Here is a 72089-nt window from a genome sequence, read left to right on the forward strand (position 1 = left end):
ACACCGAGCTGGTGTTAAATTTCCGGTGATCATTGGTGGTGTTACGCTAGCACACATGGTTGTAACTTCAAAATATAAAACTATTATATAGTTAATGTATAGGTAATTTGTCCAAAAAAATGAATCAAAAACATCCCCAGCTTTAGTGTCAAATCAACACCACGAAGTGCCAGATGAATGACTTTTCCACACCATTACAACATACCTACTACACGTGTCGGTGTGGTCCTGTATTGAAACTGGTTTGTGTTACATTCAATAACCTGGGCCCTGTTTTATGAAGAGTTAAAATTGATTTTATAGTTGATTTCAACTGTAAGTCTATGACAGCCCATGTGGTAAATTGATGAAACGACTGGGGCCCACAGGTGTAAATGTAAAATGTAAAATACAAAATTGATATTTTTTGCAGTCTGTGTACGTGTGAAACACCAACAAAAATATATGCAATTGTAAGTTTATATACGAGAATTATTAGGACTTGCTGTGGTCTTGGCATTGATGAAAGAAAAACAATTTCTCTTATAACACAGACAATAAATACACACAAATTAGAGTATTGTGCCATCACTGCTTAAGATAAAATTCTCTATCATACAATTACAAATTACACACACACACACACACACACACACACACACACACACACACACACACACACACAGTGGTTAGATAATGCGCAATAATCACCTATTCTCTATGAGGCGTGAGCCGATCAGTCGACCTGTGAGAGTCACCAAATTTCCTGACAATCGGCCTCCACATCGAATTCCTTTAAGATGGGGTTGTAAAGAGCCTGTAACGATGATTGTTGCTAGATTTTCATTAAACATTGATACACGGCCTAAGTTGTGAGAGATAAAATATTTTAAAAAATAAATTAGAACAGAAATAGAAATAAAACCAAATAAACATAAAAGAGAGCCATAAGCCCAGGGACTAGATTGAACGAGGACCATATAGGTCTCATACTTTTCATACCATTAGGTAATAATTATTACACATAAGGTTAATGCACCGTTCATGAACCCACCTTAATCCTTATAATATACGATCAACCGAGATATTGCTTGATATTGCTTGATAAAGCAAGAGCATGAAAGCAGATAACGGTTTTTGGTTATTTATTTCGACACAATATTCAGGATTCACTTGAAAAGCGTTATCAAATAAAAAAAAGGAGAATAGTAACGTTTTCATCAAAGTCGGAAATTGGAGAAAAAGAATTATATTGAACGCAGCTCGGTTTCAAATCATCGTCATCATATCATGAGGAGGACATATTGGACTACAAATCAGATTTGGTCTGGAAAGAGAGTAAAATTTTTTATTTGCTTTCCATGTAATGATATAGAAGACATGCATAAGTTGTGTTTATCCCCATCGAGTACACACGTCATTTAATTATCCTTAGAGATGATAACAATACTTGATAAACTTCACTATCTTTGGTTTATGTTTGACATTTCTAGTAGTCAACACATGGGGGCGCTAGTAATTAATGGTACCAACTATGAGGTATTGTTTGGGATAGGTACTGAATGTATAGGCATCATATTATGTCCATAATATTGGAAATTTGAATTTGCAGGCTAATTGTATGAAACAAGTGACACTACGGGCATAACTTGTGCAAAAGATTAAAACTATATAACAGGAAACAAAAAAGGGTAATCTTGGGACAATAGGGAATTTTCAAATACTGTACTTTGAGAATGTTGAAAATTGAAAAGCTTAAAAATGCAGATCTTGTAATATTCATTCGCCTCAAACATTTGTCAAAAACCATTATTCATACATCTTACCTCACTCAGGCTGTTCAAACGCAGTTGTTCTTTACTACACTCCTCAAAGGGTGTTGAGTAGTCACAGGAAGACTCCCCAACGACCACAGTCAGGCGATACATCGTTCCATCTTCCGTTAGCTATTATAATACATTATTCATAGGAGAATATATACATACATATAATAAAGTCACAACAGAGGAATGCAGGGAATGCATTAATAGCCAATCTTGATTTAATGACATATACATATGATATATATATATATATACATACATATGAGATATAATTATATATATATATATATATATATATATATATAATGCGATGATGCTGATACTCGTACCGTATGCCTCTGTCATCGTTGGAAGAATTATAGTCGAGTATAATTGGGCCGTGACGCGAGAAAAGGGCCCTTAGCGCCGCTGCGCGCAAACGCCAGAAAACGGCGCGGAAGTTTAACAAAGCAATGCGCGCAAAAAAGATCAACTAGCTAACTACGCGGAAATGCATAGACGCATCAAAAAGTGACAGGATTTTGGACAAAACATGCTGTTTGAATGCCGTAATTGGAGCATTTAGGAGTGGAATTTCAGACAAAGGTTTGCATATCCAAATACGTCAGAGTTTCTTCTACAATATGGAGGTGAAAACTCATTTTCGGTATATATGCCCTAAGGGCCCTTTTCTCGCGTCACGGCCCATTTATACAAAGTCACACATAATGATAACATAAATGTATACATTTATATACAATCAGCAAAAAAAAGTAAACTCATTTCACATAGAATAATTGGCTACAAGTTCATGTATCACCGTATTTAAGGTAATTCAATTGGCAGTCAACCTGGGTAGGTCAATAAAAAGAGAATCTTTACACATAAGGGAACACCTTTGTTTTTCTCCGCCAAGACACATAAGTAAAAATTGCAAAAGTTAACAAGTTGACATTCATACTTAAGTGCTCTCCCACATAACAATAAGAACATAAGACAAACTTATCACAATAAGATACGTGAAGCAAGTTGCAAAAATAATTTTTTGATTTCTATAATGTATTTAAGGAATTAAAGGTAGGGGATACCTTTTACAGACCTCCCAAAATGCAGCAAAACATTAAATGTGAACCTCAGGGGACTTGTTTGGGCCACTGCTCAGAAATTTGGAGGTCAACAGTTATCTACAATTTGAATAATGCACAAAACTCAACTACTCAGTAGTTCTGTGTGTCAGCCACACTTAAGCCTTTTTGTTGCAGCCTTCTGTATTTTTTATCTATAAACACAAATCTAAAAGTATAAGAGCTGATGTAATAAGATATAGAGTGTGTGGCAAGAATGTATATAGAAATGTTTGTAAGTTGTGATGAACTTTCTTCACAAAATATACATGATGGACACACATGCAGTGCATGGGTCTGCAAAGGTAGCCTAGTAATGTACTGGAATTTACGGTGAGCCCCGAAAAAATTCAATTCAAAATCTAACGGTCAATAAAAATGTACTAAATGTTACCTTCCATTTTCAATACTTTATGGGAGTTTCTAAAATGATACTCTCTTCAACATACCACTGTATTTATACAACTCTTCATTTAAGGCATGCAAATGGGATTCCCTACCTTTAAATATCAATAAAGGCCAAAAGCATGGAAAAAATGATGAATCTGGAGTCAAATCCCAAATCATCTGAAATAACAGTAGAAGCAATATTTTAAGAAATAGTAGTGTTTTTGTTTGAGGTTAAAAAGAGAAAAAGAGAAAAAAAACTTCTTTTTTAGTATTTCATTCTTGTCTGTCGTTGTGTTAAACTGCTTGTTTTGTTTTTTCATTGTTATCTTGTAAGGTATTACCAAATGAATGACATGTCATATTGTGCAATTTTTATTTTTGTGCCTTGGAGGGCGAAAGTGGATGCAGTTATTTGGAACATGTCTGCCTATTCACAAATCTGAATGACATGACCAAAGAGAATTCGCCACCAGCTTTGAGATGAGTTTGAATGCTCATTGCTTGAATTCGAATGCGCCGTTAGTGAATTTGAATGCTCCGACAATGAATTCGAATGGCCGGAATTTGAATTTGATTGCTGATTCAGTGCTGCGAGCGTGGAATGCGTGAAATCGAATGCTCGGATTAGGAACTTGAATGACAAAAGTATGAAATTGACCGGGAAAACCTATACATTCAACATAATTATGAGGAAAAGAATGTATGAGGACGTATGTCCGTGTGTGCTAACCTGTACTGTAGCCATGGAGGTGATTGCCCTAACTGATGCGATGCGGGGAATGGTCAGCCAAGTGGAGTGACCGGCGTTCTCGTTGGCCTTCTTCAGCAAGGGCCTGGCGAAACGATCGAAGCCCTCGACAGCTTTCTCTAAACACTTCTTCGGGCACATTTCCCATAGCAAAGGGTTGCTCCCCTATGCCTGGTATCAGCTGTGAGGCACATTCTTGATGCAGTATCAACATCACAAACAGTACACCAGGTCCTAGTAGAACCTTCGGCGAAGGCATGGTGTGTTACTCGCGTGTGGGCACTCTTCACCGCGTAAAGGCCTGCACTTTTTAGCGGTCTCTCGTCTGCGTGTGGCGAACTTGCAAATGAAATGCAAGTGTTCTATATTCCATATAAAATGAACATTGAGCCAACAATGACAACAAGTAAGTGTAGGCCTACACTGAACGCATGATTGGTTTTTCTCTACGCCCTATCAGAGTTATTCGCTGCTGTTGTTGCTGTTGTTGTTCTTGTGGTTTTGTTTGTATTTCTTCTCACAATCTGTAATAGTCCCTCTCGGAGGGAATATGGTACGGCTAGCATGAATGAAAAAAAAAGAAGAATATTCCCTCTAGTGCCTTTTGAAAATCAATACTCTTTAAGTGGCTTTGAAAGTGAACCACGTGGAAATAAAAGCTGAATAAACAGATACACACACACCCACACACATCTAATACATAATATATATATATATGTATATATTCATATACATATTATACGTATATATATATATATATATATATATATATACATATATATAGGCGATGTGCTCTTGTCAGTTAAAAACGAAAAAAAATGAGATGGAGGCTGTACGATGTATTCAGTATCATTTATTAAAAGCAAACAACGCATGCCTAATAATTAAAGATAATAACCAATATTTGATTACGTACTGTCCAATAAAAGAAACATTTTATTTATTTTTTTACAAGTCATTTATCATGTTTTCGACACAAATTACATTCCTACTGTAGATATATCTTGATATAATTAATGAGCATAGAAACCAATATTCGAAAATTCAATATGTACAGATTGAACTCTAAATTATTATTCATGAGACAAAATGAACTTAAATCATAATCTGCACAAATATAGATATACCCTATTTCACTCTGTTTCACAAACTTGTGAGTTTATCTGTGGAATAGATAACCTGACATTTTATTTAAGGCAACGGCATTTCTAGAGGCGATACAGTCACGAAAAATACAAGCACATGAATGCTACATCATGGTATGATTCTGATCAACAAGCTCCGATCCAAAAATTGGAATAATAGCGACTCAGTTATTTCCCTTTTAGCACTGTTTAGCTGTGTTTGAAATATGAAAAAACCACATTCTTCCCTACAAAAGATTTTGCATTTTTATTATGGAAATTGAAGGGCGTGGCGACATTCTAACTAGTGTGATAAGTGTTTGTACAAGTCCATAACTGGGATAAACCATTTTGAGGGAGACTCTCTTGGTAACATGGGATTATTCATCTATTTTATTTCATTATCATTTTTTGTCGGGAGGGGGTGGGCTTTTGTCTGCCTGTTGTTGTTTTTTCTCGCTTTATCTTTTATCCCCCACACACAAAAAAGAGTGGAACCAAAGCCTTCAAACCAAACAATAATCGCTCGATTCTTTACAATAGAATCAGCCCTTCAAAATTCTGAAGCATCAAAATGATATTAATGATGCAAACGAAAAACAAAAAATGGAAAGAAAAAAAAATCAACTAAAAAGTATCCAGAAGTGGCACCTTAAAAGTTGCTCACTAGTACCTCTTCGATAACCTCCTCTCCTCTCTTTCTCCTTCGCTCTCTCTCTCTCTCTCTCTCTCTCTCTCTCTCTCATATAACCAAGCCAAAACAACAGAGAATGTAGGCCTAGACATTATGTCATGTTATCACTATTCACTTTACATTGGAATTTGTGATTAAAATAAGTCCGTGTGATTATGTCAAAAAAGGACCTATCATAATATGGAAATCTCTCTCACTCTCTCTCACTTTCTCTGATTCTCATATAGGTCAGTATAAAATAGTAGTGTGCTAAAGTAGAATGAATCTTATGTGACAAGACCATCCTATGGAGTACACAAGCATTCCTAAAATTAAGAAAGTTTGAGAATAATGGTTATTGATAAGGGGTTTATAGCTAACAAAGACGACATACCTACTTTCCCGTACAAGCAATGTAGTAACTTATGGTCGCCATTTTTTTTTCTGTGATAGGACGCAGCGTATAGAGATTGGGAGAATTACCTTTTACTGATTAGTTTGCGCGTTCACTATTGTGATATACTTGTAACAAATTGTATACGTAACAAATGTAGTTTTACATAGAATAGATATATGACATAAATGGAGGAAAATGAGAGTAAAATGTTTAAATGCTCACGAGACGATAATAAAATACGCTGGATATCAAGTGGGTTTTTTTTTTCGAGAAAATGCTAAAGAGTAGGAAATACGATGTTTAATTTCGTGAACTCAGTGGCTCAAGTTTTAAAGTTTTGATACTTCATCTAGATCCGTGTCGCATAGCACTACAAACATGTAGAAAAATACTCATACATATTACATAGTGCCTATCGCCACTTGACCACCAAACCAGCACGCTGGTTGCTTCTATCGCTAACTCACATTTCAAAACTATTTTGAAACACTAAAGATTGGGCTTTGTTTCATCTGCAAATGCTAAATAGTGCCTTTAACCGTCACTGTTTTTGTTGAGTTTTTTTTTCCTTTATTATTTTATCCTGGAATTTGTCCATCCGCAAGGCAAACCATTGTTGATGTACTTTCTCCAAATCTACACATACAGGATGGACAGACGTTGTGCAGATTATTTTGTCGGAGCCGTCCCTAGGACCACTGGATGAAGAGATACAAGAGCAAAGAAATAATATATGATGGGGAAAAAAAGCAAATTATGAAGGAATTTTCTTTACAGTAATCCCGTTATAACGAACACGGTCATAGCGAAATTCCGGTTACAACGAAGTAAACATTTGGTCCACAATGTTATCCATTCTGTTCTTTTTTATTGTTTATTACTTTGTTTGGTTGTAACGAAATTTCGAAAAGACGAAAGTAAACTGCTGGTCCCGAGGACTTCGTTATAACGGGAGTTCACTGTAATGATTTCCCAAAATGGAAACAATTGATTTGCATTTTGTAGGTAAAAATAAATGGTCATAGTAGTGCAACGCCAACAGCAGTAGAAGAAAATGAAATTTTGAATTTAGTTTCGAAACTATGTTGTAGATGACTTTGATGAATAAAGTACAATTATCTTTTCAGATCTGTAGCGGTTTGACCAAAATCTCTTAAAGGATAAAAACATGTGTGGAATGTCGACGTTACGGATTTTCTGTGCATGGGTTCACTATAAGGTTCACTGTGTCTGTTGAGGTAACCATTGTTGTCATTATTATTATTATCATCATCATCATCATCATTATCATTCCTGGAATTTGCCTATCCGCACGGCAAACCATACATCCTCACAACCTATCGCATTCAGGTTGGGAGGGGAAAAGACATTACATTTTCATTTGTGCGATCGCTGCCGCACGATTTTTAAATAAGTCGATCGTGGTCGTGATTTTTACAAATTTCAGGATTAGTAAGATCGCAAGATAATTTCAGAAGATTATAATACTGCAAACAGCACCTTTTTGATTAAGTTATTAATCAAGTTACAATTTGATGAACAGCTAAATATGGAGTTTTCTTTCTTTTTTTCTTTTCTCGTTTAGTGTACACGTTTCCATTTTTTTTTTACTTGATTTCAAGCTGTCGTGATCTTCTATCGTATTTTGTATTCATGTTCGTTTCTATCCAATTATTAATGGTTTTGAATGAAGACACATATTTACATCGTGATATTTGTTGAAGGATCATTTTCAAAAAGCCTACTTTTTGCTTCTCATCATTCCCCACTCTCATATTTGATACCATGCATTTTTGTTTGTGTGTCTGTTTGTTTGTTTTGCATGCAAACTCTGTAAACAAATTATAATAGTGAAATATATGAAATGAAACAAACGAAGTATTCATGTCCTTGCAATATTTCATAGGTTTTGTAGGCTACTTATACGCATTTCGGATACTGCAGTTGCTAACTTGCTAGAAAACATGCAATAACCTTAAAGGTACTCTTTATTCGCTAGAGATGTATTAGCGATATTTTATGTTGTTTTTTTTTTGTCGGTAGGCAATGCAGTGGTATAGGTACTGAAATCATTACTTTAATTCGCAGTACCGTATGTCCAAGAAAAAAAAAATACAACGGGACCCTCCGCAATCATATCTTTAAAGGCATTGAATCAATCCAATTACAAATTCAGGGTACGAAACTAAAACTCATTGCCCACATCTTACAGAAAACCCCATTCGATTTGCTTCAGTGGTCAAAGAGAAATGAGGAATTTTGTAGAGGATGTCAAGAATCTCTTCCCTCCAAGTTGTATTGTATTCTCACACAAAAGCATCGAAGTGCTAAACTTGGAAGAATCCGACTCATGAAATGCTTTACAACTTTCCACATTTCTCTGTGACCGCTTAACCAAATCCTCTATCACAAACATAATAGCACACACACAAACAAACAAAAGCAAACACACACACACACTAAGACAGAGACGTAATGGTTAAACCTAAAACAATAGTCACTCGTGGATATCGTGATGAAGTGACTATCATGATAGTTCCTATGTGTGCATTGATTGTTCATGGGCACCAAAAAAAAAAACAACAACAACAAGCAAACAAAGTAACAAACAGGCACAAAGTTCTACAAACAGTCCTGAATCCCACAGGGTGAATTAATTTGGGAAGCCAACCTGTTTCACTACACCTCATTACAGCTGAAATCCTGTGGTTCGAGATCCTTGGGAGGCTGCATCCATGTTCGGTACCAGATTTGCATTTCGCATTGGTATGTGGCCTGGTTGTAGAGTGGGAAAACAACGATAATGGTTAATATACACGAAAAAAAAAGTCAATATACAAAATAACTTTGAGATAAAACGCTGACACTAAAAGTCTGTATAAAATGATGAAATAAAGAAATATTTGAAATAAAAGGAGATATGTAAAACGGAAGTAGCCTATCCACCTCACCCCAACCCATCCCCCGAAAAAAGTGCATTTATGTGTTAATAATGAGAATAAAATCCATTCAATTTAACTTTTAATAGTCCATCGCGAGTTTACCCAGGCAGTTCACGATCAGGCGCCTGCCATTATATAGCGTCAGACCATGCAGGGTCAGTTGTCCGTGGTTAACCCACTAGACCGACTACCATGTGTGATAACAACCCATTGATCCTACTGTACAGCCCATGAGTTCGACACTACGCAACTAGTACGCCCATGAGATCGACCGACACTGGGTAAAATTAGCCCAAGAGTTCGACAGATACAGCACGGAGTTTAATGTATTGGTCTCGTGGGTCTTGTTTGCTAAACTCATGGGCTGTAATCATGATTCGTGGGCTGCATAAAACTTGTCGGCTGTATGACTCGTGGATGTGGGAAAGACGAAGGAAGCGAGGTGTCTACAAGGTAGCACAAACCCCAAGCACTTTCTGATCTGGAGATTCTTCCGTCTGAAACATCTAGCAAACGGGAGATTCCAAATTGATGTGCGCGAAGCGCGAAATTCCTTGCGGCCGGGGTCCAGTCTAGGGTTCTAGATGCTCTCTCGCTTATTTTTCAACTGACGATATAGCAATAAGTAAGAAATCCTTTCCAACGGGAGACATAGAGTCAGGGCGGGAGAAATCAAATCTCAAACGGGAGAACGGGAGATTGTGCAAAAATGGGCTTTCGGCGGGAGATCTCCCGTCGAAAGCGAGAGAGTTGGAGTTCTGGAGGGGGGGGGGGGGGCGGTGGACAATGTAGCTCCATGATATAGATTATAATAATTAGCATGGGGCAGTGCGTGCGCGCTGCCTCACCTCCCTCATGCTAGACGGGGATGCCTTGTCTCTTATGTGTTGTTAGGCACATTGCTACTTTAGTCAGTTGAAACAGCCAGATTAATTCGTAGAGGGAAGAGATCACTCTTCGTTCACGATCCATACTCATAAATAGCTAATGCATGTCTCACTAGCAATGCCCGTGTGTAGTGTTGCCCATACAATCAGTGCACCATTGGTTTCTTCGTAATGCAATATGATCATTACATTTCCGGACTTGAACATAGATGTCGCTGTTCAGCATTTCTTAAAGGGGCATAGTCCCGGTAGTGTAGAGGGCGCTGTTGATGATACTGCCGATCACCGTTAGCATTGATACGAAGATTACCGAAGTTGAGCTGTCATCAAGAGTAAAGTGCGTAGGTGTTGCTAAGTAACGTTACCTTCGTTGTCTTCTCTGCGCATCGCGCAGTCTGTAGTAATGCCATGCAGGGTGCGTGCATATGTGCTTGTTATTATGACATCACAAAAGAAGTTTGCTAAAGCTGTCATCCCCCTCAGCCGAATCATGAGCCGAACTGTGATCCGACCACTGACTACAGTGAATCGGACTTCTTCCGACGCGGGGAAGCGGGCCAAAGCGTAAGCGCTATGAAGAGGAGTCGATAGCGTACACATTTGACGGGACCATGCACTTTTAATGGATTGATATCTGCTTCAAGATACTACACCTTTGCTGTGGTTTATTCATGGCCCCGATTTCAACCAAGTTAGCAATTCATAGAAAATGAATAAATAACATTAAAACATCTGTCAGCTGGATCACGTTGTAGTGTGTGTGTGCGTGTGTGTGTGTGTGTGTGTGTGTGTCTGTGTAGGGGGTTGGTAAAGGGGTTGGTCGGGTGAAAGCATCCCCTCCAAATCTCATCTAATAGTAGAGTCAATAATTTGACTAAAGCATGAAACTTTCACCAGTGTTAGTACATGTAATAAGATTCATTCTAAGATCGGGAGGTAAGTCTGAATTGACCTCTGATGACCTCCGAAGTTCAATGACCTCAAAATTTGATGAAAATAGATATCTTGTGTCATTGATGAATGTTAAAATGGTAATGATGTACTAAAAACTCATTTTTAGTTACAGTGGAATTGTCTTCATGTTCCATAGAACCCTGCCAGGTTTCTACCTTTGACCTCTGATGACTTCCAGAGGTCAATGACCTCAAATCATCAGAATATTGACATTTTGTCATTGATTAATGATAAACACGGCAATGATGTACTAAAACCATGTTTGTTTGTTTGTTTGTTTGTTTTACAGTGGAATTGCCTCAATGTTCCATCGATCCTTGACAGGTTTCTACCTTTAACTTCTGTTGATCTCCAGAGGTCAATGACCTCAAATTATCGGAATTTTGATATTTGGTGCAATTGGTTGATGATAAACATGATAACAATGTCTTAAAAATTCATTTGTGTTACAACTGAATCACTTATCTATTCCTCAGATCAAGGGAAATTATTCATATGTCTCTGCCTTTGACCTCCGAGGACTGTGACAGGTCAGAATATTGATATTTGACGTACATTCAGCGGTTAACTGTATACCTGGTGTGCAATCACGCTTTATGTTATTAGCATTTATGCTACAATAGAAGTGTCTTCTCATACCCTGGCCAGCATACAACGGCTGGCGGGGATCCCCCTCAAGCGGTCGAAACACAATGAAAATGAAAACAAAAGCGCTCACCCTAGCATCATGGAATGTGAGAACTCTACTTGACACGAAAGCAAACAGGCCAGAGAGACGCACTGCGCTGGTCGACAGAGAACTGGCTCGCTACAATGTTGACATAGCTGCTCTTAGCGAAACACGGTTAGCAGGGAGAGGTCAGCTAACTGAAATTGGTGGTGGCTACACATTCTTCTGGAGTGGACGTAGCAGTAAAGAGAGAAGAGAGGCTGGTGTTGGATTTGCTGTCAAATCCATCCACGTGCAGAAACTAGCAAGCATCCCAGTGGGACTCAATGACCGTCTGATGTCAATGCATCTCCCACTTGGAAAGAAGACAAGTGCAAACATCATTAGTGCCTATGCTCCGACCATGACAAACCCTGATGAGATCAAGGACAAATTTTATGAGGAACTTGATTCTCTCATCGCTTCTTCAAAATCTGAGAGGCTCATCATCCTTGGTGATTTCAATGCTCGAGTAGGGGCCGACTATCATGCCTGGCACAATGTAGTGGGAAAACATGGCATTGGAAACTGTAACAGTAACGGGCACCTCCTCCTCAGAATTTGCTCCTCTCATAACCTAGTAATCACCAACACCATGTTTCGACTACCGACTCGAAACAAGACTTCATGGATGCATCCTCGTTTGAAGCATTAGCATCTTATTGACTATGTGATCGTCAGGGCGAGGGACAGGCAGGACGTGAGAGTGACTAAGGCCATGTGTGGTGCTGACTGCTGGACGGATCATCGCCTGATCATCTCAAAGATGAACCTCCTAATCCAGCCCAAGAGAAGGCCACAGGGCCAGAAAGTAAAAAAGAGACTGAATGTCAACAATCTCAAAGACCCCGAGAAACTGCAAGACTTCCAAGAACACATGTATAACCACCGAGCAGACCTTCAGCTAAACCAGTCTAGCATCGAGGATCAGTGGACAACCTTTAGGGATGCTGTTCACTCTGTCGCCCTTGAATGCCTTGGTCCAGCCACTAGGTACCATCAAGACTGGTTTGATGAAAACGACACAGAAATTCAGGAGCTCTTAGATACAAATCACAACCTTCTACGTCTACATCAGAGTGATCCTTCCAGCATATGGCAAAGAAGGCTGCATTCACCAAGGCTCGCAGCAAGGTCCAAGCAAAACTACGCCACATGAAAGACTCCTGGCTTAGTGACAAGGCTGATGAGATCCAAAGCTTTGCCGACAGAAACGACATGAAGAACTTCTATGATGCCCTGAAAGCAGTCTATGGGCCAAAACCGTCCGGATCATCCCCAATTCTCAGTGCCGATGGTTCTACGCTGCTCACAGAGAAGAAGCTGATTCTAGAAAGATGGGCTGAACACTAAATCGACCAGCCCAGATCAACAATGAAGCCATCAATCGCCTCCCTCAGGTGCCCATAAATCACAAGCTTGATGTGTCACCTTCAAAGAAGGAAATCGACACAGCCATCACACAGCTGTCTAGTGGGAAGCCCCAGGCTCTGATTCCATCCCTGCTGAAGTGTACAAAAAGGGTGGCCAACTCACTCTCATTAAGTTCACCAAGCTGTACCAGTCCATGTGGAGCAAAGAACAGTACCACAAGAATTCAGAGATGCTACAGTTGTTCACATCTACAAACGGAAAGGAAATCGCCAGGCTTGTGACAACCATCGAGGCATCTTCCTCCTTTCTATAGCAGGCAAGATCCTGGCCCGAGTCCTCCTCAATCGTTTACTGGAACATCTGGAGCAGGGTCATCTCCCTGAAAGTCAATGCGGCTTCCGTGCAGGTCGTGGGACCACTGAAATGATATTTGCTGCCCGCCAGCTTCAGGAGAAGTGCATTGAGCAGCATCGTGACCTATACACAATCTTTGTCGATCTGACCAAGGCCTTCGACACGGTTAGTCGTGAGGGAAAATTATGGGAAAGTTTGGCTGCCACGGAAGTTCATCACAATTGTCCGCCAGTTTCACGATGGGATGACTGCAAAAGTTCTTGATAATGGTGAACCCTCCAATGCCTTTCCAGTGACAAATGGAGTCAAGCAGGGTTGTGTCCTGGCCCCGACACTATTCAGCATGACGTTCTCGGCGATGCTCTCAGACGCCTTTAAAGACTGCGAACCTGGCATCAACATTAGGTACAGGTCGGATGGAAAGCTCTTTAATCTTAGGCGCTTGAAGGCCATCACGAAGGTGAAGGAGACCGTCATCAGAGACTTCTTGTTTGCCGACGACTGTGCACTCAATGCCAATGGTGAGAACGAGATGCAGATGCAGATGGACAGATTCTCCTCAGCCTGTGACAACTTCGGCCTTACCATCAGCACCAAGAAGACTGAGGTGATGTTCCAACTAGCTCCAGGGAACCAGTACCACAAACCACAAATCCAGGTGAACGGACAGACTCTCCAGGCAGCAAAGACCATCACCTATCTGGGAAGCACCCTCTCCAACTGAGTCACAATTGATGCTGAGCTCAAAAACAGGATCTCTAATGCCAGCAGTGCTTTTGGGAGACTCAGAAAAAAAAATGTTTGGGAGAGGAGAGGGATCAGCCTTTCAACAAAGCTGAAAGTCTACTGGGCAGTTGTCCTCACCACGCTTCTCTATGGCTGCGAAACTTGGACTTTGTACCGCAGACATGAGAGGCAAATCAACCACTTCCATATGCGATGCCTCCGCAACCTCCTTCGCATCCGCTGGGAGGATAAAGTTCCGGACGCAGAGGTACTGAAGCGGGCAGGCATCCCTAGCATCATTGCAAAAATCCGCAAGGCCCAGGTGAGATGGGCAGGCCACGTCACCCGCATGTCTGACGACCGCATCCCGAAAAAGCTCTTCTATGGAGAACTCGCTGATGGGAAGCGCAAGGTGGGAAGACAAAAGAAGCGCTTCAGAGACAACCTGAAGTTCTACCTAAAAGACTTCTCCATCAACACCGAGACCTGGGAGACACTTGCCGCAGATCGCCCTTCCTGGCGCCATGCTATTGCTGTAGGGACCCGTAGAGCAGAGGAGCAGCGCGTCAAGCAGGCAGAGCACAAACGCCAGATGCGAAAAGCTAGAGCAGCCAACCCCAACAGTGTAGCCCCTACCCACTTCTGCCCTACCTGTGGGAGAGGCTTTCTTGCCCAGATTGGCCTCATCAGCCACCTCCGAACCCATCCAGCCAATTGATGTCATTGGTCATCCTCGAGAACGAGGGACGAACACATACATACATACATGTATACCTGGTGTGTAATCATGCTTTATGTTATTAGCATTTATGCTACAATAGAAGTGTCTTCTCATTCCACAGAACATTGGTCCAACTTTGACATTTAAGGACAATGTGAGGTCAGAATTTCAAAATATCAAAATTTGTGTAGGATTACAATTATTGATGTTTGGCTTCATTGGTTTAATCCTAAAAGTTTAATCATTTACAAATCACGCCTTGACGTTATAATCAAAGCATGTATGCATATCCCACAGAGCATTGGTTCATAGTAAAAGGTCTCAGGAATGTGAGCGGTCAATAATTTACTTCAGAAATGAAGCTTACGTGTCTTCAGTGATGGCGGTGACGTCAAATACCGTATGTCCCCCCCCCCCCAAAAAAAAAAAAAATACCACGGGACCCTTCGCAATGATATCTTTGAAAATATCGAATCATTCTAAATGTGACCGTGCACCTCAAAACGAATATAAAGTCGCACACACTGACTTTGCGTGAGGACTGAAAATAAGTGAAGTGGGTCAACCTAGCCGAACTTGACTTTTTCATATTTTCTGAAAGAGCGGGTCTTCTTTTACATTATGCTAAAATTTGGTATCATAAAACGGGCAGGAAAGTGTGTGTTTTTTTTGCCAGTTTATCTCGAACATTTTTGGTAGAATAGTGTGATTAGGAGTGTCTTTAGAATCCCTTTTTCATTTCTGAAAAACCTTGTCCACACTCTTCACTTTCAACTCCAATAACTTTTGAAAGGATAGTGCTACTGCTTTGAAAGTTGGCATTAATTATGGACAGAATGCGTTAATGAGGCATGCCTAATTTCGGTTTAATCTGATAATCCCTTCATTGTTGTTACTCTGGTGGTTTACTTCCTGTTTTTTGTCCTATTCATCGCACAGCCAGCACGGTTTGGTAAAGATTAAGCGCTTGGATAGACGCTGTACTTCAGAGCCTCTTTTCTCAGTTCACACTTTTCCTGAGTTTGTGCTTTCTTTCCAATATTTAGATAGGTTAGGAGAGTCCATTTGATTTGAGTTATACATCATTTTAAAGCTTAAAGTCTGCTCTTTCAGAATATGGTCTGAACTAAAAATCCATGTCTGGCGACTTTTTGTTTGTTTTGAGGTGCAGGGTCACAAATACAAATTCAGGGTATGAAACTGTAACTCATAGCCCACATCTTACAGGAAACCCCATTCGACTTGCTTCAGTGGTCAACGAGAAATGAGGAATTTTGTAGAGGATGTCAGGAATCTCTTCCCTCCAATTAAGTTCTGTCTATTGTATTTACACACAAGATCATCGAAGTGCTAAACTTGGAAGAATCAAACTCATGACATGTTTTAAAACAATCCACATTTCTCTGTGACCGCTTAACCAAATCGAATGGGGTTTACTTCAACATAAAGCTAAAATTTCAAATTTTAAGACCATGGAGTAGCATTTAGACAATTTAATCATATTGGGTGTTATCAATGCGAATATCTGATTATAATTTTTACATACTGTATAATATTTATGTTTGGGTTAGTTATGCAGCCTAGCTTGCATGAAATTATGAGCAACATTATCAAATTTGCACTGGACAAAATTTGTACGCTTAATCATGGAAAGTGGGGAGAGGAGTACCATATTTTGGGTTGATGCTTAATAGTATATTGTGAACAGGCATATGGCAAAGTCCTTTGAACTGGATGAAAGGGTGAAAGATGCTAACCAGAACCTCATCAGGTGTACGTCACAAGTCAAACAACTCAAGAGTAGTACAACCCATGAGTTACGCAGCTCACGAGTCGTACATCCTGTGACCTAAACACTAGATGAACAAGGTCCATGAGCTCGACATCAACTATAATAGGCCCACAAGCTGTGCGGTCCGCGAGCTCGACACTCGAGGAAAACTTGGCACACGGTATGAGATTAATGTATGCATTTCAGAGAACTTAATCTATTCAGTGTATAGGTCTTGTGGACCCCCCCCCCCCCCCCCCCCCCAATGTGTCGGGCTCTTATTGGCCTGGTTTGCCTAAACTTAGTGTCAAGCTCATGGGCAATGCTACCTGGTTTCGAGTTCGTTGGCTGTATGGTTCCGATGAATGACTCATGGTCCTGGAGCATACAGTGACGTTATGGACCATCTGGAAAACGACATACCAATCCTACTGTGAGGCCTAACATGCATTCCACATGAAGTAATCCTGTGTCTTGCTATTGTCATCCACTTAAGTTTAGGTCATTAAGTCAGGCAACTTGTGGCATTTTTCAATGACATCTTTAGGTAACTCACTTCCAAATAGGAGTGGAACTACTATTTGCTCTTATTGTCTTCTTTATACTCGATACTCCTTAACAATTGGGCCTGGCCAAAAGTTGTGCCCCCATGCCCAAATATTGCTTGTTTCCAATATGGCCGCCATCCGGTTTTGCATCCAATGTGTGAATCAGGGTAATATGGCAGCGGGTAATATCATCCGGTTAAAACTCTCTGCCAGCAAGTGATGATTTAGTGTAACCTCCCGCTGAAATTGGTCTAGATGTATACCCTCGATCTCTTTCAAGACAGGGCAGCATCTGCGTCTTCAGAGAAGCACGCGATTTAAGAGCTTACATTGCACGGATCGGCAGGTGCACAGCCACTGTATGCGATCATCGGAGTCTTCCATAGGTAATATCTAAACAGTTGGGTGAAGGCAAGGTTGTCTCTATGATTGGTGCATTGCGCATGGAGTACAGGATGCACGAGATGATAAGAAAGCTTCTTTTGACTCGCCGGATAGGCTACAATCCTTTCTCAGGCAAAGGTTCTGAATTATCGGATCGTGCTCAGTCTGCACACAGTGAGCTGAACACCATATCAAGTATACGCGTGCAATGATTGTGTGTAAGGATATAGGAAAATGCATGGAGAAATCAAAATACATAAGTTATGTACATGTTTATGTTTTTAATGTGGAATCAGTTCCCGTCTGTTGTCTTCATCAATCTTGCAATGTTGTTATTTATTATTTTCCCTCTCCATCACGAGTATAATATGGAACGTGTTAATTATTTCACGTGAAGTTGCTGTGATGTCGGAAAATGCAGGGCTTTATTGCGGGTGGCCTATTGCAGGTGGCCTTCGATTTGTTTTTCACATTATATTGACATGTTTAACAGACTGTAACTCACCAAAATGCCTCTTGAAATGTTTTGAAAAACTTCTGCTTGATTTCACACGAGCGGATGATAATGTCTTTCTGCTATTATCGTGTGTGAAACAAAGTATTGTTTCTCTTCAAAAGATAGCGTGCCAATTAATCTGTAATTACTGTTGGTGCTCTATATAAGACATTCCAACCCACCTCCAGCCTAGACATCCATAGGCGTTGTGGTGTAGAGCGGGATCTGAACATCTATCATACAGCGAGACTTCTCTTTTCTTTTTTTTTTTTCTTTTCCCCACTAACAATGTGAAACAAAGTATTGTTTCTCTTCAAAAGATAGCGTGCCAATTAATCTGTACTAAGGCTGGTGCTCTAAACAAAACATTCCAACCCACCTCCAGCTTAGATATCCGTAGGCGTTGTGGTGTAGACATGGTAGAGCGAGACTTTTCTTTTCTTTTCCCCACTAACAATTGATAGATTAAACGAGATTTAAATGAAATTTAACATTGAAGTTTAATCATAATTCTACGAAGTACTAAGCCTAATATGAGGAATCATGTCTGGGTTGTACACCTGTCACCGATCAGAGAACGCCACACATTCAAAGTATTGTGTCCTTATTCAGATGCAAATGAGTACCTGTTCATGTAGTGTGTATAAGTAGCCTGCTCACATGCGTACACGTCAGTATTTAAAGTCAGACTCATTCAACCACAGTAAGAAGGGGCGGGCAAGAAATTCATTCTCACAATCACAGCTCAGTGCAATTCATGGATTACTTAGCACTCATTCACGTCAGGAGACGGGATGAACCGTATTATCGGGTGGGACATGATTCCTCATATTAGGCTTAGTACTTCGTAGAATTATGATTAAACTTCAATGTTAAATTTCATTTAAATCTCGTTTAATCTATCAATTCTACTTCGTACAGCCTAATTTATTCGGAATCATGTCTGGGATTTCAAAGACAATGGTTGAATGAGACTCAGCAAGCAGAGTAATTATTTTGTTCGGGCATGATCAAACTTTATTCATGCAGGGGCTCCATTGCCCGTCTTATGACTCATGAGATTGAGAAAGGCAAAAAATAACATGACTCTTACTCGAGAGATGAAATATCAAGTGACTTTTTCTTCATTTCAATAGGCTTCTGATAAAATCTCGCGAAAGTTCTAGCAGAGCTCCATCCTGCTGTGGAAAGTATTGTGTCTATATCCGTCCCGCCTCTTAGAGCGGCACTCGTAGAGGCGGCGCGAGTACTGTGCCCTTTATATGTAGCTGTGTCGATACCGGCTGACTGGAGGACGCCTTTAAGCCATCGGCTAATCGTTTGGGGGGAAACGTTGCGATGAGGGCGATTGACAGAGAGAATGAGGTACCGATTCCCGCTTCGAAAACTTGCCGTCCTGCGAAGATATTCGCGTAACGTTTGGAGAACGCAGATACGGTCGTCCTCTGGGTATGCTGACAACTGTATCGCCGTAGCGAGTTTCCCGGGCCTGCTAGTTTTAGTGATGTGGTTAACTGAAAAGGTGACTGATGAACTCGAGACCGATGAGTCATGTGGAACTATGTAGGCTATAGTAAGTGCTCTCTGACTGGAGACGAGGGCAATGAGCATGACGAGTTTGTGAGACAACTGTTCGAGTGAAATCTTGTCGTTAGGGCTGAGCGTGCGAAGGTAATTCAAAACCACGGCGACGTCCCAGGTAGAGTTGTATCGAGGTCGCGGTGGTCTAGAGTTGAAGACCCCTCTCATGAATCTCGTTACGAGTGGGTGTGATCCGACTGGATGGTCGTCACACGGGAGCAGAAACGAAGATAATGAGCTGCGTAAACTATTCAGAGTGCTGTATGCTGCGCCAGCGTGAAACTCCTCCGCCAGAAAATTAAGAACGATGCTTACATCCGAGCAAAGTGGATCGCTTTTCCACGTACAACAGAAACGGCGCCATCTCCTGTATGCCGAGTTATAGCACCTCTGAGTTGACTGTCTCCATGACCGCATGATGATCTCGGAAGCTGCATGTGAAAGGCCTCTGATGCGTAGGCGTTCCCGGACACATGACATGCCGCTAACGTCAGGTGATGTGATAGCGGATGTTGGCTGTCGGAGGAAGGGAGAGATAAAATTCGGTTAGCGGGAGGCAGAATCACTGGGTGGTCTACTAGCATGCTCATTAGCTTGGGATACCAACTTTGTGTCTTCCACAAAGGAAAAACTATGATGGCCTGAGCCTGATCATTAGACAATTTCCGTAGAATTTTACTCATTAGGCAGAAGGGAGGAAAGATGTAGCTGCGAAAGCCCCCCCAATCGAGGCAGAATGCGTCGGTTGCCATGGCTTCGGGATCAGGACGCCAGGAAACAAAGGGAGTCATGCGAAAGTTCAGGCGCGATGCAAATAAGTCTACCTCTGGTGTGAAAAATAGTTCAGAGAGTGAGTCGAAAATATGCGCTGCGAGCATCCATTCAGTATTCAAATTAAATGTGCGCGAGTAGCCGTCTGCTATTGAATTCTCAACGCCGGGAATGTGTACGGCGGACAGCCAGATGTTTCTGTCTAGACACCAGAGCCAGATTGTGCGCGAGATATTATGTAACTCGGGGGAATGGCAAGTCCCGAAGTGATTAATGCACGACACTACTGAAACATTGTCCGATTTAACACGAATGTTAATGCCAGATTCGTTTGAACATAGTGATTGGAGGGCAAAAAGAACTGCGAGCAATTCGAGATTGTTAATGTGGAGATTCCTTTCTCCGGAGCTCCATTGTCCGTGCGTGCTGCGCTTGTTAGTCGGGCAGTAGACGCCCCAGCCTTCGAGAGATGCATCTGTCTCGAATTCCAGGTCAATGTTCCGCATGATAGGCGAAAATGAGTTACTTGAATTTGATGCCCACCACTGGAGGGCATGACGTGCCTTATCTGACAGGGAAATGATAGCTTCAAAATCCCCTTGATTGCATTGCAAAGCAGTATTTTTCTCAATTTCAAGATCCCTCCGAAAAATGGCCCCATAAGGAACAGCGATTTCCGCTGCAAGGACGAGCCCAATAGCGCGAGATAGCGAGCGTATCTTCGTTGTCCGTTTATTTATCAAAGAAATGCATGTTTGGATAATAGTGTCGCTCCTTCTTTCTGGGAGGCTGATTGTCATAGTTACTGAATCTATAATGAAGCCCAGAAACTCAACATTAGTGCGGGGCTCGCACACGGACTTTTCCTTGTTAATGACGAATCCAAGTGACTCAAAAAGTTCGATTCGGTTCTTAACATTCGCCGTACAGTCGTCATAGCTACGAGCGATTAATAGGGCGTCATCGATGTAGTTACATGATACATCTCCTAAATTGCGGAGGGCAGCTATTGGAGGTTTTAGTACTTTTGTGAACACCCGGGGGGCACTGCTCAGTCCAAAAGGCAGAACGCGAAACTGAAACAGTTTGCCCTTCCAATGAAAGCGAAGAAATTTTCTATGTTCTGGTGCTATCGGTATGCTAAAATACGCATCTTTCAAATCGATAGACGCGAAAAAACAATTTGGTTCTACAAGGAGGAGTGCCGATTCAAAAGTCTCCATTTTGAAATGATGATATGAAACAAACTTGTTCAGGCCTTTCAGATTAATGACGGGCCTAAAAGATCCATCTTTTTTAGGCGTTATGAAAATATTAGATACGAACTCCCCGTCTTGGTGGAGGCATGGCTCAATAGCGTTCTTATTGAGAAGCTTCGAAATTTCATGGTCGATAATGGTAGTTTCACGAGGTGAAAAACTTATTTCGTTTGGAACGAAGTTTTGAAAAGGCAATTGGTCAAATTCAATATGGTGGTGTTGTATAGCGTCTAAGACCCACTGGTCAGACGTAATCAGCTTCCAACTATCCGCAAATTGAGCCAGCCTACCTCCCACGACCGGGGGAGGCGAAGTTTTTGAAGGCAATTTACTCACTCCGTCCTGTGGACGAGTTACTTGTCCGGCCTCGGGTTGTCTCTGCCTGGACGGCCGCGATATGTCGGCGCCCGTCGGCCGCTGAAGTTTGGGTGCTGCCTGGGTGGAAACCTCGGAGAGGAGGGAACGTCGCTCCTCCGTTGCGGGTACGGATCGTATCGTCCGGCGTGCCCGGGGTGTCTCCTCGGGTAGGCGCCCCTATACGCCTGCCTGAAGCTCTTCTTAGGGAGGCTGGTGTTGCGAACACTCAGTCCCAGCTTCTCGGTGTCACGAAGTTCTTTACACTTTTGTGGGAGGTCGTCCCCGAACAGAAACGTGGATGGTTTCTGCGCCATCTCTTCGGAACACAGCGGGCGGAACGCCGGGCTTAATTCGGGTCGGATGAAATCCCTGCGTTTCGCATTCAGCTCGACGTTTGCTGCTCCAATTAGGGCGATACCATCGAGAATGAGTTTGGACGCCCGGGAGGAAAGGGGCGTATTTTGCGATAGCAGCTCGTCCGCTGCTCTCGCAAGGGGCGTCGTTGCCGTCAAAAAAAGGGACTGCACCTTTTGTAGTTTCACTGTCACTCGTGTTTCGGTTTTTAGTACGTGCCATACTTTTGGGTTAACCCTGCAAGTGGAAACGGCATCGCAGTTGGCAGGCCTTGGATATGACTCCTGCTTAGATTTCAGAGTGGATTCTTTCAGTTTCACCCGAATGAGTTTGTTCACAATATTAGCGAGCCTGTCGCTCACTGCTGCTCCAACGGGTTCGCTCTGGTGATCCACCATATCAGAGAACTCGCCGAGAACCCCGCTGTCCTGCTGAACCAGATCTTCAATTTCCATGTCGATGTCGTCGTCACGGGGTGGTTGCTCTTGCGGTGCTGGAGGGGCTTGGGTGTCCAGCAAGGACATGACCGTGGACTGCAGTGTGGAAACGGCAGTTGCGAGTTCTGAGAAGCGAGACGCGGAGCAGGCTTCGTTGGGGGGTGCGCCCAACGCCGCCGGTGCAGTCATCTGGGCGGGGATCGCGCCCGCCAGAGAGCCAGCAGGGATCACGCCTGCTGAAATGGTTGGGGCAGGGATAGCGCCTGCCGCTGTAGTTACAGCAGATGCTTCGGGGGGATGCGCCCCTGCCTGTGGGCGCGTCTTCTTGCTCCGGCCCTTGGGACCTCTCAGCTTGCCTCCTGAGTTCTCGTTCACCAGCTGCATGTCGCTCGGTATTGGGGAGCACGGTTCGTTGAGCAGCCGCTCAATATCGCCTTGCAGGTCTTCCATCTCAAAGTTCTTCTGGTCGGCCACAAAATGTACACTGACGTGTACGGATGTGAGCAGGCTACTTATACACACTACATGAACAGGTACTCATTTGCATCTGAATAAGGACACAATACTTTGAATGTGTGGCGTTCTCTGATCGGTGACAGGTGTACAACCCAGACATGATTCCGAATAAATTAGGCTGTACGAAGTAGAACTAAGTTTAGCAGGAAACAAACAAGCATTCGCACATACTGTTTACATTTCCCATCACATGCTTTGAACATCGGAATTTTCGTGTACACATTTCCCTGGAATTTTGCCAAGAACTTTTCAACACAATACAATATGTTCAAAAGAAACCATTTGGTTCATACATAATTTGATTAGAGGGGCCTATCACCGTCCACGTATTCGAACAGTTTTCGCAAAAGATACAAGTAGGCCTATGTTTACAAGACTGCAAACAGTAGAATGATTTGCTCCTTATCAAATTAGACTGCATCTCTTGAAATGTCTTCAAACGTAAATTAAAGTCATTCCTCTTGAACGATTTATCTTATATATATATATATATATATATAAACAAGACAACGTCATTAGTGTGTAAGTTCCCAAAAGCTCCTAACGATTTTCTCCGAGCCGGCAACCATATTGTTGTACAGATACATAGATATCGGATTTGTCATCACATTTACATCTTGCCACTCTAACTGATTTCTCGGCTCAAACATGCTTGTTTCTTTTTCTATAAGTAATTTGCTAACAAACTTCCTTTCCCTAGAGTATTTCATTGGCTCAATCTTATATTGGGTTGAGGTGTTCACTAGAAAAGAATTGAAGAGTTTGTTTGCAAAAACTGATAAGTCCATTTTTGAAGATTTTGAAGTACGGTCTCTGTCATAAAGTACAAAATAATACCTTTTAAATGATATATTGGTCACTACATACAAAGGTACATTTTTGAAGTTATGGTCAAAAGAATCAAAAATTTTCTTATTATTCTCCTTATTTTTCTTGACCTTTAATCGCAAATATCTCCATTTGGCAAATATGGACTTATCGGTTTTTGCAAACAAACTCTTCAATTCCTTACTGGTGGGGCTAAGACCCCCCCCCCCCCCCCCCCCTTAGCCTCACCGTCGGTACGGGACCAAGCAAAATTTTGCAAGTGTAGAAAGCCCTTTAGAGGGATGAATTCTGGCAAGAGGGCGACCTTCCAGCTCAGAAGATAATATATGTTTGGGGATCAGAGGGTGAAAACACGCCATCATGTCATTCCCCGTAATTTGGTGCGGGACTTTGGGGATTGAGAGCCATTGGAACTGACCACTAGCGGGGAAAGTAGCCAATGTCTAACTTATAAACTCCTAGTGACCATAGACTTTTCTTGGGAGAGGGGGTTTCAACAAAAAATAGCTGGAAGGAAGACAGACGATTTCATAAACTCCAAGAAGGGGAAAATACTGAGCATATTGACGTCACAGGGTGACTAGGAAAACGAATGCAGTGTTCTGTTTTCTTTTACTCTCTATTCTATTCTATTCTATTCTATTCTATTCTGTTATATTCTATTCTATTCTATTCTGTATTTTATGTGCTAGTAGCCATCTGGGCTACAATTGTAAAACAGATATGTTTGTTTTGTATACATCCTCTAAAGATCACCAGAGGTCAAAGGTAGACCCCTGTCTGTGCTCTTTGGAATATGAAGACAATTTCATTGTAAAACAGAAATGCTTGTTTTGAACATCTTAACCATGTTTATCATTAACTAATGACACCATAGATCAATATTATGATATTTTGAGGTCATAAAAACCTCTAAAGTTCACCAGAGGTCAGAGGTAGAAACCTGTCTTTGCTCTTTGGAATATGAAGACAATTAATTGTAAAACAGATATGCTTGTTTTGCACATCTTAACCATGTTTATCATTAACTAATAACATCACAGATCAATATTATGGTATTTTGAGGTCATTGACCTCTAAAGGTCATCAGAGGTCAAAGGTTGACACCTGTCAATGGCCTGTGGAAACGGAAGATTTGTAGTACAAATGCATATAGTGCAGCGTAACCAAGATCTAGGCCTATCATTCACAAATGCCTCCAAACATCAATATTCTGATATTTAAAGTTCATTGACCTCTGGAGGTCATCAGAGGTCAAATCAGACTTACCTCCCGATCTTAAGATGAATCTTATGGTATGTACTAACACTGGTGAAAGTTTCATGCATTAGTCAAATTTTGCACAATTCTCATGATTTTGAGGGCTTAACCGCTCTACTATAAGGCTTGTTTATTGCTTTTCTATTTCTTAAGTGTCTCGAAATGGCATTTACTGCAACTACGAACAAACAAACAAACAATCAAACAACAACAACAACAACAACAACAAATCGTCACCTTATAGCTGAGTTAGGATGATACTGAGAGTTAAGAATATTATTCTTTATCATGAATGACACAGCAACTGTTATTTACATTTATGTCATTAGTATTAATTGTTTTCCTTTTAAAGGACGTCCCATAAAAATTGATTTTGTTAATGGTTCTTCATGTGTTGTAAACGTGATTCACAAGGGATAATTTTTAAACATTTGTATAAAGCATCGCGACACTAATGAGCCATGTTAAGGCATAACATTTAATCTCGGATTTTTGGTAATTTTATTTTTACATTTCTCCTCATTCTTATTCTTCTTTTTCTTTATTATTGATATTCTTCTTCTTATTATTATTATTATTATCATTATCATTATTATTATTTTTTTATCATTACTATATTCATTATCACTATAATGATTATTACCATTTTTCACCATTTTCAACATTTATACTTACAATATATTCCCAAATCACTTTGCTCCATAACCCACACCAAGGAAGGAGAGAGAGAGAGAGAGAGAGAGAGAAACAGACAGAGAGAGAGAGAAGAGGAAAGAGGAATGTGAAATTTGTCCCTGGCCCATAATCCTGTTCCCTGGAGCACGTATGTGCAGATGAAACGAAACAAAACAGAAACTCCACCCCCCACATAATTCAATATACATATGTTGTTAGCTACATAGATCACGCGCTGTTTCATTGTTGAGAGTACGAAGAGATATAAGCTTGGATTACGTGTCTTGTCCATAATGTTTTCCACTTGAACTATTTTTGCCTGTCTTCTATTATTATTCTTCTATTCATAATTTGTTTTAACAGAATAATCAGCATCGACCATTAGACATTAGGAAAGATCATTAAAGCGTTACCAGTGATACAACACTTGCTACAAAATAGGAAATATTCTTGAGGTTATGAGGGAGGATATTCCATATTTTTTTGGTCATTTTGATTACGATTTTTTGATCACAATTTCTCAAAATGAAAAATTGGAGTTAAGTCATTTAAGATTTTTTCATTAAAAATTTCTTTTATTCACTTGTGATGTTTCAGTTTGTTCAATTTTGAAGATATTGTTACCACATGAGAGTAAGTAAGAGTTGGCGATAAGATCTATTATTACCTCGCTCGGGCTGCTCAAATGCAGTTGGCCAGTTCCACAGTCCAGGATAGGGGTTGAATAGTCGCAAGAAGACTCTCCAACTACCAGAGTCAGATAAAACAGCTTGCCTTGTATTGCCTTTTAATGAATGTATGTACAAAGAGGAGAAGATGGGTAGAGAGAGAGAGAGAGAAGAAAAAAGAGAGATGAACATTATCGACATGTATTCATTCAGCATAATCTACAATGTACTTCCACAATAATTATGTTCGATGACGCTATAGGTAGACAAATTAACAGTTGAGGGGATGGTATAGTGTTTGGGGAGATGAGAATTGGGCTTTCAACTTTTTGTGAGATACCAAGAACCAATTTATGAAAAAGTACAGAGCATACCATTTTAAGAGTACTTCAAAGTTTAATAGATGAAAATTGGTTTTGGAATCGCTGAGACATCCAAAAACAAAGTAGAACAAAGCGATCCTAATAAAAGGCGGGTCCCGCTTTTTTATAATGAATGCTTTTTTATCTCTGGTATTTTAAAACCAATTTAATCAAATAAACGTTGAATCCCTCTTGTCATTAAATGATCTTTCATATTTCATGAACGGTTTCTTATTATCTCACCAAAAATATTAGAAACCTGAAGTTAGGTCTCATCGAAAACTATACGCGCCCTTTAAACACGAAAGGATATTTTACAGTGTATTTTGGTGCTGCACAAACAAGGATATTCTGATGCTGATGCTGATGCTGAAAAAAAAAATCTTTTAACAATACTGTTGCTTATTTTACCCTACTTTTTTAGTTTGACTTCATCAAAGAAGGATCAGGAAGAATTTCACATACGGATCGACACTACGACATGGTGATCCTTAAAATAAAACTAACAACAAAACAAAAAAAAATAAACAAACAAAACATTCGATAAAGGTTTCTAGTTACACTAAAGGAATTCGGATTTGTGGATTGGCTTCAACTTTGAAATGTCCTACCTTTATCGTAAAGATATTTTAAATAAAAATTATCTCTCTGAAATAATATGTACTTCGAATGAGGAGACAAAGATAGGAACTAACAAACGCTAAATATCAAATGAGGGGACCCACAGGGATGTTTATCAGGTACGATCTTGTTTATTGTTAATGATATAAATGATTCTTAATCTCTTTGCGGATGACTCAAATTATTTTTTTTCCTCTAACCTTTATAAATGCAATAAACTAAGAATTGAAAAATTTCGCCCAATAGATAAAAGGAGATAAATTATCACTTAATCTTCAGAAAACAAATTATATGCTTTTTAGAAACTCTATAGAAGCACCACCTGTTGATATATATATATACACTCAGCAAAAAAAGTAAGTTCCCCCCTAAAATTTTTGGATGTATCTCAAAACGTATTTTACGGATTTTCATAATTCAAACGGGAATGGATAGGAAATTTCATTACTCATAACATGAATGGCATATCATTGCCACCAGATATCATTATTGGTTTAAAAAAACGCATTTTATGTCAAAAAGCATGGAAAAAAAGTTGCACTTCAGGCTATACGAAGCATATTGTATGCATTTCCTATGTAAGTTAGCAAATGACCTTTTTAAATTGTGCAATTCTCAGGAATTTTTTCACGTACAATGTGCTTCCCTATTAAACAGATGTTATGCATACTTTTTAAACAATAGCCTTTTCAATAATTTGTATGAAAATGTTGGTAGAAGCCATGTGATTTGTAATTCCAATCTGGGTTGATCACATTAATGTGCCTATGGCCATTTTGCATCATGCGCTCAAGTTGTAGATCAGTTTGTTGAGGGAAATAGCATCGAACGTATTCAATTCAATTTAATTCAATTCAATTTTATTTCCATTTCCATTGAATAAACAGAAAAAATATATACAATACATTCACAGAACAAATTTATAACATTTTCAAAGAAAACGTACAAGTGGTCACGAGTAACAACAGAATTTCGTTTCTAAGGTATATACCTAATACAAAGATTAGAATGGAAATGGAGGGTCCCACTTAAAAAGCAAAGCTTGTAGGGTATGGGACCCTCAAAAAATACGTACACAAAGTCAAAGAAACCAATGTCAACTGACATGGAATTAACTTAGGAAGGGGGAAAAAAGAAGAAAAAGAAAAAAAAAGAAAAAGAACAAAAAAGGGGGAAATGAGACTATGGTACAACACACGCCATCGTGGACACAAGCACACTGTACTTCATGATGAAAATGCAATAACAAAACAATACAACGCTCCCTGGTTTAAAATTGCGATTGATTGGGTGCATATGCCGGTATGAATGCATAGGAACGGATATAAATAAGAAAAGAGAAAGAGAATAGACTCACTGTTACTGGTACAATAAAAGAAATATCTGAGGTAAACTTATGTTAGACAGATTGTTTTCCTTAAAAGATGATTTCTGTGTGATATCTTAATACTTGTAAAAACAAACAAACAAACAAACAAACAAACGACTTGATTGAGAGAATGAAACCGAACCTAATTTGGTTGTATATCATAAGATTTCAACAGGACGAATTCTAATTTGTTCTTAAAAGAATTCAAAGTTTGTGCTGTTATTATGTCGTTGGGAAGTGAGTTCCAATACTTTGGCCCCTCGTAGATGAAGGTTTACTGAGGCAGCAAAGTCCTAAAAAATGGCAAATGAAATTCGTTGGATTGCCTTGTAGGATAATTATGAACAGGTTGATTTTTTGAAAACATTGATTCAAATATATATGGAAGATTATTTTTATTTTAATTATACATAAATTGTCCTACATTAAACAAATACAAATCTTTAATTTTAAATATTCTATTTTTAAAATATAACGGATCAGTATGAGACAAATATGCAGTGTGACATATAATACGCAGTGACTTCTTTTGTAGCAGAAGTAATTTATCCAAAAGAGTTTGATATGTATTTCCCCATACAAGAATACCGTAATTTAAATAAGGCAATATGAGGGATGAATATAATGTAAGAAGGGACGACAAAGGACAGTGTGCCTGCAAGATAGCCTGACTGTAATCCAGAAGAGAATCTTTGGGATGTCATTAAGCGGAAAGAGAGCAAGAAGGTGAAAGATGACACTTTACTGCAAGAATTTAAGCGCATCTTGCAGAGAGCATGGGCCAACATTGAGCAGTGCCAAGTAAACTTTAGTTAACAATACGAGGAAGAGATGCCGGCTGGTCATTGAAGCGGATGGTGGACATATCAACTATCAAATACTTCACTGTATGCTCATGAAAAGAAAGAGATAGAGAAATATGCAATCAACCATGCTTAAATGTTCAGAATCATGAGTGATTGTTTGATTATTTGTGTAAAAGTCATTGCAAATCGCTAAAGTGCAATTTTTTTCCATGCATTTTGACATAAAATGCATTTTTTCACACCAATAATGATATCTGGTGGCAATGATTTGCCACTCATGTTATGAGTAATAAAATTCCTTATCCATTTCCGTTTGAATTATGAAAATCGGTAAAACACTTTTTGAGATATATCCAAAAATGCTAGGGGGGAACTTACTTTTTTTGCTGAGTGTATGTATATATATATATATATATATATATATATATATATATATATATATATATATGTTTTTATGCTACTACCCTGGAAAATGTTTCTCACGTTGAATTCCCCGGAAGAACAATAGATAGTAGGCTTTCAAGGAAATTTCATATTGACAGTAATATTATGCAAAACTATATATTTCACGAATCATTGGTATAGTTATAGCAGACCTAAATGTTGTCTCCCTTTATCGTCCCTGCTTACATTACATTAATCCTTAATTTTGCCTTATTGAAATTATGGTATTTTTGCTTGGGGGAATACTTATCAAACACTCCTAGATAAATTACTTCTGTTACAAAAGAAGTGACTCTTTATCAATGTCTTGTTTCATTTGTTGTCTCATACTGACCCGTTATATTTTGAACATATAATATTGAAATTTGAAAATTTTGTACTGAGGAAAATGTCTAAATGATATTATTCTGATAAAGATAATTTTCCAAATATATTTGAACAAATGTTTCGAAGAAATCAATCCATTAACAGTTATCAAACAAGGCGATAGAAAGAATTTCCTTTGCCATTTATGAGATTTCCGCTGGCTCAAAACACCTTCATTTACGATAAGCCAAAGTATTTGAACTCACTTCATAACAATATAATGATAACAGCTAAAACTTTGAACTCGTTCAAGAATAAGTTGGAAGTTATTTAAATGAAATCTTATACTATACAACCGAATAAGGTTCGTTTCATTATCTCAATCAAATCATAATTTCTCTGAATATCAAACTATTATATATATCATATAAATTATATGATATATTATGAGGAAAATAATTTGTCTAACACATGTCCTCCTCAGATTGTTGGAATTGTACAGAAAAAAAAAATCTCCTTATTTTATGAGAGCTCTTCTGCATTCTTACCGGTATAATTCTATGTACACATTATTCTTTGAAATTTATATTCAACCAGGTTGCATTGTATCATTACTCTTCCATCATGGAGTCATGTTTGCTTGTGTCCACGATGGCACATGTTGTACAGTGTAGTTTTATTTATTACATATATTTTCCCTTCACAGTTTGATCTTATGTCAGTTGGCAGGGGTTCCTTTGACATGATTTTGTAATTCATTATTCGATCTATCTTGTATTTTTTGGGTGTCCCATATGGTACAAGTTTGCTATTTAGTGGGATTCTCAAATTCTATTCTCATCCTTATTTAATTTGTATTATGCACAAAATGAAATGAAATAAAGTTTTATTCATTCTGTTACTCATCACCACATGTATTTTGTTAATTCACGTTTTTTTCATCTATTACAAATAGTCATGTTCTGCTGATACATTGCATATGATTTGCTCTGTTTATTTGATGGAAATGAAATGAAATTCAAACTTTGAAACAAATACCGTAGAAAAACAACGGCGTCAAAACACAAAGTGCATGTAAACTGTTCTTGTTCACATCCAAGAGTTGGTTTTACTTGCGTAAAACCGTCTCATCCAGTCAGCGTTTTCATCTATACATATCGTAAAATATCATATGATATTATACGTAAACATTTATAGATAATAGACGAAAATGTTTATATACCTGTTCTTTAGCTGATACGAGGCGGGGAGCGGTTAGCCATGTGGAGTGACCTGCCTCCTTGTTGGCCTCCTCCAACTGTTCCCGAGCACGACGCTCGAAGTCATCGACAGCTTCCCGCACCACGACTTCCGGCACATGGCGCAGATCAACGGGTTGTGGTCCCGATATTTCCTGCGAGACACCACATTTCTGCTGAAGTAGTATTACTATCACCTGCAGTACAAGTAGACACTTCGGCGAAGGCATACTGCTTTATCCCCGTTGTCGCTGTTCACAAGCACTCTGATGCAACACTTCTGTCTGTTTAAGGCCTATTTTGCTTATGTGTATTACCATGTGCGTGTGGCCAGATTGTCGATGAAATGCTGGTGTTGATGATCTATATCGCAAAATTAGATCAATTCAACCTCAATGCCCAAAATATCGATAAATAAGTGAAGGCCTACAATGCACGGCACAGATGCACTAGAATAATGTTCACTCAGCCTCATCAGAGTTCAGTCGTTGTTTTCTTTCTCGTTGTAACCTCATTATCTGCCCGTCGTTTTGTACCCCTATCTGAATGGAATTATGCACGGCCGGTTTACAAAAAGAAAAAAAATAATGAAGAAATAAAATGATAAAGGAAGAAAACTTATTCAACACACCTTTCCTGAGTGCTTTCTTTCCAATATTTAGTAGGTTGTAGGAGAAACCGTTTGATTTGAGTTAAAGGGCCTGCATCATTTTAAAGCTTAAAGTCTGCTCTTCCATAATACAATTATGCTCTTCACGAAAAATTTATGTCTAGCGACTTTTTGTTATTTTTATGATGCAGGGTCACATATAGAAACAAAACCGTAATGAATTGACCGGTATGGAAAATGAAGGCATACAGATTAAAAAATATGTGGCGAGGGCGAGACTGTAAATAAGCTCCTTCAAAGCTTGTATGGGTTTTATTGTGTTGTTTTGGTGATTTTCTTTAGTTAATCTTTATCATCCCTGAAGACCTAATGGCCTCAAAGCCAGACAATTTTTGTAAACAGGCAATAATCGACCTGACGTCACAATAGAAAATTGCCTTTGTATGTAAAGCTGGAAAGGTAAAAAAAAATGTCCTCGAAAAAAAAAAAAGAGGGAGAAAGAAAGACTCAACACGAGGTTGAATGTGGTACCTACAACAATGCTTTTCTTTTCGAAACCCTGGTCTTAACCCCCCCCCCCCCCCCTTTCTCAAACATCCAAGGCAAAATGCTTATTGTAAACACAATGTAATCACCCATGACTTTACAGCGGAATTTCTTATTGATATAAGGAAGCATGATTTATGTCAATATAAGGAAATAAAACCATAACAAAATAACAAAATAAAACAGATCAAAGGTGAACACTATACAAAGCCTTTAGACTGTTTGTTCCACATTCGCAGCCCCGGCTCAGTCGGCTGTATACATGTGCGGATCGCACATTCCGCTCAAACGCACAATCGGCCCAGCAAGTCGATAAATGGCCGAATGCCACAATACAATTAAAGAAACTGATTCTCGCGATACCATTCATGTCGCATGCAACTTGTATATTTAGTGATTGACTATCAAACTGTGCTAGTGGATTTTCACCTACCTCTAGTTGATCTCGTACTTATTTTTATCGACGATCTATCATTTACATTGGTCCTACCCTGTGGAATTCTAGTCTCTCCTGCGTTACGAATTCGTAATGCTGGCTTTATGAATGAATAATCTTAGGTCAGCTAAAAATGCGGGACATCTCCTTTCTGGCTGCTTCCTACCATAGCATGTAGCTACTGTTGACCTATTCATACGTAACTGTACGACAATATTGTCAATCTATTTTTGTTTTTTTGCTTTTTCACTGTCTGTAACTGATTTGTATCCGAATATGATTATATTAATGTATGTACTTGTTTTTATCATGTTCCTTGCTTTGGTGATATAAGGAAACTTGAAACTTGGATTTGCAAGTACACTCTAAGGGTGCGTTCGAACGCTCCTAGAGTGTACCGTACCGTACTGTACCGAGCCAAAAGTGGACCACTTCCCGATGTGCTCCAAAAGTGTATATACCAAAAGCGTACGAAAAGTTCGCTGTAAAGCATGTGCGTTTCATGTGCATACGTCACAATGCAAAAGCAACATCACTCTTTGTTCGGGACACGGGGGGGGGGGGGGGGGGGGGGGCGTTTCATCATGATGAATCATCAACGAGTTCGTCGGAGGTTTTCACCGACAAATTTACTATCAGCCAATCAGACGCAAGGATTTCAGTATAGCTTTTAACAGTTGTCAGTGTAAATCACTGACAAAAAGTTTCATGAAATGGTCCCCAGGTCATGTAAGTAGTTCAAGCGCCAGGTGGATGACATTCTTGCTACAAAAATGCTTGACCTTTTCTAAAAATAACTCTTGAGGTACGTTTTCTCAACAGAGCGCTCGAACGCACCCTAAGTTTCTAATTGCGCCACTGGTCCTTTGACAGAAAAGCAATCATAGATGTGCCATCAATTTTGAATCAAGCAAATCTCGGTATTTTTAGAACTTTACTCATTGCATGTCCAGTGGAGTGCAGTGAAGGATGGGGGGGGGGGGGGGACACTTGTCGCGCGCCCCTCTTTATTTTTAGTTAACGCCAAAGAAAAAACAAAGAAAAGGTTGATTTTGTTAAGGGGCCTCCCCTTTACGGAATTCCTGGATTCGACCCTGTTCTGGTACACACCCAAAGCCCCTCCAGTAAGTTTGAGCAATGATAAGCATTGTATGGCTGAGAAAATACATCTATATCTTATAGCCTCCGTGCTGTATGCGCAACGCAGTAACTGCGGGTCGCCATTTTGTCAAACTTGTAGGTGTGATAATTATAGGGAAGTAGCGAATGAAGAGAAGAAGAATTAACTTTTATTGATATAAAATTAGTCGACATCACTACTGCAACTTGTGACGAATGGGATTATCAGTATACTTGATTTTCGTGACGTAAATCACGTAAACAAAATTATATTTTATGTAATGTATAAAAGTAGCTGATTTGATATAAAAATATTGCGCAGGTGACTTAATTATACATTTAAGGTGAAAGCAAGATTTAATGCTTAAAATGTGATTTCATAGTTATTTGGATTTTTTTAGATTCAGTCATTAAATTGTAAGGATCAGTAAGACGTTTTACTTATTCAACTTGAAGGCTCGAGTGTTCATGTTTTGATGTTTTGTCTTTCTGCCTATATTATATAGATTCCTATTGCATGTAGTAGCAAAATGGACAAGAATGCATAAACATATACCGCCAAACTAACTCATTAATTCACTCAAATTGTCAGGTCATCAAAAAATTTCAATATATCCCTTAAAGATTCTATATATATATATATATATTTTTTTTTTTTCACTGGAGGGAAGAGTATAGCTTCCGATTTTGAACCGAAGATAAACTCCGGAAAAGGTCGGCTCGCGAACTGCACAAGCCATCATCATTCTCCAGTGGCGGTGGTCAGTGTAAAGTGCGAAGCGGGAACGTAGGAATGTAGAACAGATAAAACGAAGAGATTGAACTTATATCGCAAAACAAAATGTATTGAATAACTTTGTGGACGGAGAATTTTTAAAATATCAAAAGTGCCGAACAGCATAGAAATTTTCTTCAAAGAAATTATGCGGAAGGTCCCTCCATGTTGTAAGGGATTTGTCCCATCCCAGATTCTCAGCCTGCATAGCTTTTTAAAGTTGTCTCTCTTTTTTTTTTGTAGCTTAAAGGTGTGTTCTCGCAAGGACACAGTAACAAAAAGTAAGAATTATATATTTTTATTATAAGTTAGATACCTTTTCCGGAAAATAATAAAAAATTCATGAATTTGATGGCACAACTTATTCATTTGAAAGCCAGTGCCCAAAATACATATTGGAAATGTTCTTGGCCCCCTCCTCCCCCTTAAAATAAGTGCACACTCTTAGGGCCGTTATACGAGCAGTAAATATAAATCTACCCTATACACTGTACGCCAACCTCTGGATCTGGCACATTCATGCACGGCTCCCCCCCCCCCCCAAAAAAAAAAAAAAATAATAATAATAAAATAAAAAAATATGATAATATTAATAATGAAAATAATAATAATGATGATAATAATAATAATAATGATAATGATAACAATAGTAATGCATAAAATTATAATCTTTATCATTGCTCCCATCAGCGTGAAAAATATAGCGTAATAATGATAAAGAAGTAAAAAAAAAAATCCACAAATCACTGTTCAAACGTCATCCCCTGGGTCTGGCACATTGTGCAGCGCTTCGAAGTGCTCCCACCCCCTCCCCCCCTCCCCTCAAAAAGAAAATGAAGTTCTGACACATAATGTTATGCTTCGAAGTGCCCCCCCCCCCCAAAAAAAAAAAAAAAAAAAAACAAAAAAACAAAAAAAAACAACAACAACAACAACAAAAAACAAACAAACAAACAAACAAAACAAAAACAAAAACAAAAACAAACAAACAAAAAACAAAAAACAAAACAAAACAAAACAAAAAAGTGACCACTGTCGCCAACAACAACATAAAAAAGATCTGACACCTTTTGCACCACTTCAAAGTGCCCCCCTCTAAAGTTCTTGCCCCCCTACCGCCAACAACATTAACAACAACAAAAAAATCTGGAACCTTCTGCACCTCTTCGAAGTGCCCCAACCCTCTATAATTATTAAAGATATTCTTGCCCCCCCCCCCCCCCCCCCCCGGCCCCTACTAACCACCATTACCCCCAACTACAACACCACCACCACCACCACCAACAACAACAACAACAACAACAACAACAATATCTGGGTCTGGCTTGCACACTCTGACTAACTTGTCACGTCACATTACACCCCCTTGGTCTGGCACACTCTTATCACATCACACAACACCCCCTGAGCAATGATTGGACAATAATCATCTTTGTTTCTGTTTTTTTTTTTTTCACATCAATTGCTCAATGCGGTGGTTACACTTATTCAATGACGTACACTTTTACATGAATATTAATTGTTGTGCAAGTATCATAAAACAAAGCAAATCAACTCATTAGTGATTTCGAATTTTTAGTGTCATTCGAATTTTGTTGTGCAAGTATCATAAAACAAAGCGATTCAACTCAAGTTAGTGATTTCGAATTTAGTATATCAATCTTATCGATACAAAATGATGTAGATGAAGATGATATTGATGATGACAACAATGACCATGCAAAGCCGAAAACTGAATTTCCAGGAGTTAAAAGTTTCCTGTATATGAGGTTGACTATCAGGAACTCAAAGCAGGAACTTGACTGGCGCACAACACGTGGGTCGTGTGGAACAGCAGCTGCTCCGTGCAGTGCACACATTCTTTGAGACGAGGTTGCTGGTTTCGTAACACAGCGCGCGCTATTTATGTAAACAACCAAATTGAGCATGCTATTCGCTGCATGCATGCTGTACGGTATACAACGTTACGTTGCGTTGAGTGTGATCAGCTGTCAGATCGAATGACTGTTCACCTTGTAACCGCTAGAGACTGACATCCTTCGGAGAACTTTTCCTCACTCTTCGTTGTATGTTTACACCAAGAATTCCGGATGTTGGGAATCAATTCATTCTATAAGGTCTCCGATATCGAAATGGTACCACCAACAAATTCACGGTCGAAGCGATTGCTGAATCCCGCGCCGGAGGAAGCATCGCCCCCGAAAAGACGGCGGGTAAGTCGTCGGCTCAGCTGTGGCCTGTGCAGTGGCGCGAGTACCAAGCTGCTCGCACGTCGCAGTTCTACTGAGCTGAGTTGTTAGCTCGGTTTAGTTTCAGTTTATATCCACAAACATTAGCATAAATTCAGCAACTAAAAGCTCACACACATTTAAGAGCATGTGTAGACTCTATTTACAGAATTGCAAGTCTATGCAACATTCCACTAAATTTATCGCAGTTTGGATGGGGCTAAAGATTAAAATTAAAGGACAAGTTCACCTTAATAAACATAAGGTTTGAGAGAAAGTAGCAATATTAGTAGAACACATCATTGAAAGTTTGAGGAAAATCAGACAATCCGTTCAAAAGTTATGAATTTTTGAAGTTTTTGTGCGGTAACCACTGGATGAGAAGACTACTGCAGTGTACGATGTCACATGCATGCGTACAACAATATGAGGAAAATATAAAGAGAATTTCACAAAATTCCATCTTTTGAAAAAAGTACACATTCCCCTGACTCGTTACCGACAAATGTTATGGGTAATATTATTCCCCCTGCCTTTAGAAAGAGGCAAGTCAAGTGCTCTTTTATTATGCGAAAAAAGTGAAAATATGTTGAATTTTCTTATACATTTTCTTTATACTGTTGTACGCAAATGACTCACAAGCTGTAGTAGTCTCCTCATCCAGCGGTTCCAACACAAAAATTTTAAAAATGCATAACTTTTGCATCGATTGTCCAATTTTCCTCAAACTTTCACTGATGTTTTCTACTAATATTGTTGCATTCTCTCAATCCTTATGCTTATGAAGGTGAACTTGTCCTTTAACTTCTCAGTTTTGAGATTTTGTCCCCTAACCCTAAGCTAGATAAAGCTAATTATGCTAATTAATTAGATTCTACCAGATTACTCAAATTAGTGTGGGAATATCAGTGTTTGCTGCAATAGTGCCTATCGATCCTGGGTTCAGCCTATTCATAAAAAAGCAATAGTATAGTACATTGTACGTGGCTACACGTTTTCAATTTGTACTGAACATGTGTTAAAATGTGTTATGGTGTATGTGTACGTGTGTGGGTTTTTGTATTTTTGTTATTGTTTACATGGCAAAATTGTGAAATCGGCCCCACCGCAGTGCAGTGCCAGTGCAGTACGTGGGCTAGCTCATGAGCTATTGGCTGTTAAATATTAGTCGATGGACATTACCTAGCCAGTAGGAAGTCCTTCCGAGACTAAAAAGTTGAAGACCAAAGGAAAAAAAATGTGAGAAAGGGAGGACGAAAGATGCTATGCTGTGGAAATCGGCCCCGCCGCTGTATCAATCTTTTGTGGGGCTACATTCACGAGTATTTACAGGTCTGTATACTAGTACATTTACTGTGGAAGAAAGCCCTTCCGCCGTGCTAATGTACCGATGAATGCCACACAGTGGGGCTGGCTGAATTCACAAGTATAAACAGGCGAGCCGGCGTAGTATTCAATAAATGCGTGGTGGATCCTATTTCACAAGTAAAGTATGCCGTTGTTATGTTTTCAATGTTTTGTCTTCACACAGTAATAAGTCAGGGATAAAGGTCTATATCTGACATGACAGTGATATGATTATAACACTGATTCCTACCACTCATACCTGTCTACATCTCGGGGGGGGGGGGGGGGGGGGGGGGATGTAGTTTTATACCAGCAGTGATCACAGTTGACCGAACCAAGAAAATACTTAGTAGGCACCTCCATTTATGAAATACTTCTCTGTATTGAAGCAATAGGGAAAGCTAGAAGGTAAATGCCTGAGTATGCCCAGATTTAAAATTTAAAAAATAAGATTAATTTTTTTGTTCAAAATTTGTGATGTCCTTGATCAAAGACAGCAGCTCTACTACCTGTACTGTAATTGTTGAATAGTCTTCACATAAAATATTCAAGTAGCTGTCCAATGCATTGACCTTTTAGAGCTGTAGTTTAGGTAAAAAGTAAGCCATTCTTTCGTTCAGCTACTGGTAGTATTTATGGTGCTAATAAGTCGAGTGCATATAAGGTAGCTAATGATTGTATTTTGTCTAGGAATTATCAAGATCTTTTGCTGTAAGCTCAAGAGAGAGATTTTGTTTTCATTGTATCTGCCTTACCAAAAGGGAGTGAAAAAAGAACAGGGGGCCAGCAAAGTGGACGTCAAACCCCTCCCCACCGTCAATGCCAGACGCTCCACCAGGATTTCAAAACAAGTGACCACACTCCGCGCAGAGAAGGAGAACTCAAAAAAGATCGTGAAGAAAGAGGAGGTTGAAGAAGAAGAGAAGAAGGAGGAGGAGGTGCATCCAAAAGTAAGTGAATCTCTCAAAAACCATCATGGTCTGGGTAAGAACAGATACAAAATTGTGGTATGTAAAAAAGAAAAAGAAAAAAAAAGTTTAGAAAGCAAACATACAGCTGTACATGTCCTCCGACAAATAAACAAAGAAACAAATAAACATTCTACTCAACTAATATCACATCACCTTACAGTACTGTAATATTTTGACTATCAATTATGTCATTACTATCAAATGATGTTTCACTTAAAACTGTTACTTGTACTTTGAGTGCAGGTGATATCCTACTACATGCAAATCATCTTTTACCTTTTGCTGTAATTGGCCAAAATGAATTTATTTGATACCCTCAGAAAGTTCAGCTTGTATGTAAAGAAGGGCAACAAAACTGCAATATATCTTCTGCGTTGCCATTATATATTAATCATAATATTTATAGTGTAATAGAAATCAATGATAATCAAACAGATACCCCCTATTCCTGTGTTCATAGAAGCTGGCTTACAATAAGATTATTGGACATTATAATGTTTGTTTTCTCAGTATTATAACAACAATGCTTCATTTCCATGTCGCCCAGATTGAAGAGGAGGAAGACGCTGACACAAGTGGTCTTTCTGAGTACGAGCGCAGGCGTCTTGCAAACATCTCAAAGAATGCAGAGTTCTTCGCATCCTTGGATATATTTCAGGTGAGTCAGTCAGTATTAAATTTCAGTCACTTTTGCTACTGAATAATGCATAGGGCTAGTATGTAATCATGCCTGTTAGCTTTTTATTCAATCTCAGCAGAATATCTTGAAGAAGGAGAAAAAGAACTCACTGCTTGAGCACCCTGAAAGATGTCTAATGTATGGGGAAAAAAAAAAGAAAGAGAAAAGAAAAGAAACAAAGAAAAGAGGCATTTAGGGTTCCATAGATAAACTTAAAAAACAACAGAGATTCATTGACCCACTCGGATAGTGCTCAGAATGAAGTGCCAAATTGTTCTATTTGTTTTGCATTTATTCTTGTTGGTGTAAACCTCCCCCACCCCCCCCCCCCCCCCCCCCCCCCACCCCGTCATTTGTATGAAAACAGATGAACACAGTTACAGCTGCTGAAATGATAAAAAATTATGTAAGCAAAGTTTGTCTATTTTCAATAACAGCACAGCAAAATACAACCTTTGATTACACAATGACAAAAAAAAAAAATTGCAGAAGTGATCAGTATCACAATGCTTTCAACTGGAAACTTTCTCATACGTTTGTTAGCTTGATTCATTCTGTAGAATACATGTATATTGATCTTCTAGAACTCTTCTTTGAAAGACAGGTCACAGGTACTACCACAGTCACTCTTGGTCCGTCTTGTTTTTATTTTTGTTTTTTGTCTTTTTTGTGTGCTGTTGTTGTTTTTTGTGCTTGAATCACCAACGCATAGTTAAGAAAAACAAGCTTTTGTTTTCTTACAATTTTTTTATAACTCACTTGATCTCATATTTGCAGGCCAAGGAGAACCTCACTGCTCTGTCACCCGCAGCTCAAAAACAGCAGAAGCTCCCCACAAGAGGACTCAAGACGTATGTTTCATAATCAACTTGCCAGCTACAATTTTGTTGTATATATTGTTTATATTAACCAGTACCTCCCACAATTCTTTGAGAACCTTCAATACTCCCAAATTAGATTCTGTTTTTACTTTTGACAAAGAACAGCCAGGTTGGTAATCCACCAGTACATGTATCCTCCACTGGGACTGTTGAAAAAAAAGAAAAAAAAAAAGAAAAGACAATGTTGGTTGTACAGTACTCTCTGCATAATCGGGTAGGCTCGGGCAGAGCGTTTCTTACCCGATTAAGCGGAGTACCCGATTAACAGAAGAACACGTCTCATTCACAGTTGACACACACAATGTGTGTATGTATATTGCATTGAACACTGCACCAAACATCTACACTGTATGCTTGAACACGCGTGCTTGCATGGCACATTATACATACTGTACCTTACACTTGCTGAGTCACGAGCAATAATTTACACTCTTTTTACGGACTCTTTTTATGTCTTCAAAAAACTCATGTTTAATCACTTCCCAAATGATCGGTCTCCTTTGCAAATTAAGCAGAGAATGCGATTACCTGTTACACGTACATTAATTGTATTTTCATGTTTATTGCGATTAGCCATGGAAAATTTGGCATTCATGGTTTCTTAAAGTGTTTTATCTGCGATAAAATGTGGGTAGGAAATTATATTTGAAGAAGATTATTTACCCATTTATGCGGAGAGGCAACCCGATTATCAGGTAAAGTAAATGTGCATTGGAACTGATTTTGACATTACTACCCAATTAAACGGAGTACCCGTTTAAGCGATACCCTATTACGCGGAGAGTACTGTATTACCCAGAAATGTTTTTAGTTCTAGACTTTTTGGAGTCATTTGTTATGAGCTCTGACTATGTGCAAGGTAATAAGCTATTTTCTCTTGACAGTTTAAAACACTGCTTATTCCCAGTGCATCAACATCCCAAAATGGGTATGTATTCAAGGGATTATTGCTTTGAATCAATTCCTTGTGAAATGGCTCTTGTACCTTCACCACATAACAAGCTATCACTCCATCAGTGAGTTGGAAGTCCCAAAACGTTACAGTGAGGCAGGTTCAAATTTCAATTGCTTCTCTTTGTGTGTGTATTCTGTTTGGGTGTGTCTCCTTTTCTTCTTAATCTTCTTCATCTTTCTGTACAGTATGTCCCCCCAAAAATTACAATCAGGTATTTGCATTGATAACACCTGATATGATTAAACTGTCTAAATGCTACTTCAGGGTCTTAAAATATAACATCTTAGCTCTATTTTGCAGAAAACCCCATTCAATTTGATTAAGCTGTCACAAAGAAATGTGGATTATTGTAAGGCATGTCATGAGTCTGATTCTTCCAAGTTAAGTACTTCGATGCTCTTGTGTGTGAAAACAATGGACAGAATTTGGAGGGAAGAGATTCCTGTCATCCTCTACAAAATTCCTCTTTTCTCTCTGACCAATGAAGCAAATCGAATTGTTTTCTGTAAGATGTGGGCAATGAGTTATAGTTTCATACCCTGAATTTGTACTTGAATTGATTTACTATTCTCAAAGATATTGTTGCCGAGGGTCCCGTTGTATTTTTCTCTTTTTATTCTTTCTTCTGTATAGTGGGGACAGTCTTAAAACTTGTTTCTCTCTTCCACCTTTTTGTGTGTGTAGTAAGAGGGCGCCAGAGATCCTCCCTCGGAGGGCGCCCTCGCTGCGCCTGCAGAACAAGAGCCCGGAAGGATCACAGCTTCCGGAGAAATTCAAAGAGCCCCCGCTGTACTCCCTCTATCTGCCCCAGCCCTCACAGCACGTGAGTAGCAGTAAAGTGGAAAGAAAGCAATCAGGAAAACATGTGATTTAATGTACACATGCTCAAACCAAGTGCTCCTTCAAAACTGTTCCCATGCTGACATGTACGTCTGTGGAATATTATACACTTCATTTTCTGAGAGATTTTATCTTATTTCAAGCGACGGTTTTCAAATGAAAAGGTTTATTTGAGAAGTCTCTTTGTTTTTCTGAAGGTTTGTGTTATTTGTGAAGTTACGATGAAACATATCCTACATTTTTTATTTTCTCTGTCTTTTTTTTTTAAAGCAGTTTTATTTACAAATATCTCAAATTGACAAAGATGGAGATAACTCGTTTTGCAGTCAAGACCTTGACAGTGGTGTCCTTTCTAATATCAACCTCCTTGTCACTCATGTAGGAAAGGAAACCATCTGGTCCCATCAAAATGGAAGCAACCAACGTGAAGAAGGAAGACAGGAATGATGAGGGAGTTGACTTTGTCAAGGGACTCGCACGCCTCGCCAAAGGCTCAAAGGCGGCTCTGAAAGTGGATGGAGATGACTTGGAAAGGTGAACATGTCTTTCCTTCTGCAAAGCTTACAATAACCTATTGAAGACCTATACCAAGTATACTCAGTAGGTGTCTATGGGAATTGTGTGTTTCAGCAAAATCAGCTCGTCTTCAATTGGTTAAATCTGTTTGTGATGTTAAAAAAGGTGATGAGTTGTATTAAGCCATAGAGCGATCTTTCCAGTGTGCATGACCTATCGTAAGAAACCCCATCCAACTTTTCTATTTAATTCATCAAATACCAGGAAAATGATTATTGTGCTACATAGATTATTTTGCTGTCTTTGAATCAGCTCCTCTAAATCTTACTCTAGATATATCTAAAGAATAAGGAAGAAAGATTTAATGGGACTAATCAGCTGCATTAACGCTTTAAAGAATAAGAAAAAAATTACTAACATTTACCAATGTGAGAGAGAAATAGACATTGTATCATTCTTTAAGAAGTTGCCTGGTGAAGCGGTCAGTGGAAAAATTTTAAAAAGGATTTTTGAAAATTCTTCTATTGAAACAAAACCCTTGCACATGACCAGCAAAGGGTTCAAATGGATGACTGGTTTTGTTCTTTTCTTTTCTTCTGCCTTATGAAACTAGTATACAAATGATGCACAGGATAGAGTGCGTTAGTGGAGGCGTAGTGCACTAGAGGGTATTTACAATTGTGAAACATGCATGTTACACTACATTGTAAGTACCCGAGAGTGAGCTGCATCTCCACTAACGCCACAAAATAATCCTGTGCATCATTTGTTTTATAAAATGGGTCGAAAACTAACAGCATTTTTCACATACCTTTGTGGGTCAATACCAGTCAGCTACATGTAGCACTCGCTCGAGAGAGTCGAGTCAAGCATGTTGCACTCGGAAATCCCGCACATGTACCATGTAAGTACTGTACGTATAAGAGTACTGTATACGTACGCCACATAATATGTTATGCACACAAGAAAGGCCGGCCGGCCAGCAGCCCGAACTAGAAGTTGTTTACAGGATTGACAGCGCGTATAGTAGCACGCGACGCACTTGTAACAACTGATTGAGTGCGCACTGGTACTGCAGTGCAATGGTACTAAAGTAATCAAAGCCCACGTGACTCATTTCAGCGCTTCCTATTGGCTACGTTCTTGAACCCATTTTATAAGAATAATTAGTAGTTAAGAGTTACAATGAATAAATAAAGCACCAAACCATGGACATGTGGCTTTTAGGACTCTTGAGTTAATCTCCTGACCTAAGTACAAATGGAAACCTTCTTTTTTAACATTTCTCCACATAGGTTTGCCAAACGACTCCAGAAGATGACGATGAAAGAAACATACCTTGCCAAAGTGGTTCCGGAGCGCATCTTCTCTGTTGCCGTGCACCCGACGTGTGAGAAAACCATCGTTTGCGCAGGGGACAAGTGGGGGAAAATTGGTGTTTGGGATGTGGTGAGTAAATACACAATTTTGGCAAAATTTAACTTGTTACTCCAACAGAAATGTTGACCATTATTGTAAACTTCTTTAACTTGCAGTTGCGATACCAGCCAAGCAGAAACTACCTATCAGCTTTGAATATGACCAAACCGTTGCCATAGTAACCAAGGTCCATGTATTGCCACTATGCCATTAAAATAAGTATGTGGGTTTTGTGATTCACTGTGGGTTATTGTCATAGAAAATATATGTTACTGGATAGGCTTCTGTCCAAATTGTTTGAAAAAAACAAACAAACAAACAGCAAAGTAACAAGCAAAGGAATTGGAAAAGCATATTTCACCAGTTATTTTATCAGCTGTTTGTTCACTACGTATGTAGCAAAGATTTTGTTATGTACTTCGCAGCAAAATCCAGATCCCGATCCAGTACAAACTCATTTTGTTTGTTCACAAGGCTATATACAATATGTCATCGGACTATATGTCTGAACTGGTCACTCCATACGTCCCTACAAGAACTCTCCGATCTTTCTCTCAGCACTTGCTTCAAGTTAGCAGAAGAAGGACAAAGAGATATGGTGAAAGGATTTTTACTTATTAAATGCAGGTCCAGTCCTATGGAACTCCCTTCCTCAGCTACTCCGATTTTAAGAAAACTCTGAACTGTTTAAAAAACAGTTGAAAACTCACTTATATCTTTAGCTTACAATGTTCAGTAACTTTTTTTAGTAGTAAATTAGAATTATACCGTTATGATATGTGGTTTTCCACTTTTCAGTTGTTACTTTGTTTGCTCATTTATATATGTAAAGCACTTTTAGAACCTATTTTGTGTTGAATCGCGCTATATACCGTAAGAATATTATATATCATAAAAAAGTGATAATTTTTATTTCTTTGTTTCTGCTGATATGTTAGAACTCCACTCAGGGGCAGGATGGTGTGTTCCTATTCGAGCCCCACGCCAGACCTGTCAACACCTTGCGGTTTGATCCAAACAATGCTAACAAGCTGTACTCTGTGTCTTACGATGGGACTGTGAGGTGTGGTGATCTAGAGAAGATGGTGTTTGAAGAGGTGAGCTCAAAACACCAGTGGATTTTCTCTTTCTTTGTATTAAAAAAGGGAACACATATTTGCATTTCACATGTAGAAGAGGCTTTGTATGACATCACTTCCTCGAGTGTACCAGCGCTGTAGATACATCATAATTCTTTCATGAGGGAGAGTGAAATCTTTTGGTGCATCAAGACTTTGAAATAATTTTGCAGAAGGTCTGTTAAGTTGACATAGAGAACCATAGTGATAAGAGGTTATTCTCCCATTTCCACAAGTGCAACCTCACCCGCCAGCTCACTGCTGCCCTATAACTGTAATACTGTTTGCCTTCCTTACATGTCATTTTCCTCTTCTACTTTCCATTTTCTAGGATTTTCATTTGCCCCCAAAACAGTTTTTTCAAGGACCACATGTGCATATTGTTATCATAAACCTTTCTTTCTCATGAGTATTCCCTTTTCAAAAAGCAAAATTATTGATAGTTGTAAACTCGGATACAACTTTCATTTCATAATCGGTCTTGCAGTATAAGTGATATCAAGCCAAATTTAAAATGATTGATTCAGAGACTCCAACCCAAAGCACCTTCTGATCTGGAAATTCTCCCGCCTGAAACCCCTAGCAAACAGGAGACTGCAAGTTGATGTGTGCGAAGCGCGAAGTTCCTAGGGTTCAAGATGCTCTCTGGTGCTATCTAAGGCTTATTTCTTTCAACATACAATAGTAATAAGTAAGAAATCCTTTCCAACGGGAGACACAGAGCCAAGGTGGGAGAAATTAAATCTCAAGCGGGAGAACGGGAGATTTTGCAAAAATGGGTTTTCGGCGGGAGATCTCCCGTCGAAAACGGGAGAGTTGGAGTCTCTGTTGATTGACACAAGCATGATTTGTTGCTTGCTTTGTATAATTCTGTCATAGGTGTATGCCACTGAGGATGAGGATACCTGGACGTCGTACTTTGACTTCTTGTCCAGCGATGCCAGATCTCTCCTGGTAACACAGAATGAAGGAACGGGCCACGTGGCGGTCATTGACCCTCGATCACGGTATGCTAGCAGAGCGTATCCAGGCAATTAACCCCCTAATACAATTACATGTACCTCCCCCCCCCCCCCCCCCCCCCCCCCCAGCTAAATACTGGTTACTGATAAGGTTAGAGTAAAGATTAGGGTTAGGTTTATGGTTACAGTTTGGTCAGGGTGAGGATTAGGTTCAGGATTAGGATTAGGGTTAGGGTGAGGGAAAGGGTTCATGGTAATTGCCCAGGGGGTAATTGCCCTAGACCCAGAAATGCCTACTAATACTTTTGTATGTAGTATACTGTGCTTCTGTTAAAAATAAGTCCTCAGGAGTGGCAGTTATCTCTCCTTGTATTGAAAGTTCATTGGAGCCAAACAGTAAAATAATTTGAATAGTTTGTTCGCAAAAACCGATAAAGTCCATATTTGCCAAATGGAGATATTTGCGATTAAAGGTCAAGAAAAATGAAGAGAATAATAAGAATTTTTTTGCTTCTTTTGACCATAACTTCAAAAATGTACCTTTATATGTAGTGACCAATATATCATTTAAAAGGTATTTTGTACTTAATGACATAGACTGTACTTCAAAATCTTAAAAAATGGACTTAACAGTTTTTACGAACAAACTCTTCATTTATTTAGACATAAAGATTACTGCTTTGGGACCTTAATATCTACTTTGTTGTAAGAATAATTTCATTAAAGCCATGTTCATTGTAATGTGGTACACTATATTTAGTGTAACTGTTCTTGCCTAACATACTGCTGGTTTTATGAAAAAGACTTTGAATACTACCTAGTACATTACTACCTACATTTGTACATCTATTACAAGAAAGGTAAACAGTACTGTTTTCCACTAAAATTACAGCTTTTCAGCTCTCAAAATACTGCAATGCTGTCGACAAGGGTGACATCCCTTTTCTTAAAATTTGAATATCTACACGTATTCCATCATGCAATGATTACAGAAACTTCCCTGATTTGGGAATTAGAGTTTGTGACCTGTTAAGGCACTTGTAACACTTCAATTGGTTGGAATGGAAAAACAAGACAAAACAGAGCAAAACAGAAAGGTTTGTCTGTAGGATACTGGTAGAAACACTGCTGATTCGCAATTTCACTCTTTCAACCTCTATATTTAGACTGCAATACACACAAGAGGTTACTTCTGTAGGAAAGCACTGAAACCGCAAATTGAGCTACATCACCCAAAACTGTTTAGTCCTTCCTGAAAATTTACCTGAGCAACTACTTAGAGTTCTATAATGCAAGACTGCATACTCACTGTTCTCCTTCAAGAATTAAACATGCCATGTGTATTATGATTTATCTCTTTGCAGTGGGACCAAAGCTGAAAGTGTGTACATGGTTCACCCCAGGAATGCCAAAACAGTGTCTGTTCACCCAACCATGCCAAGCTACTTTGTGACAGCATCAACTGATGCGTAAGTATAGTTATTTGTCGTTCTCTCATGTGCTTAAATGTATTTCATTTCATTGTTATTGGACTGGAAACAATTACAGTTCAGCATACTGTTTAAGTGAGAATTTTTGTAGTGTAGAAATTGTTGTGCATTTTGCAACAACCTTGTTGTGTGAGAATTAAAACATGCACATTTGTTTTTATTTTGTTTTGTTTTTTGCTTGTTTACTTACCCTTTCATGTTTTCCGTCTGTAAAATGAAAAGCAAGTGAAATTCATTTTACCCGGCTGAGTACGAACAATCACTTTCCTGAAAATTTCTGCTTTTGCAGTATGTACCTGTTTTCTGTCAGTCATCTGGAACTTGTATGAAGTGAGCTCTTGAAATGCTTGCTCTATATGAAAAGAACAGTGATTTTGAAATCATGAGAAAGTATTAGTAAGAACTTGCATGTTCTGTCACAACCTTCAGACAGATGACATAATACAACGTACTTGCATAGTGCTAGCCTTTACTGCATTTAAGAGCAATAAGGGAGTAAGTAGTGCGTGTAGTTCTAAACAGAAAGGGAGTCTTTGAAGAAATGTTGATAAATTCTAATTTGGATCAAGGCCAGTGCAACCAAATGAATGCACAAATAGTTACTCATTCTTGTAGTCACTGTCTAAAAGGTTAGGAGAATCTTGTTGGAGTGTTTTTCTTTGTCCTGGATCAACCATATTAACATTTTGGAGTCAAGTGTGATTTGTGTTGTTCTGATGTCAATCTTAGCTTGAGCAGAAAAAGTTCTGGAAAAATATTGTGGGTTTGAATTAAAAGGAAGCATGAACCTTTACTTGAATAGAATGTAAAACTTGCAGGAAAAGAAGTTTAGCCATTGTTGCATATATTCAAGAATAGAATATTGCACTCACTTTTCCTTTGGCAGGACTGCGGCATTGTGGGATATCCGCAACCTGAAGGAGAAGGGACTTAACAAGCCTGTGGCGACAATGCCGCACAGCAAGTCCGTCAGTTCGGCATTCTTCTCACCCATCACTGGCAGCAAAATCCTCACAACATCTTTTGATGACAAAATAAGGTATGGTGTCTGGATATATTTTGTTTAAATAGCTGGACAGATTTATTAGATTCTGTTATTGATGTGGTACTTGTTGATTGCTGATATGGATTAGCATCAGTCATTACTGGTGGACTATTAGGAATTGGCTGATTTAGCAAATAGTTTATGTCACTTTTGGTTGTAGTACTGTAGTATGAAGGACAAAACGTTTGACTTATTAGAGGTCCAGAATTTAGATCATGTTGAAGTGTTTGTAACATCTTTTGATGAGATGTTGTACTCGTGATGTTCCTTTCAACTCAGATGTAAACTAGGTACCTGGCGATGCTAGGCTAATAATAATGACATTGTTCTGTGGAAGAGTAGTGCAAACCACTGAAGAGGCTACTCTGGGTAAATTAGATATTCATCATATCATATTACATTTTTTTTTTCTACTAAGTTTCTTTTAAGTTTTCTTGAAGTTAAATAATGAGAAACCTCAGACTCTTGCATTTATACTTGAAGGCTCTTTTGGAATTTGTGTCACTGTAAGCGGGATTGATGTCTTAAGACCACTAGATAATGTAAAGAGTATATTACACAATGAAACAAAAACCAGACTTCATCCTTATCTGTCAAGAGCCTATTTCAATTTCGACATCTAGACCCTACTTTATTTGACTATACTTTCTGGGCAAGTGTAAACTAAAGCTTGTGAGAGATCAGATGAGGTTCGATATACATTGTAATATTGTATGCATTTGTGCATGCCTTTTGGCAGTATATGTAAATTACTCCGGTAGCATTTCACATCGCCTGACATCACAGTACTGTTGGTGTTTACCGTTTGGCATGTGACCTCAATGCACACTTGCTATTGGCTACATTCATAATAGGGTCCTTTTTTTTTCATCTTGATAATTAACCCCTGTGCTTCTCTGTGAATTAATTTTCTTCTCAGCATCTTTGAGACAGAGAGTGCCAAGGAGGGGAAGTTGACAGGTGCCAAGAGGGTGCTGTGGCAGAGGTGAGAAAAATGATCTCTTTGCCTTATTTTAGCATGGAGTCCTTGCAATGCTGGCAGACTCATGAAGCATTTTCACATCAGCTCAATTTTTCCAAATAGCACACTATCTTCAGAATCTAAAGCTTGGATTTTCGTAACCCGATGATGAAAATAGAACACTATTTTGATAATGTGAATTCAAATTTGCGCACTAATTTAAAACCTAAGCTCCTGAAAATTTCTCGACCCCAAACTCAGAAGTTTCTGAAATAGCAGGATAATTTGCAAAGTAGTGTGCTGTTTGATAGTGTGAATACACCTCAAGGAATTATTATGATGCATCCCATCATGTCTAGTGTGTATGACCTGATTGATCGAGGCAACCTGCACTCCTTGATCTACCAATGCTGTTCACACATACTCAGCTATCCAATTAGCTCTCACTGGGCTGATGTGAATAGTTCATTTACGATCCTGAGAGCAATCTTGAGCTTGGATTTTCATCGAGCTGATGTGAAAAATAGGCTATTGTAATTGATTGTAATGGAAGTTAAGTCATTTGTAGTCCTTGTAATGGAATCATTGTAATGGTAGGTGATCACTGCAATGGAGTCATCGCAATGGAAGTTAACCAGTCCCTACCACAGTTCCTGGAGAACCTTCAATGCCCCCAAACGTGATTCTTTTTGCTCGTTGTCAGAGAATGGACAGTTTGGTAATCTGCCTGTGTTGTATTTATCCCCTTTCCATGGTCAACTAAATGTACCATTGAACAATGCAAAACATTGAGCTGGAATGACGCATGAATAGAGAGTGTGCTGCAGGCTCATTGATTCTTTTGTTATCAAAACAGTTAGCTGAGCCTTGATTGCTGTGTACATCTTTATACAAATTTTACATCAAATCATGCACACTTCCACTACTATATTGAAAAAGGTCAGTTAGACAGAAGCATGATATGCATGTTTGATAAAGAAAAGAACTGATGTTAATACAGAAACTCTAATCATTTAATCAGAATCATTTTTCTGGTCAGCGTAACACTAATAATCATGAATTCAAGCCATGAAGACAGACAGTTTTGTCTATATTTTGGAAACTTGTTATGCCAGGTTCCTGGATGAGCTGACACTAGAGGCCATAATTAACCCGTTGGGGACAAGTCCCGAGTATACTTAGGCAGGTGTCTATGGGAAATGGCGTGTTGTAGCAAAATCACTGCGTCCTCAATGAGTTAAGGAATGGGTTCAGTCATCATGATGGATTCATTGCAAGGGAAGTGTAAAGGACAAGTTCATCTTCATATACATGTGGATTGAGAGAATGCAGCAATATCAGTAGAACGCATTGGGGAATGTTTGAGGAATAACAGATAATCCTTACAAACGTTTTGAATATTTGAAGTTTCAGTGCCACCATTGCTGGTTGAGAAGACTACAATAGCTTGTGATGTCACATGCATAATGAAAATATAAAGAAAATTCACCATGTTTTCACTCTTCTCTTTCTTGCTGTGTGTGAGATTTTCCATGCCCATTGAGCACTCAGACTAAGTGGTGAAGGGCATTGTAAATGTCCCTAATATTGTTGTTATTATTATCATTATTATTATTATTATTGTTATTATTATTATTATTGTTATTATTATTATTATTATTACTGTAAAACATGATATATTCGTGGCATAAATTTTTCGCGAATTGGAGCCGACGGCCTTTTTTGCGGCATGAAATTTTCGCGAACTGCCACTGGCATTCAATGCATATAGTGTAGAAAAGAACTTTTGCGTGCATTTTAATTTCGCGAATCTTGGCGCTCGCGAAATTCGCGAAATTAAAATGCACACGAAAATTCCTCGCTTAACAGTATTATTATTATTATTATTATTATTATTATTATTCATGAAGGAGCACTTGAGTTGCCTCTTTCAGAAGGCAAGGGGAATGATAATACCCCTAGCACACATCAGTAACAAGTCAAGGGAATGAGTGCTTTTTCCAAAGAATGAAATTTTCTGAAAAATCATTGAAACACTTGTATGGATTTGTTAGGTGTATAAGAATGAATGCTGTTTGTACACCTTCTCGAATGTTAATACATTGTAGTAGACCGATTGTGATATCTTGGTATGATTATCATCCTCTCACCGTAGCCATAACAACCACACCGGCAGATGGCTGAGTCCCTTCAAGGCGATGTGGCATCCAAGGCGTGAGGACATGTACGTCGTGGGAAGCATGTGTCAACCAAGGCGGGTGAGTGACTTGGGCTGAATACATCCTACCTTTGTAACAACATGAAAACAAGTTCACTCACTACTCCAGAATGAGGAGACACTAAACTTGCTCACCTTAATCAGAGATATGCAAAGTGTTTTTTTTTTTCCTATTACTTAGTATTAATTTGGTAATGGGAAATTTGACACGTCAATTTCTTATTACTCTCAGCAGTTAAAGGGATGGTACAGTATTGGTGGAGATGAGAATTGGGCTTTTAACTTTTTGTGAGATACCAAGAAAACACTTATGATATAGTACAGAGCATACCATTTTAAAAGGAATTCAAAGTTTATTTGATGAAAATCGGGTTTGGAATGACTGAAACATCCAAAAACAAAGTAAAACTAAGTGATTGCAATAAAGTGTGGGTCCCACACTTTATTAGAATTGCTCTTTTTCGGAGATCTCGGCCATTTCAAAACCAATTTTCATCAAATAAACGTTGAATTCCTCATAGAATTACATGCTCTTTCATATTTCATAAGAGGTTTCTCATTATTTCACCAAAAAATGTTAGAAACCTGGAATTAGGTCTCAACCAAAACTGTACGATCCCTTTAAGTTGTATTCCACATTTACCCATGTGTTTCATGTGCACCTGGTAATTATGACATGATGACATCACATACCCTTTTTACCTCACCTCAGCCTGAGGCTTAAGTCGGCTATTGCTTTCATTCAGAGGCACTCAAAGTGCCCCACCCCCAGACCCAAGTTTGCTACATTCTACCTCGGGTAATACCTGTGTAGCCCTGCATGAGTACATCAAATATGAACTTGCAATACACCAGTTAACACTAACCCCTTGGTTCTCCTGGTTCCTTATAAGATTTCAATCTCTTGCCATTCTTTCTTCTTTTTTTTTTTGAATGGAGAGAAAGTAAAAAATGTATATTAGATAGATATGTATTTATAAATAGCGATCTCTTTTCTTCTATCCTCCCATCCAGATTGAGGTCTTCACTACCAAGGGAAAGCTCCTCCACAACTTCTCCCACGAGTTCCTTGCGTCCGTTTGCTCTCTCAACGCCTTCCACCCGACGAGGGACATGATCGTCGGCGGCAACTCCAGTGGGAAACTCCACGTCCTCATGTGATGGGGGAAAGAAATGATGCAGAAAGAGCAAAAACCCAACAGCTATGAGAGTGTGGTCTAAAGCTGCCATGTTTATCCCACCTGCTAATGTCTCATCAGTGACATACATGTATTCTCGTGTAAAGTGCCCTACCAATGTTTGTCAAAAGTGCCAAATGGTCTCTGATTGTTCTGGAGTCCTCCTGAAACACCATATTTGTCCAAGTCCTGATAAAGGAATTTGAAAGCTTTCTTCAATTCGGAACTTGTTTTGCCTGCTGACATGAAAGCAATACACACGTGCCTATCTCCACAACAGCTTTCTGGAGTCTATCCAGTTTTGATGAATGAATAATGGTAGACCTGTTACATACCTGCTAGTTTAATGCCCGTGTCTGCTGAGAATGCCAGAGGCATCATATTTATTAGATGTATTTTATGCTGTGCTTGCAGTATGGTCAATGGAGAGCATTATCCCTAGAAACATGTGTAGTAATACCCACATTCCACAGAGATATTCTCTCATCGGTCACTCAACGGAAGTAATCTTTGTTGTTTCCGGCTACCCACCAAAGTGTATCAGATGGCAGTCTGATGAATCTGACTTGTATTGGTCGACCGCTCAAGTCAGTGTCAGACGTGCTGGGCGGTGATCCGATGAGGCAAGATCGTCCGATGAGGATCACGCGCAACATGTCTGACACTTGTCCAATACTCGATCAACCATGTCAGATTCATCACGCTGCAATCCGATACACGTGGTGGGTGGCTGGAAGTAAAGAAACTTTGCTTCTGATGTGTGACCGATGAGAAGAAATCTTTGTGGAATGGAGAGATAAGACAATCACAGCATGATGCTGAGGGCATAAAAATGCAAAGAACTATTAAACAAATGTGATCATTTTTTTTCTTTTTTTGGTTCACCTTTGCACCTTCACAGCCTTCTTGAAAACTTGACGGGAGACAAAATTAAACATGAGAGTATGTATGTGTGTGTGTGTGTGTGTGTGTTTGTATTCATTTTACAAAGCATCTTTATGACTTTCCTAAGAACACATTGAAGTATTTAAGTACAATTGTGCATTTGTTTCTGTGCGTTATTGACAAGGAATGTGATTTTCCATGATATAACTTGCCTATTTTTTAATTTTTTTTTTGGTCATATAATGCTGTTGTTATGTTCTTGTCCCTTTAATACCAGATGTGTACATTCCAATGTGTTTACCATTACACAAAACAAAGTAGCCTTTGTGAATAGAATATCAAATTTATTCCCCTTCTTTCTTCTTGCTGGAAATATCATTCTATTCAATTCAGACCGAGAGAGAATGTTGTAATTGTCTCACACATTTCAGATTATGCTTTTAGGTGAGTTTGTGTGTGTACACCCAACTGTAAGGAATTCCTTGGGAACAGCAATTTTCTTTCGTTACATTCAAATATTGTCATAAAGGAAATTATTTTTTTTCATCACATTTATTTTTGAGGATAAGTGTGAACCAATCGTTACAAGTGTACTTTTGATTGTTCTTACAGGAGTGAAAATTACAATTTGATATGGAGAACTTATCACGGTGTAATATATGGTCAAATAGCGATATGTCTGGAGTGAACTCTGCAAATGTTCATTCTAATTTGACCCTCAACTGACAGACTAGTGGGCAACAAGAAGACAAAGAGACAGCAATTTTTCACTGTACCATAAAACTCTTAAATCCAGTTATTGTTAGTTTCAACTCATGCTATTTTGTCATTGAAAAAAATCATTTCATTTGATGAAAAATGGGAAAGTATGGACGTTCTTCTTGTTTTTAGTACATGTATGCCCTTTGTATTTTGTTTTGTTTGTTTCTGTGCTTTTGTGGGGATATGGAAGAGATTTGCAGAGCAGCTATTAAAGTAGAATGATTTTGCAGGAGGCTTTTTGGAATATTGAGGTCATGTTTTTCCTGACATGAACAAATTAAAAAGCCTCCAGGAGTTGTTTTATGCCATTTCGATTTACGTTCAACACAATAGTGTCTCCACAAAAGCTGTTTTGTAAAAGGAACCTGTTAATGTTGGCAGCCCTGTTGGTAGCTTTAGGGTTCTTTCATTCAAGATGAAGTGTTGCCTAGATCGATAACACTGTCCCATATGATTACTGTATAATCCGTAGCTTCCTGGAACATGGCAAGCTATTAAAGTATCCAGGCCTAGAGGATTGCCATATTACTTTAAAGGTAGGGAATCCCATTTGCACGCCTTAACTGAAGAGCTGTATAAATACAGTGGTATGTTGAAGAAAGTATCATTTTAGAAACTCCCATAAAGTATTGAAAGTGGAAGGTAACATTTAGTACATTTTTTTGACCGTTAGATTTTGAATTGAATTGTTTTCGGGGCTCACCGTAAATTCCAGTACATTACTAGGCTACCTTTGCAGACCCATGTACTGCATGTGTGTCCATCATGTATATTTTGTGAAGAAAGTTCATCAACACTTACAAACATTTCTATATACATTCTTGCCACACACTCTATATGTTATTACATCAGCTCTTGTACTTTTAGATTTGTGTTTATAGATCACAAATACAGAAGAATGCAACAAAAAGGCTTAAGTGTGGCTGACACACAGAACTACTGAGTAGTTGAGCTTTGTGCATTATTCAAATTTTAGATAACTGTTGACTTCCAAATTTCTAAGCAGTGGCCTAAGCAAGTTCCTTGAGGTTCATATTTAATGTTTTGCTGCATTTTGGGAGGTCTGTAAAAGGTATCCCCTACCTTTAAGGAGACAGAGTTTATGGAATAGTTGCTGAGTGATTCCCAATCTTCTCTGTTTACGTTGCTTTGGTTCTAGGATTGCGAATACAGAGGAGCCCACTGTTACTTATTTTATATTACATGCACTGTTTCTTTGGCTGTTTCTTTTTATGCCTCCGCCACGAAGTGGTGCCGGAGGCATTATGTTTTTGGGTTGTCCGTCTGTCCGTCCTTCTGTCCGTCCGTCCGTCTTTCCGTCCGTCCGTAATGAATTTTGTGGACAAGGTAACTATCAAAACCTGTTGAGGTATCCTAATGAAACTTGGCATGTGTGTGTATTAGGGGGTGAAGTTGTGCCTATCAACTTTAGGGTGCACATGCTCAAGGTCAAAGGTCAAAAGGTCAAGGTCAAATACATAAAATTTCACTATTTCCACCATATCTATACAATGCTAGAAGATATTTTCTTGAGACTTAGTGTATGCATGTATTACCCAATTTCAATTCTCTGGTGAAAGTTTGGGTCATGAGGTCAAAGGTCAAAGGTCAAATGGTCGAGTAAAAGTATTAAAACTTCTTTTTTTTTCTCTGTAAATTGGAAAATTGTTCAAGGTATCTTCATGGAACATAGTATATACATGTACTGACTGGCAGTGATTATCTAGAGAATGTAGGGTTCATAGGGTCAAAGGTCAGGGGTCAAAGGTCAAGTGCAACACTTCAAAATTTTACTATTTCCCTCATGTTCATGCAATGCCAGCAGGATTATTATTATTTTTTTTTTACACTTGGTGTATGCATGTGTAACCTAATAGAAATTCTTTGGAGAGTTTTTTTTTCTTTTTCTTTTTTTTGCCTCAAAGGTCAAAAGGTCAAAGATCAAGTGAAAGTGCTGAACTAACTTTTCCTCCATATCTCAGAAGTGGCTCAATTTATCGTGAAACTTACTGCATATTTATGCATGTTCTACCTGAAAGTTATTACTAGTATCTTATGAATTTTAGGGTCAAAGGCCAGATGAACATTGTAACAATTTACTATTCAGTACAGAAATTGCACTTTTTCTCCATACCGGTACCATGAAAATTACTCAATGCATAAATGTATGAATGGGTCAAAGTCAAGTTAAAGTCCTTAAATCCCCAAATACATGCTCTCCTATTCATCCAATTAAACCAAGGTCAAGGAAGGTGAACATTCAACACATTTGTGACAAGCTTGTCATTTCAATATTTTGCCAGTTTTGTGAAAATGTAATCACACATTGTCCACATGTACTATCTAGACCTATTAGGAAAATCATGCATTATGGCGGAGGCATACCAGTCGCCATAGCGACATTTCTAGTTTTGTTTTGTTATTGTTTTTTTTCTTCGAGATAAAAGTTACCCTCCAGTCACCTAATTCCAGAAATTACTTTTCTTGCAATTAATACAAGCATCCAGAAATGGTATGTGATAATTACATGAAGCTGATTTGTTTTCAGTGTCCAGCTATTCCATTTCCCCACTTAATTTGTTTTGTTTTGGAAAATGGGCTACTAACAAAACAGTCATAAAAAGACGTAACTTTCTTGCAATAGGTATACAGTGTTATGCCTTGAATTTTGTCATCCACAAGGTGGAATGGATGAGAGATTTAAAGGAACTGATCATGTATTTTAATTTAAAAAAAATTATGAGAAATCAAGCAGTGAGTATTCTCTGAAGACCGGTGAGTGGAGATGGTGCACATTAAAGGAAAGAGTATGTACTGATGTAAAGTAATAGTTACTGCATGGCAAGCCATGTGAGAATACATTGCAGGCGACTCACATTATAACGAAGTCCTCGGGACCAGTAGTTTTCTTTCGTTATATAGTGCACTCCCGTTATAACAAACATGGTTATAGCGAAGTTCCGGTTACAACAAAGTAAAAATTCAGGTCGCAGTGTTATCCACTCTATGTATTTTATTGGTTACTTGTTTCTTTCTGTCTTTTCTTTTTGGCAGAAAATCCTGCTTTTCCCAAAATGTGATACAGTGCACTACCATTATAACAAACATAGTTACAGTAAATTTGTTACACGGGTCCCAAAATCATGATCTATTTATCTTGTTGTATGACTACTTTAATTGTTTTTCTGGCAGCGGAATTTATGTATAATGAAGGTACCACATGACAGGGTTTCTCTGTGCAGGTACTACACACATCTATTGCAGGAAAGGTAAAAATGTTGTTGTTGTTGTTGTTTTGTGTGTGTGTGTGTGTGTGTGTGTTTTCACAAATAAGATGTCTTTTTAGCCCCCAGAATACAACAGTGTTGTTCACAAGGTTGACATAATTGTAAGAAGTCTACGTCTGGTGGTCCTTATGTCAAACACTTTCCAAAACTTTGCGCCAGTCTTCAAGCTTTTGCTAAAAAAAAATTATGGAGATAATGTGTTGTGTGGTGTGTTGCCCATTTTCCTTTTATGTTGTATATAATATACATTATCTTTGCTTTAGCAGTACAGGTACTTTCAGTCTCTGACACACAGTAGTGGATATGATATATCAGTGACACACATACGTATTGTATTTTAGGTGTACAAAATAATTGTGGGCAGAACTGAATAGTTTAAGAGGCAGTAGATATAAAGTTATTGCATAATATATTAGAGGTGTTCAGTTGTACTTGTATGTTAAAACTAACATGATGAATAAACGCTTTTTTCATGTACAAAGATCGTCAGTAATAATGTTACTTTAATAACCGTATTATAAGTATGTCTTTCTTTTTTAATAAAACTCTTCCTTGTGAAAGAAAAAAAAGTGTGTCAATTTGAGTTCTTTTCTAAACTGGTTCACGTGTCTGTTACTGCTACCAGATTCCTACAATGTTAGACTGTATTCACTGCTTCATTGGAGGGAATGACAATGTGCAATGTGTTCTTTGTAAATTAATGAATAAGTTCTTATGATTGATAATTTAATCAATTAAATAATTGTTCTCTGTGATTTTGATGCTCTTGCATAACGCAACAGTGTGTAAGTCGGCATTTGGCAGTACATTGTACACCCAGTCGACATGGCAGAAAAGTACCAATTTTTCCCTTTGCTACTCCTTGAATTTACTCATCTAAGTCGACAACTCTCATGCTGTACATTGTAGTATCGAAACAATTTTTCAGTGCGAATTCTGTGAGGGCTTCAGAGTTTCGTTTTTCTTTTTCGTTTGTTGCTGTTGTTTTGTTTTTATCATGAGAAACAAGTAATGAAATATGAAAGAACATACAATTCAAAGAGGAATTTGAAATTAATACGATGAAATTGGTTTTGAAATGGCTGAGATACTGGTAAATCCAGTTGGCAACATACCATAAAACGGGGTGAGTAGGGACGGGGAGGTGAATAGGTACAAAACCGAGGAAAGTGTTTTTGAATCTGCGTGTTTCATATTTGCTTGAACTTTCTGTTTTCTTATTTTTATCACAGGATGGAAGGACCATCCAACAGTGTCCAGAAAGTGGTCCATCTGATTTAGAAATTCTTTCAAGGTACAGGAGGTCCAAATAAAAAGTTTTTAAAAATATCACAAAAAAAAAATCAGGTTGGTCAAAACTTTTCTGCTCCTGTGGCCATTGGTTAATGAAATTCGCTGAAAATGTGCATGAACCTAGCCTGCTAGGTCATAAATTGCCCAGAACTGTTTGTTATGTCCAACAATTTCCAAAGTGTGAATTTTTATTCTAAATCTCCTGGCAGGAGATCTTGGGATATGTGGCTTCACTTTTGTATTCATAGATAAGAGTGAACTAACTAGAGCGGGAATGGTCTGGGAACGCCGCCCCTACCCACCCTCTTGGATTTTTTTTTTTTCACTGCCTAAGACAAGCTAGCTTCCACTTGTATTTCATGATCCTTTTCTCTGCCTTCTGCATGTTTTAATGCCATTAACACATCTGTTTATCAGATTACAATTACTGCAAGAACTCCCAAAGTACCCCATCATAATTTAGTTAGAGTTAAGTATATCACTGAATCTAGATTGTATGTATAACATGTACATCATGATTTGCCACTCGGAGAAGAAGTGGGTTAATATTTGAGTGCAGCTCAATGGATTATTAATAGTTTGACTTACTTTCCAATCTTGACCTTTGACCTGATAAGTCACGTTTTTGTCGAGCCCACCGGAGGTGAGGGGAAACTAAGGGATCACTTGCGGCGTCTGTCCTTCCATCTTCCGTCTGTAACGCTCCCTCTTCGAGGGAAGAGGGATCATACAAAGTTTCACATTTTACCACATGAAGGTCACTTCAAGGTCAAAGCTCACAGGCAGGGTCAATGAACTTTAGGGCCCAAAGTTAAGTTTTTATGGCGCGTTTCGATTATAGGTCATAACTTTTGATCCATAACTCCATTTGTGACTAGACTTGGATGGTACATGTCCCTTGGGGAGTGGATGGTCACCACAAGGTCAATGGTCACAAGCATGGGTCAACACACTTTTAGAGCCCAATGTTAAGTTTGTATGGTGGCGTTTCTATTATGGATCATAACTTTTGATCCATAGGTCCGTTTGTGACTAAACTTGGATGGTAGATGTCCCTTGGGGAGTGGATGATCACCATAAGGTCAAAGGTCACAAGCAGGGGTCAACAAACTTTTAGAGCCCAATGTTAAGTTTTTATGGCGCAGTTCTATTATGGGCCATAACTTTTGATCCATAACTTCATTTGTGACTAAACTTGGAGGGTAGATGTCCCTTGGGGAGTGGCTGGTCACCACAAGGTCAATGGTCACAAGCATGGGTCAACGAACTTTTAGAGCCCAATGTTAAGTTTTTATGGTGGCGTTTCTATTACGGGTCATAACTTTTGATCCATAGGTCCGTTTGTGACCAAACTTGGATGGTAGATGTCCCTTGGGGAGTGGATGGTCACCACTAAGGTCACAGGCAGGGGTCAACGAACTTTAAGGACCCAATGATAAGTTCTTATGGCACGTTTCTTTTTTGCCATAAATTTTTACCTTTTTATATCTTTTTTTATCTGTTATATCCTTTTTTTATCTGTTATATCCCATTCGCGTACAATTTCTTGTACGCAAATGGGCGAGACACATTATGGCATTTGCCTTGTATGTCAGCTCGTTTTCCTAGGCTGTTGCAATATTTTTAAAAGATTGATTCAACGAAGGAATAGATTGCTCAGAAATGTTTGTATTCTATTATTTTCAAACTCTCTAGGTGTTCCCTTAATCTATTGTATGGATTGGAAAAACTGCCTCTTATCAGCTCTTTAAAAAAAAAAAAAAATCAAAACTGGTGTTGTCCCTGTTGACCCCAAAATCCGAGGGTCAACAGAGACACTGCAATTTTTATTTTAAAAAAACAAACAAACATGATTTCCCCTTAGTATTTATTTTTGTTTCCATAATACCAAATTACTTGTATTTTAGGTGGACATAAAATCCCCACGTAGGATTCAGTCTTTGAGCTGCATGAAAAAAAACAACAACATAAATACAATCATGAGAACATAAAAATTGTCCCTATTCACCCCGTTTTACGGTACACCAGTTTTCATGTGGAAGAGGTACGTTGCTTGCTTTTGAGCCGTTGTATTTGTTTGTTTGTTTGTTTGGGGATGGGGCGTTTGATTGATATAAGTACTGTTTGGAAGTTGAAGTGTTGTGAATTACTGTACATTGTAATGACAAAATATAAAGATCTTTGCACGCGCGGTAACTGTGCGGCGTAGGCTTTATTGCAAACGGAACGGTTAAAATTTAGAGTAGCCATGAAAATACGAGTCCAGTGCAGGTCGAGGCGCCAACATTAGAGCAATCTATACACAGCCAATACGAATGTAGAGCACCCTCTATGTCAAGAAGAAGTACAAGTAGTAAACAAAAAGTGTGACCATTGTCAACGTCCACCATACATAGCAACCTGTGCTGAAAATGAGACTTTGAACGAGGTCCCCAAAATAGGCAAATGCAAGCTAGTCGACGACCTCAAAAACAGGGAAACGAATGAAGAGCGCCTATTAACTGCCTTTCTACTCCCATGTTCCAGATGTTTTTCTCTGTTTGTTTGTTTGTTTTTATTGTACCAAGACGAGAATTAAACGAGAAAAATTATAATATAAGGTTCATATCCAATCTGCATGTACAGCATGCAAAAAAAAAAAAAAAAAAAATCAGATTTTCGTATTGATAACACCCTATATGATTGATTGTCTAAATGCTACTTCAGGGTCGTAATTATAACATCTTAGCTGTATTTTGCAGAAAACCCCCATCCAATTTGGTGAAGCGGTCACAGAGAAATGTGGACTGTGTTACATGTCATGAGTCTGATTCTTCCAATCTTAGCACTTGGATGCTCTTGTGTGTGAACACAATAGACAGAACTTGGAGGGAAGAGATTCCTGACATGCTCTACAAAATTCCTCATTTCTCTTTGACTACAGAAGCAAATCGAACGGGGTTTCTGTAAGATGTGAGCAATGAGTTATAGTTTTGTACCCTGAAATTGTATTTGGATTGATTCACTAGTTTTAAAGTTATCATTGCGGAGGGTCCCGTCGTATTTTTTTATTTTTTTATTTTTTTTTTATTTTTTTATTTTTTTTTTTTTGGGGGGGGGGGACATTATACGGTACATCTGACACAGCACGACATTTTCCTTCACACGTCCTCATCTTTTCACCAAACGAATAGGAAGGAGTTTGTGAAGTGATGACGTCATCTTATGTTTTATAATCTACGTATGATTATTTTCACTTCATTTTATTTCATTTCAATCAATTACTGTCAGTATCACAGATATAAGTTTTATTCACATGCTTTTCACAAAAAGTGGTGATAATTTGTAAGTGAAACATTTGCAACTGAAGAGTTTTATTGCAAAACGAGCTTACTCCATTCTTATCAAGTTGAGATAATTGTGATTAAAGCTTCTGTAAGAAGAATATAATAAAACATGGGATATTTCTAATCATATCTCCCAGAATATTCCACGTTATGTTATAAGTGAGTTACAATTTATTTACTGAAAAGGTTTTGTTTTGCTCCATCTGGTGATAAACATAAATGTTTAATAATGGCGTTTAGCCTATTTTGCAATAAAACTCTTCAATTATTGTAAAATTCCATAATAAATCACTAATGGTCTGATGGCGATATCACTTTTTTTGCTTGTTTTTAAGACATCATTTTACCTTATAGATATATATTTTTTTGTTTTGTTTTCCGTTGCCTTTAATCTCAGATATAACAAATTGATAGGTAAAATGCATTGTACAGTGGAAACTCGATATAACGAGATGGTCGGGATCGAGTCATTTTCCTCGTTATAGCCGATATCTCGTTATATCAGTAGGCATAAAAGAAGGCATAAAATAAAGACATTACTTTGCACATGTGGGACTACCCATCATATTTCAATCAATACTGATAACTTGATATTGTGTGTGAGGGAATTACTCACCTTTATGGGTAAGAAGATGTTTTTCGCCAAGGAAATCCAATATTAAGAATGTGTTTCTTATTAATTGTAGATGTTTGAATTTGTAAATTTATATAGCTTGCGATTGTATCAAGATCGTCTGTGGATTGGTACGTGGTTATCGTATAGGTGTGTGTTGTGTGGAAAGCTTGAATATGGTCTGCACAATGCTGTGTGTGTATGTGACACATTCTGTATGTACATTATGACTGCGTGTGTGTAAAGACGGGGAATTCCCTAAGTAGAAGGCCAATCACAGCATCCGATTGCCTCACACCTGCTAAACGTCATGATGATGTCATGTATACATATGGCCGTCCCACCACATTTTCTGCATGTATCAGTGTGCGTGCACACACACACTTCACACGTACAACATGCAGTGCTAGCTGGAGTGCACTGAAGAAAATGATTATGTGTGTACAAGACAGTTTTTGGCGCATCAAGCTTTACAATCTCGGAAGATGATAGCACAGGCGAAGTAAAGCTTTACCGAAGGCATTTTGCTTTACCTCGCTATAGCAGGTTTGATTTACTATGTTTTTCTTTGTTTGGAAGTCACAAAATTTATCTCGTTATAGCAGTTATTTCGTTATAGCCGATCTCGCTATAAGAGTAGCATTTTACATAGACTTGTGTGGAAGGAAATTTGGGACCGAGAAAATTTCCTCGTTATAACCGATATCTCGTTATAGCAGTGTTCGTTATACCGAGTTTCCCCTGTACCTTCAAACTCTTCATAATTTGGTGTTTTGTACTTCTTTCTTTTCTTTTGCTTTTCTTATTTTGTGGGAAGGGAGAAGAAACTAACAGCGCCATGATGTGTACTGGATCTCAATGTAATTTTCTTCTGTCAACTGTGTTAAATGCTAATTATAGGCCTATACCGATACACCATGAGAGTGTTTACAGTTGGTATAATCAAGGAGGTACTATACATAGGCGAACTCGCCTGCTAGTACAGGGTACCTCGATCCTTATTGATTCCCGAAGTCATTTTCACCCCAACGAGCGTCAAGAACGCGACTTTGCACTGTCATATGATTGTACAAAAGGATGGTTTTATCTCTCGTATTTTGTCTTTTTTTTTTTCTTTTTCTTTTTTGGTGGTGGTGGTGGTGGTTTTTGCCGAATACATGAAAGCGAATAAATCTGCACCGATGCAAAATACGCTGACCGTCACCAGCAATTCGAGTCCATTTACGCCGCCCACTCTGGCTTGTCGTCTCCCAGTGTCCCGGAGTACTGAAGCAGGGAAATGTCCTCACGTGAGAAGATCCGAGCACATGAAGATTAGGGAGAACTCTTAAATGCTCGTTGAGTTTGCTTCCCTCTCATCAAAACAACCCAAGGTTGTCACGAGTTAATCGCACCGATAGAATCCCCTGATATCACATGTCAGATTCTCCCATTATTTTGTTTAGCTGCACGTTACCTTGAGTGAGTGTTGATCTTTCCGATTATACCGCAAAATACTATGTACACCGGGGACACGTCGGCAAACAGTCTGTATTTGCATTAGTTCGTGGAACGCTAAAATGTATCCCATTATGTTTGTAGGCATTGACTTACATCGAGTTTTGCCCTGTCTTTAATAATGCAGTAATATTTTGTCTTCTCCAGTTTTCTCCAATATATCGGTGGCATTCCTATACCTGATGACCGTAAGCGGACATTATATTATTACATGCCCTGTTATGTGCAAGTGGGGCGAGACGGTCTGTGTAATTCACCAATGATATGAAGGAGACAAGCTGACGTCGACACACTGCCCATCACAGTTTGCAGGACTTTTGATGACATCATAAAGGGTAAGACAATAGGCCTACTGCTTCCCTGTAGATTAGTGTCCCGTCAGATGTCAGGCTACTTCTTTGCTACAGCCGATGTGCATAGGGTGTTTTATCAAACTACGTATTGAAAAATAATAAATTTGGTATTGTCTTTACATATTCAAATTTTGTTTTCAAGCATTGCTGTGTCTTATACATTCATATATTCATAGAAACATTCATTCTCCAAATACCCAGAGTAAAACATGGGTTTGGTGATCGTGCTTTTTCTGTTATGGGACCAAAATTGTAGAATCAGTTACCTCTCTAGTTAATGGAGCTGTCATCTACAGAGTCATTCAAATCCAAACTTAAAACTTATCTGTTCCTCTCACACTGAGGACTGTAATTGCTGTATGTCGTTATTTTAGAATGTTGGATCAATATTGTATTTGTGATTGGTATAGATGTTGTATTCTTTATTTGGTATATATTTGTTTTTGTTTACCAATTTCTTCTTTGTTGAAATGTTTGAATATGTATGTTATGCATGTACTGTATATATATATCATTTCATTTTTGAAGCGCCTTAGCACTGAAAAGTGAACCTGTGCGCTATACAAGTAGCCACTATTATTATTATTATTATCATTATCTTTGTAGAGATGATATCGTATCGGTTGTGGTCGGGATATTCAGCTTTTAACTTTTTTGTTGGATACAAAGAAACTGCTTTTGGTCTTAAAAAACATACAATTCTAAGAGGAATTAAACGTTTATTTGATAAAAATTGGTTTCGAAATGAGTGAGAAATCTCAAAACAAAAAAAAAAAAAGTACGAGAGGGAACCAAAATAGAAGGTTGGTGCTTTGTTTATTTGGGTATCTCGGTAAATTGAAAACCAATAATTTTCATGAGACAAACTTTGAATTCTTCTTAGAATTATATGCTCTTTCATATTTCCTAAATGATTTCTCATTACCTAAAAGAAATAAAAAATCATCATTTGTAAACGTTGGAAACGTGAATGTGCATCTCAACCGAAACTGCTCCCGCAATTTAATTTAAAACATCTTTTCGAAGAGACTTAACGATCGAGAGGCAAAAAACATCGTACCAAGTTACTGCACAGACAAGATAAGAGAGGCAGAGAGAGAGAGAGAGAGAGAGATTGAAAACAAGAGAGAGATTTTGAATAGAGCTAATGAGAGATAGAGACAGAAAGGGAGAGAGAGAGAGAGAGAGAGACTGAGAGAGATGTGATGGGGACAAGGATAGGGGAGTAATGATTCCTTGTCGCCACCGCGGTCACTGTGTTATTTTGGCCTCAAGATGGCGCTTTTGTACTGAGATTTGTCATTGTCTACCTGGCTCTTTGCCTATGACGTCAAGGATGACACTGTACTTATAATGTGCGCTACTTTAACCATGGAGCTGTTTAAGTGTTGAATGCTCCAACCTTATGAAAGCCTTTCACTTAATGTAGAAACCTTGAACAGCCCACAGATGAACAGAGGATAGGCCCAAAGCGTATTATATTGGAAGCCTGCTGTTTAAACCTGTCTCCGATGTAAAACCACAACCGAAGATTTTCTGTTTCACTCTTGTCTGATCCCCTCCTCTCCCTGCTTCGTCCTATCCCCCCCCCCCCTCTCTCTCTCTCCCTCTCTCTATCCCTCTCGTCTTTTTGAAGGGACTCTAGAAAGTCCTGATTTTTATTTTTTTTTCTGTTTTCTGCCTCCGTGCGTCTAGAAGACACCGGAAGATACTAACAAATGCGTTTAAAAAAACCCTCAAAATATCAAAAGATTTCTTCCCTCAAAGCGAACAAGAAATGGTCTAGGCTTTATTCTTTTTTTAACAATGTTTAAAAACACCGGCAACTAGTACATAATTTCAAGTATTGATATGTTAATCTGTGTAAACATGGATCTCGATAATCATATTTATAGAGCCAATTGAAGTAAGTAACATATTATACCAGCACTTCACAGTGATTGTTTTAATGATGAACAACGCGAAGGTTGAAAGCTATCATCTCAAAGTCTTACTGATTACATGGATAATATAAAACATTACCATTTTGACGAGATGGATAGATAAATAGATAGATAGATAGATAGATAGATAGATAGATAGATAGATAGATAGATAAATAGATAGATAGATAGATAGATAGATAAATAGATATAGATAGATATAGATAGATATATATAGATAGATAGATAGATAGATAGATATAGATAGATAGATATAGATAGATAGATAGGTATCGATAGATATAGATAGATATATATAGATAGATAGATAGGTATCGATAGATATAGATAGATAGATAGATAGATAGATATAATAGATATATATGGATAGATAGATAGATAGGTGGGGAGAGAGAAGGAGAGAGAGAGCAAGGAGAGACCCAGACTTAATATATTTCAAACTTGTTTCTCCTCGATTTTCTTGATCAACCACTTATTTCCGTTTTCGTTTACTTTTCCCTTCTTTCCCAAGACTAGCCATGAAGAAATAATTGCTAAGTACTGAATCCGCCTCATCCCTTTTTACGTTACAGTAATCCCCGCACATACACACGTCTAATCGGCTTTCCAAATCGATTTACACGATAAATATCGATCGCACTTCTCTTTCGGACCAGAAAGGCCCCGGGCACCTTGCCATTCAAAGTTGGTTGTAATCCTTTGTACGACTTGATGACTGTACCATTGTAGAAGAGTCTATACAGCCATCTTATGAAAGGCCCCACCGGCATTTGAAGCTGGGAGATTGAAACTTGTTTACTGTCTAGGACCGGCGACTGTTTTTGTGTTGCTGAAAGCGCTACATGGCCATGTTGAACCAATGTGCGTGGAAAGCTGATCCAGAGTATACAGCGAAGGACTGGACTAGTTCCGTACACTGATCCATGTGCACGTGAAAGTTTGCGGTGCCCATTTCCAATCAGCGTGAGACCTGTTCCTGGAACTAATTGGCTTCAGGACCAATCGTACGTGACCAGGGTAGTCTGCAATCCGGACAAGTGCGTCCATGGCGCCGCGGCGCTTGTCGTAAGCGTGGAATATCAACGATACGTACAGGGTAAATATCGCTTCCTTTCCTCCGATCATGTCTTGATAGAACACCATTGACAACATTGAGCATTATGAATTCAATTATTCTGCTCGCATTTCTCAGCTTGTAACTCGTTGTGTGGTCGTAGGCAATACAGATACAACCTCAACAGCAGGATAGAAGGAACGGATTCATTGTAATTCATCTGCAATACATACAGAACGAAGGCAAGCCCTGCAGTATAATCATTTGGATTGAAACGCACCAAATTTAGTTTTAATCACAGCGAGTTAAAGAATATAACGGAATTGAAATAAAGGTCTACATGCTACAAAACATTGGAACATATCGGAAGTGTACGATTTATTAAATGCTATTTATTAACCATCTAGAAATATACAATGCATGATGATGTCTGTAGTACCATATACAATTTGTAGGTGTAAATTAGCCGTAGTATACAGCATTAAATGTCAAATCTTCATTTACTTTCTTTGGAATGGATTTATGTGCTAATGTTATTTTGATTGATATACTGCTGCTATACCACGTGGCGATTGTTATTTGAATCTTGCTTGTTTCTGACCCATGACTGTGTATTAAAGTATCTTTACCAGTCTGTGCAGATGTATAACTCTGTGTTGAAGAGAGGCTGTTGAATGAAATCGTTTCATATCTGATCATTGTTTTGATTGAAGATCTTGCAAGGGTGATTAAGAGGACATGAATTTAACATACTTTTTTTTTACATACAGCTGTACTTATTAAAAAAGCTGGGGAAATGACATGTGGAAGGCATTACTATATTCAGAAAACAGGCAATTCATTTATCAGTGTACAATGTACAGTAGTACATATATATAACAAACGGCTGTATTGTATTTGCTTCTTGTAAATTTTCACTTATGCCTATAGATTTTCATCCACGCAATGGATTGTCTATCGGATTGGGTTAGCAGGACACTTTGTGTACAGTATAGGCACCTACATTGTAACTCATCTACATTGTAACTGCACATACAGAATGTACAATGTGTGTATAATACATCTAGATAGCAGATGCGCAAGACTTGGGATGTAACCCCCCCCCCCCCCCCCCCCAAAAAAAAAAAAAAAAAAAAAAAAAATGTACAAATTTGTATCTGTGTATACGTGCCTGCACTTTTATAGTTCACTGAAACTTGAATACGGGTAGACCCTACAGGTATATACATACAAAAAAGGTAATATTTAACCAAGAGTACAATGAAGTACCTGCAAGTACAACATTCAGTGGGTCTATAGTGCTGGGGCACAAATACATTATTTTTGAATAAGTACTTTTAAAGTTTTGGCGCTTTTGTCCAACTAGTACAGGAAGTTTTCATTCAATGCGCCATTGAGAGTACTGTACTTGGTATCATATCGGAATACTGTACGCCATTTACATTGTGGCGTCATATTAAACAGTATGCGACGCCATTAGGGATGCTCAATCCGTGTGCCGTATAATTCATCATTTTATACAGAAGGTTCATTTCTGAGGTCTTTGGACACGAATGGGTGTACACACGAGCACACACACACACACACGCACACAGGCGTAACCTCATGCAGTACATTGTACATACAGTAAGTAGTCGTAGGGACTACATAATTATAATGAAGACAGTATTCAATTCTGAAAATGTTTATACCACATTATTGTGGACACCTAATCATAGAGAAATGTTCAATTATCCCATTCGTGTTTGACTTTCAATACATTGTACTTTATTATATAACATGAAGGGGAATATGCAGAAAATTGCAAATTTCTGGGTTGGTGTTTTAAAACGCGATTGACTTATTAACGTGTAGAGAAGAAGACGAAAAGACAGCATGATTTATCAGCAAAATTATTTTGAAGGAAATTCGTCGTCTTTCCCAAAGTCAGTAAAGAGTCCTGACAGTGCGGTTCTTGCGATACAAAAATACAAGTTATAATTGCACGCACACATAAAGGTCTGTTTTTTGTTTGTTTGTTTGTTTGTTTTGTAGTACTTTTTGAAGCAGTTTTTGTAGTTTTTTCATCTTTTATAGAATCCTATTGAGCTTCAATGCAAAATATGAGATGAGTTTTTCGGTTATTCGGTGCATTATTCCGCCGACATGCAAGTACCATTCATACTGGCTGTTAAATTATTTTGGATTCTATCATTTCGTTTACTACCACGCGTAAATGAACGTGATTTCGAATAAATGCGTTATGTTTACATGGGACATTTTCCCACGCATACTTTAAATAAGGGAACAAAAATGGACACCGATCGACCGTGTCGAAAGACGAGGATAAAAATGAAAATTAAGAAAGGAAAAAAAAAGCGGGACAAAACAATAGCACAGCTGAGTGGTTTAATTCATTGTTTGACCTGATCTTGCACGTGAAATCAGATTTCAGTAAGATTTATACAAAAAAAAGGCAATATGCAAGGTTTGTATGAGCGCAAGAATACACTACAAAGGGCACCGTTTAGCTCAATGGCAAGATACGCACTCTTTAAAAGAACTGGTTGGAAAACTAAACTATATAAGAAGAGTTCTGTCGCAAAACGAGCTAAATGTTAATTTGAGATATTTGTGATTAAAGCCGCTAAAACAAAGAAAATAATAAAAAAATTGATATGTTTTTATCATAAGTCCGAGAATACTAATTGTTACTGTATGTTACAAGTGAGGTACCACCGGAAAGGTTTTATTTTGCTCTACGATGGGCATACATGTTTAAAATGGCGCTTACATTATTAGACCATTTTGCAATGAAACTCTTTACTGTAGCTGCGTGGCTTTAAAG

At 38.6% G+C, this 72089-nt stretch overlaps 2 protein-coding genes across 2 annotated transcripts; one reads left to right on the forward strand and one right to left on the reverse strand.

Annotated features, from left to right (window-relative positions):
• Window positions 1-5095: 5095 nt before the first annotated feature.
• Window positions 5096-32411, reverse strand: LOC139733253 (uncharacterized). The gene is made up of 4 exons (XM_071644092.1): window positions 31940-32411; window positions 26809-26925; window positions 8909-9012; window positions 5096-6935 (listed from the first exon to the last, which is right to left on the reverse strand). The coding sequence occupies exons 1-3, from the start codon at window positions 32183-32185 to the stop codon at window positions 8917-8919; spliced, it is 459 nt and encodes a 152-aa protein (XP_071500193.1). The 5' UTR covers window positions 32186-32411; the 3' UTR covers window positions 5096-6935; window positions 8909-8916.
• Window positions 32412-37446: 5035 nt separating this feature from the next.
• LOC139733254 (WD repeat-containing protein 76-like) lies at window positions 37447-54232 on the forward strand. Its single transcript, XM_071644094.1, has 14 exons — window positions 37447-37654; window positions 39778-39966; window positions 40535-40645; window positions 41444-41517; window positions 43187-43325; window positions 43725-43876; window positions 45154-45307; window positions 46216-46374; window positions 47275-47402; window positions 48722-48826; window positions 49734-49886; window positions 50812-50877; window positions 53009-53111; window positions 54086-54232. Exons 1-14 carry the CDS (start codon window positions 37532-37534, stop codon window positions 54230-54232), a joined length of 1803 nt encoding a protein of 600 aa, XP_071500195.1. The 5' UTR covers window positions 37447-37531.
• Window positions 54233-72089: the final 17857 nt, after the last annotated feature.

The sequence above is a fragment of the Diadema antillarum genome, unplaced genomic scaffold (genome assembly GCF_040938485.1).
Source record: "Diadema antillarum isolate AM-2024a unplaced genomic scaffold, OU_Dant_1.0 seq00000466_RagTag, whole genome shotgun sequence".
In the NCBI taxonomy this organism is placed as follows: domain Eukaryota; kingdom Metazoa; phylum Echinodermata; class Echinoidea; order Diadematoida; family Diadematidae; genus Diadema; species Diadema antillarum.

Excerpts from the sequence above, each read along its gene's own strand:
- LOC139733253 (XM_071644092.1), bottom strand. The coding sequence starts at position 32,185 with ATGCCTTCGCCGAAGTGTCTACTTGTACTGCAGGTGATAGTAATACTA. Across the intron at positions 26,926-31,939 it reads TCGTATCAGCTAAAGAACAG|GCAATACAAGGCAAGCTGTT; the intron begins GTATATAAACAT and ends ATTCATTAAAAG. Across the intron at positions 9,013-26,808 it reads ATTTGAGCAGCCCGAGCGAG|GCCACATACCAATGCGAAAT; the intron begins GTAATAATAGAT and ends CTCTACAACCAG.
- LOC139733254 (XM_071644094.1), top strand. The coding sequence starts at position 37,532 with ATGTTGGGAATCAATTCATTCTATAAGGTCTCCGATATCGAAATGGTA. Across the intron at positions 39,967-40,534 it reads AGGAGGAGGTGCATCCAAAA|ATTGAAGAGGAGGAAGACGC; the intron begins GTAAGTGAATCT and ends CATGTCGCCCAG. Across the intron at positions 43,877-45,153 it reads GATGGAGATGACTTGGAAAG|GTTTGCCAAACGACTCCAGA; the intron begins GTGAACATGTCT and ends TTCTCCACATAG.